The sequence below is a fragment of the Mustela lutreola genome, chromosome 6 (assembly GCF_030435805.1).
Source record: "Mustela lutreola isolate mMusLut2 chromosome 6, mMusLut2.pri, whole genome shotgun sequence".
NCBI classification, from domain to species: domain Eukaryota; kingdom Metazoa; phylum Chordata; class Mammalia; order Carnivora; family Mustelidae; genus Mustela; species Mustela lutreola.
This window is the reverse complement of record NC_081295.1, coordinates 66,509,429-66,581,517: the sequence shown is the minus strand read 5'-3', so window position 1 is coordinate 66,581,517 and position 72,089 is coordinate 66,509,429. Positions and strand designations below refer to the sequence as shown.

General features: G+C 40.7%; 1 protein-coding gene across 2 annotated transcripts; it reads left to right on the top strand.

Moving 5' to 3' along the window:
* The first annotated feature begins 38,012 nt into the window (after nt 1-38,012).
* Nucleotides 38,013-71,273, top strand: MYB (MYB proto-oncogene, transcription factor). 2 transcript variants are annotated; one of them, XM_059177488.1, is made up of 16 exons: nt 38,013-38,315; nt 42,694-42,811; nt 44,641-44,712; nt 46,181-46,273; nt 46,520-46,740; nt 48,474-48,708; nt 49,983-50,063; nt 50,511-50,615; nt 51,927-52,181; nt 53,069-53,431; nt 54,957-55,099; nt 56,311-56,425; nt 56,517-56,642; nt 57,837-57,947; nt 60,045-60,152; nt 70,732-71,273. In XM_059177488.1, exons 1-16 carry the CDS (start codon nt 38,293-38,295, stop codon nt 70,846-70,848), a joined length of 2,286 nt encoding a protein of 761 aa, XP_059033471.1. In that variant the 5' UTR covers nt 38,013-38,292; the 3' UTR covers nt 70,849-71,273. The 2 variants fall into 2 exon arrangements, with proteins under 2 accessions (XP_059033471.1, XP_059033472.1); XM_059177489.1 differs by lacking the exon at nt 53,069-53,431 and having other exon boundaries at nt 38,020-38,315.
* The last annotated feature ends 816 nt before the right edge of the window (nt 71,274-72,089 follow it).

The window sequence follows — 72,089 nt, the reverse complement described above, 5'->3', positions numbered from 1 at the left end:
TATTAATGTATTTAATCCTCACAAAAAATTCATGAGGCAGGTACTATTAATATCCTTATGCTATAGATAAAGACATTGAACACAGAATTATGTAACAGAGGTGTACGGCTGGTGAGTGGGTGGGCTGACCTGTGAACCCAGACAATCTGGCTCCTCAGCCTCTATGTTGGACTGTCCTGGAGATGCTAGGCACATTCATGGGGCAGGGACTGAATTCAAGATAAGCTTACAAATGATCATATGCAATGAATGAGCCTATTCTCAGGGAGTAGTGCCCCTCTCTCTCCACTTCCTAGGAGAGGTCAGGAAGCACATTATTAGGCTCCCTAGGCCCACATGGCTAGACTTACTGTATTGGAAGAGGCCCACCTGCGCAATCAGCTAGTCTTCATCAGAAATGGCATTAACCACTTACCAAACCGTGCTGAGCACTGTTTGAGCAGGGAAAACAGAGCAAAAACAGAAAAGCAGGGCCAGGATCCAAATAAGGCAAAAGAGGCATTTGCCCAAGGCATAAAATTTAAGGAGGTCCCAAATACCCAGTAATCTAGAGAAATCATATTTCAATGGAATAATTTTAAAAATATAAACCAATGCAGAAAATGTCATGATGAACAAAACATCAGGGCCATACTCAATCCCAGAGCAGAATTAAGACTCTTTTTAAATAACTTTGGTGTATAGGCCTACCTAACACACATACTTGAATTCCTTGTACAAGGACTAACATAAATAGTTACAATATATGTCCAACATCATACTCCCCTACTGCCAACCTAGGGACATTAAATAACATTAAATTATATTATTCAGATTTAAAGTTACCTTTAATTATCCCTACTTTTGAAAATGAAATTAAAAAAAAAACACTATTTTCTCACTGATTTTTTTTTCAATCTTAGAGTTAAATAACAAAATTTGATTGCAGGTGACAGAAAATATCAATATTCAACAAATATTCATTAATGTTCAGTAAATGAGGAAACTGAAAATGGATTATAAGCATACTTTACAATTTTCGTATTTTTATTTTATTCTAACAAATGAGATAGTTTAAAATTACAAAACCAGTTTAAGTTTATGAAACTATCAATTCTTAGCTTAAAATGATAAAACTATATGTCCTGATATGTGCTAGCTTTGAGGTGCTTGGGTGGAAAGATGTTCTGCTGTGCCTAGGGAGAATTATCTTCTGGGTTGGGAAAAAAAGATTCTCTGAAGAGTTAAACTACTCCTGAATTGCCTCACCATCTTCTATTTCGGCATGGATTTTGTAAAATGAAGCAGATCTAGGAAAGTCTCTGCAAGCTGCTCCCCAGCACCACTGGTGGTGGTGGCCAGTCTGGAGAGAGGGGATTTCCCAGCTGCGGAGGAGAGCAGAAGGGAATACCCACTAGAATCAATGATCACTTGGCATCGACTGAACTTCCTCTTCCTAAACTTGCTGAGGCACTTCTTAAAATCAAAACGAAACATAGCAACAACAACAAAAAGACCCTTCTTTCTTTGACAACCGAACACCCGTGATACCTGTGAGGCTGCTAAATCGTACTTTCCCAGTGGGTCAGGCTGGAACTTGATTTTCCTGCTTTTGCACTGGTGCACATGGAGAGAAGGCAGCTGCTCTTTCCATCCCCCACTCCTCCAGGTCTCAGACACCAGGTCCACACACACCTCACTGGGCGTACTTCCTTAGGATGCCTGCAGCCTCTGGTCATTCTGGAAGTTCTTTGTTGTGTATTTATTTACATTTCATATGCCATGGAGCTGATAGGATCCTTGAATGCACCACAGAAATAAGCCTCCCTCCAGTATTAATAACGGTTAGGGGGAAAGTGCTTCCTATGATCTTTGAATGACCTTTAAATGATCATTCAAAATGAGTTAAGCAGGAAAGTTTCTATCATCGGGTTCCTACGTACGTATTATAAAGGTTTGCTAGTCAGAAGTCTATAGCACAAAAATAAAATAAATGACCTTCAGTGCCTTTAGCTACTATCTTTAATGAGGAATTAGTGTAACCATTTCCTTAGGTAGCAGCCAGTGCGTAACAGCCAGTGCTCGCACACCCACGGGCAACTTAATGTGCAGACTTTTCTCCCCCCCTGAAAAACAAAGGAGACAAAACTCCGCTTTTGCCCCAGCGCTTTCAGTGTCCTAAAAGAGAATGTTGCAGAAACCACCATAATAAATCTTAATACTCAAATGAGCATGTTTAAAAGCTCCATCAAGATTTACCACAAGGTCTCTCTCTCTAGTTTGTCATGCCTCTGGTGTGGACTCAGAGGTTCTTCTGGAATTCATATTTGAGCAAGTTTCTGCTTAAAAGGCAAGAGCAGTGCTGTGTGAAAGTTCTCCATGAAAGTTCTGCTCCGGGCAGTCTCAACAATAACTAACAAAACAAAACAAAAATGGTAATGCATACACAGCAAATAATTTTCCAGCTAGGTCAAGCCCAATAGAAAAGTGAAAGCATTCTTTTAGACACCATGTACCTGCCAGCCGCTGAACAATTCAGTTTTAAATACTGTCATTAGCCTCTTTCTATCGCCAGGGGGAAAGTGTCTCATGCTGTAAAAACAACAGCAAATCGTCAATGAATTTCATTTTAGAATCTGCACATTTCATGTCTCCAGATGTGAGATTGGATAGAGAACAGAGTGGATGAGAAGGAAGAGGGAAAAAGCACTTTGGATAATTTCGTCCCTCACAAAAAGATGACTATGTAAATGAATAGAACGTAAACTTCCCAACTATGAATGAGATATTAGTTCACCTAAGGAATGTGATAATCTCCGAAACTTTAAGTGTGTGTGGTCAGTGACTATTTCTTTTTTATTTTCATTCTCCTTTGTTTGAAGGGGAAGGATAGCAACTAGACACTGGAAAACCACGCCTACACTAAATAAAATCAAGGAAGCCCAGGGGTTCCTACCGTTTAAGAAAATATTGAGTAGAGGGCTTGGGTGGGTCAGAGGGTTAAGCCTCTGCCTTCGGCTCAGGTCACGATCTCAGGGTCCTGGGATCCAGCCCCTAATCGGGATCTCTGCTCACAGGGAGCCTGCTGCCCCCCCTCTCTCTGCCTGCCTCTCTGCCTACTTGCCATCTCTCTCTCTCTCTCTCTTTCTCTCTCTCTCTCTGTCAAATAAATAAATAAAATCTTAAATAGAAAAGAAAAGAAAATGTTGAGCAAAAAACTAACCTTAAGAGTACATTTATATTTAACTTTGACTTAATTTTTTTTCACTCTACAGTTATATCTCTATGGGAAAATAGGGAAGGAGGTTTGTGTTCAACCCTCTTTTCAGGCATGTCTATTATTATAGATTGACTGCCCACCACCAATGTTTACGTGACAGCCTGAGGTACCTCCTGGGATCAAAGCCCTCCCTTAAGAAAAAAGGAAAAATGGTTCACACAAGCATCATGGTTATGATCCAGTTTGGGTTTGTTTCATTTAAAAGGCTTAAGTCAGAGAAGAAGGGGCTCTAAGTTCAGCACATAGCTGTCATTCAGTTGTCTCCCCTGATCCAGACCCCAAGTACTACACTGGCCTTCAAGCTGTTATCCTAAAAACGCTGTGACGTTAGGACACGGGGGGGGGTGGGACAGGAAGAGCCATGGGGAAAACTTGTAAACTCAGCCCAGGTGGACTGAGCCCCCTTTCCTGCTCAGGACACAGCTTGGAAATGCTAGAGGACACAATGCCCCTCGGGCTCCATGAGAAACCCAGTGCCCAGCATTCCTGCTGCAATGGTGGCCGTGCCTAAGGCACATCTACTGAGCCTGGTGGGGATGGCTTCTCACAGGCACTCTAGCGAGCCACAGGGGACACGGAAGGGTGAGGAGAAAAGCTTGGGAAGGAAGAAGGCACAGCCCTATGTGGAAGCTAGTAGGTCTTATTTTGTTACAAGTGCAGGTAAGACTAAGTGAAGGTCATGAGATAATAAGTGAAAGAGTCAAAGACATACGAATTTATGCACACCTTCACTGCAATAAAATCATTTTAAATCTACAGTAAATGTAATGATGGATAATTGTGACTGCACCTTTTGAAATGAATCAAGATAATAGAGTAGATTTCTTTACCAACTTTTGTATTTGTGTTTAGGAAATTCAATCTCATGGTTTACCCTCTGGGATGTTAACATGATTGGACTATTTCATCATATGCCCTAACTTGAAAACATATTTCATCCAGTCCAGCAGACTGTGGGATACATGCTTCTAATAGCCCTGGATTAAAGAAGAAGAATTAATTCAGAAGGATGACAGTAAGTGCAGAAAAGGGCAAATGCAAGCCCTCTGGCATAGAATCATGCACCCCTTCACCACCTGGTATGACCTGCTAGTGTTCCCATGGCTGCTTGGTGATCCCAGAGTCAGCAGGTGAAAGCTCTAGGCAGAGAGTTGGGAAACCCCAAATGGAATCCTTCTGGCTCTTGTTCAGCTTCTCTTTGACCTTGGGCAAGTCATGTAACTTTCTATTTTCTTTCCCCATCTGTAGAATGGGCTGATAATAACACCTGCCCCGCCCAAACTTATATGAAGGTTATGAGGAAGAATTAGATAATGTCTGCACTGAGTTTTGTTCTCCTTAGAAGAAAGTCCCTATAAAACTCAAGGCAGGAATTCATTATGAGGACTGATGAGATCAAAGCCTGCAGTCATGAGCTGGGGAAGCTTCCCCCTGCACAGGGAGCATTTACTGCTCTACACTCTTAATAACATTCCTCCCTTAATATTCTACAGTGATTTGCAGATAGTCATTAAGCAAATCTTGCTGCCCTTAAGCAAGGTGCAATTTGCACTGTAACAGCCTAAAGCTTTATGGAAATAAATTCTTAGGAGGAGCAAAGTCAGTGCTTAAAAAAATAATCCAGAAATTAGGATCCTTTGGTCTGTTTTTCTAACCACCTACTCGCTACATCCACAAAATATAATTTTTTTACTTAACTCTTTCATTTTCAACTCGTAGCAGCTAAGTAGTGCCATTACAAGCAGATCTCATGGCAAGAGACCTTATGCAAAAACTAAGAGGAATGGGAGTACCTGCATGGCTCAGTTGGTTAAGCATCTGCCTTCTGCTCAGGTGATGATTCCAGGGTCCTGGGATCGAGTCCTGCATAGGGTGCGCCCTGGTCAGCAGGGAGTCTACTTCTCCATCTGACCCTCCCCTTCTTGTGCTCTCTCTCTCTCTCAAATACATAAATAAAATCTTTAAAAAAGAATTATTTTAAAAATAAATAAAGGGGAACAAATACTTGTAAATATCAGTAACTTCAGGAGCTGTGGGCAATTTCAGAGCTTTGTATGAATCTCTAGTTTTAATACTTGCCTGAACCAAAAATATTGTCCTTTCTCCCACTTGATATGCAGGTCCTTTCCTTCAGCAAGGGGAGAAGGCCATCAAACCACAAAAGAATGCCTTGGTCGGTTTTAGGGACTCCATCTTCCCACAATGCTAGGATCCATTAACCAGGTCTTAATGTTTGCATAATATTGCCTAACCTCATTTTCTAATGTCTCAACTTGACTGCATTTCATTTTAATTTATTAAACTCTACTGGCAAAGTCTCAGAGTAAAATGCTGTGCTATCTTATTTTTTAATCTACATGTTAATCACGTCTAATTGGCCTTCATTTCCATCTGCACAGATCTCTAGTCCTCATTTCTGGAATTAGCAGATCAACCAACCCAGTCATGACCTCAGATGTTCATCTGACTTTGCCTCAATATTCTATCAAAACCTCAAAATGTAAGCATGAGGAATACCAGGCAATTAAAAGATGATATTTATAATATTTCTTGTTTGGATTAGAGATGTCGAAAGACAAGAGTTAAAAGTACTAGGAGCCCCTTATCCTCAGGGCAAGACCAACATAAGCTATACACGTTCTTCCTTTTGTAGACCTGTCCTACAGTTACTTAAGATGAACACTTGGGCCACTGTGGATGGACAATCCACATTTATAAGAGAGTGAAGAGAAACCTTCAACTCTGTCAACCTACGAGTTTTTGCCTTAAGAGTGACATGTTCAACCTAGATCTAAAAAGGGAAGGGGGACTGACTTTATATGTCAGTGCTGAATTAATTATAATCCTAATTAATATAAATGGGGACCGTTCCATCTAAAAAAATAAAATAAGTCTTCCATATCTGCTCATATTTAATCTCAAGAAGTAACCCTTAACCTGAGGGAAATAATTTTGAAAGTGTCACAAAGGAACCCTTTTGCAAAATAATTTTATCCATCCAACAACTGTGTTTCCTTTCCTAACCACTCTTCTCCTGATGAAATGTTAATAGCTTAAAAAGCCATAATATACAAAGTCTTATCAGTTGTTTATCCTATGGTGTGAATGAATGAACAGATTCTATGAGCATAGGGAAGAGACTGGAAAGGAAAGGCTAAAGGAACTCAGGGAAAATTACAACAAATTTTAGCTGGCCAGGTATTTTCTGAATAGCAGTGCCTTCTTCTTTCTATTTTATGGCAGCTTCTCTTTTCTGTGGCTGAAATGTCACATAGAATCTTTTCTTTAAAGGCTGCGCAGGAATTCTGTGTCAGGTGAGTAAGAAGATGAAGAGGTGGAGGAGACAGACCCTGGGGTTACATCTTCCCTCTGTGCCCAGAAAGGCATTCTGCTAATAGCATAGAAGCTGGCTGAGACAGCAATGAAAACCTGCAGCAACCTGCCAGCGTCCAGGGTTCCAGACCAAGGCAGGAGGAGGGCATGCAGAACATTTCATTCTAATTATGCTGGAAGTCTGAACTAAAAAATAAAAAATAAAATAAAACCTTAATAACTCTAGAAGATTGTATGTGGCAGTCTAAAATGACCTGGAACTACTAAAATTTAGAGATGGGACAGTGTTTCTAGTTCTCCAGATATAATAAACTCATGATTGTTTATTATTAACAGCTAAAAGTCAGTGTTTCTATAAAATGAAGACTAGAAACCCAAGACCCTTGGTTGGTGGAGAAGCCAACTGTCCTTAAAAATATTATCTTCCCCAATGTAAAGAGCAGTGGTCATTTCAAACACATTGTTAGCTCTGATTCCTTTTGAGGGTCACTCTGGTTGACCCCCCCTTTGATTTAGCAAACCATATGATGAGCTTTCAGGATATGCAAAGAAGCACATTGAACCTAATCTGTGAACTAAAATTTCCAAGTAATATTATAAAAACTGGGGGAAGGGGAAATATACCAGGGGGCTTTGGGTGCTGAGAGTAGACCACCTAAGGCAGGAGTTTTAGGGCAGGAAGATCTATCCTCAAGTTCAAGGTGGTCTCTTTTGTGTGCCTGGTGTTGGTGCTGCTCTGGGGAATGAGAGAAGATGGGTGGTGGCCTTGTGGTGAGCAACGGCCTTGTGAGCGTAAAGTAATGTAGACAGGAGCTAATGGACAGAGTCAGCAGGATGCAGGGAGTAAGGAGAGAATTCAGCAAGAACTCAAGGTAAGAGGTGATTATGGGGAAGATGGCACTGAGCTTAGGAATACTTACTAATCTCAGGTAGAGTACTAGGCTTCCCATAGCATTTGGTATGGATGGTTAAGTCATTTCATTTGAAAACAGAAAGAAAAGAAAAGAAAAGAGTAAAGCTATGACGCCAGAGGATATTTTTCATACCTAACTAGTTTGGTCTTGCTGTCTAAGGGGTGAAAATCATTGGAAGTCACAATCTCCTCTCTCCCAAAACATGCGTCTTCACTGCTTATATTCTCAGATTAAGTACCATGTGGAATGGTTGGATTCTAAATCTGGTATCTCCATATAATTTAGTCCGATGGTGTGCTGGTAAACCAGCTCTCTGGGAATGATCAAAAGAGCTGGCCAATTTCTGTGGTGTAAAAACACCCACGTCGGTCAATTTCAAGCTACAAACTTTCTATCACTATATGTAGAGTTAAGGAGAGACATGGAACCAGCTCTCAGAAGCTCGTCTGGCTTAATCCACGTGAGAGTAATTCATTCCATTCTGTCACAGAATCAGCCACCTGATCTTCTTTCAATTCTCTTTACTCGGTCTACTTCTTCCTGCCACAGGATTCTGCATTTTCTGTTCCTTCTGCCAAGGATGCACTCTCCTTCTTTTTCATCTAGTCAATGCCCACTCATCTGCCTGTTCTCAGCACAACTGTGACTTCTTTAGACAAGCTTTCTCTGGCCTCCCTGGCCAGGGAAAGTACCTTAAGTCTAGCCTCTCATTGTGCCACGTACCTTTCCCTCCTAAAATTGTTGGAGGTATAATTTTACGCTTGTTCGATGGATCATTTGATGGATGGCTGTCTGTCCTCCTTGATGGTAAACCTCAGGAGGTCAGGCCCCATCCACTTTGGTTCACATTGCAGAGCCTGGGAAGTAACAGGTGTGTTTTGACAATTAATTGAATGAATGAGCATCCCAGATCATCCACCAATCCTAGTAAGTCACCAGCTGGTCACTTCTCACTTGATGTTAGAAAGTGTGGAGCACAAGGGAAGGATTAAAGCTTATCTCTCTTCACATCAACACCATACCAGAGGTGGCATTCACTAGCTCAGACTCCCATGAGTATCAGTCTGCAGCGACTTTTTCCTATCTGAAGATCCACATAATAAACCGGCAAAGGTTTAGAAATCATTTTGTGTAATCTTGAGATACATAACAATGTCTTGTGTGGTTGCCTGATAGTGACCACATCAAATTACTATATTGTAGTATTCTTTTCTATCTATTCATACTTACTCAATACACGTGGATATATTCAATTCAAATTCACTTAAGCTGGAAATAAGAAGAGAAACTGGAACTTTTAAGGATCTATGTAGTTTCCAGTCCTCAAAATACTAATGTTTCATCAATGAAAAATCATGTGAGCATAATTTTTTATGATGACGATCAAAATAATGTGATTTTTAAATAATGGAAACATTTAAATTGTGTAGCAAGCTAAAAGGGCTTACCAAACAATTGTTAAATAATAGCTAAAATGTATGGGGTACCTACATACCAACTCCTCACAACAACTCTTGGAGGCACAGAGAAGTTAAGCAAAGACTCAAGATCATACAGCCGAATTCCGGGGACTTGGAAAATAAGGACTCTGACCCTGGAGCCCCCACTTCTGGTTACTAAGCTCTGTGGGGTAAGGAGAAAAGATCAAATGCAAAGCAGGTACAATGACCCTTCAGTCAAGGAAGATGGGATATGAGTAAGTTCATGCAAATAGGCTTGGAAGAAGGCAAGAAGAAATTTCAACAGCCACGCTAGGTAAAAGGAGAGTATAATAGGTACACTTTTGTTTGTTCATTTTTAAAATTTCATTTTAAGATTATTGTAAAGCAGTTGTTGAGGGATAAAAACCAGCTAGCATCTTTTGACTTATGGAACACACCGACCAACACACGGTCATTAGTACCCTACTAAGGATTCTAGGAGGAAGAAAGTAGATTTCATTTCATTCCTCTGTAGCCCTATGAATTGTGCCCTCACCTAGTCATAGTAGTAGGGGCATATTTTGGCAGTAAAATCATAGTTAAATTTAGTTGAACTGCTTAGCTATGCACCAAAAGTCAAGTTGCCTATATGTAGTTCAATATAACTTTTTGTAAAGAACCCATCGGGGCTAAAACCAAGATTAAGTAAAAACTTAAAAGACACTGAGAGTACAATTCCCTTGACCAACAGTTCCATCTTTCACTGAGAACTTTCTGCGTGCAGGCACTAGGGCTCCATGCTGTCTGTGGTGGGCCATGTAGTATTGCATTTAATTCTCCCAAACCCCAGGGAGCTACTTGCTATGACTCTTCTCATTTTCCAGTTAAGAAGTGAAATAATCAGCTCAAACTGACACATTCAGTGAAAGGGGAACAGAATTGGGAACAGAAGTCTATCTCATTCACTGTACACATTTCATTGAAAAATACAAGATGTAAAAAAGGAACTGTTCATCTGAAAGCTCTGATGGGCCATTCATGAGAATTGATCATTTGGCCTATCAATTCACGGCAATTTCTATCTGAAAAACTTTTAGAAACATGTTACATGAAGGAGCTTCTGATTCAAAGAAGCCTGACAAAGCAGCCCCTTTGTCTCTTGAAAACAAAACAAAACAAAACAAAACAAAACAAAAAACAACCCAGCATTAAGAAGTAAGTAACATTCTATAGCAGCAACATCCTATAGCAGTAATTTTGAGTTCCGGCATATTCAAGTCATCTGAGCAGTTTAAAACAACAACAACAACAACAACTATGCTTGGGTCGATCCTAGACCAATTAAATCAGAATTTCTTGGGGTGCCTGACTGGCTCAGTCAGAAGGCATGCGACTCTTGATCACAGGCTTGTGAGTTCAAGTCCCACACTGGGCATAGAGCCTACTTAAAAAAAAAAAAAAAAAAAAAAAAAATCAGAATTTCTTAGGTGGGGCCTGGGCCTTCACAGTTTTTAAAAAGTCTTCCTAAGCCCTTCATCCGCCTTCTCTAACGCCTCTACCCAGCCACACTGGCGAAAACAAAGGTCAGTGAGTAATGGAGACAACAGCAAAAGCTTTCGAAGCTTTTACACTCTTTTGCTAATAGGTCTGATTTGTAAATGTATACCACTGCTTGTAATTGTAATTTCTAAATTTACCTAATTTCTGCCACTGGCGTTTCCTAGTTTCAAAAGTCATACCAAAAGGCAACAGTAGGTGGCCCACCTCTCTCAGAAAGAAAGATCAAAGATCTGACCTTGCATCCTAAATGGGTTCCCAGACTTTCCTCTCAAATTAGCTTGAGGTAGAGAGTGGCTGGGGAGATAAAAAAGTGATGAGGAAAATGGGAATTCAGTGTCTTTTCTCGAATTATCGAAGGATGGGCTACAAGAATCGCACACACAAAACTCTAGGGATGGAAATGAGCAAAAGTGATTCCAGAGTGTGTAGTCTCTGACACGAAAATGAAAGTAGTAAAAGTTTGAACAGGGAAGTAGTTAAACCAGACAAGTTGAGTTCCAAAGTTCCCCCATTCATAGACATCTGCTTCCCTCCTTTTTTGGTGAAAGTGAGAATGGAAGATTTGGTTTTATATGGACAATATCTGTGAGGAAACTTGATTATGTCTTTCCTTTGACTGTCAAAGGAGGTGCCAAAAAGGCCAGGAACTTTCCATTGCACCATCTATTCTTAAAATTGTTCTTATTTTCACTTTGGCCATCTATATTATACCTCAGAGACACAAAGTAAGCATACCCACTCATTAGAAATTAATGAAAATTAAAGCCTAGTTAAAGGCTGACTTCTATGTGGTTAGTCTTCTGATGCAAAGTATTTGTTATAATTGAAGTAGTGTAAGGGGATTGCCTTTTCTTTTTTATACAAGTATAATTTTTCACTAATGAAATAATAATGTACTCTTTCTAGAATTTTTCTCCTGCAGAATTCAGTACATACTCAGGGATATACATTTCTATGGAGTAGGAAAGAACAGATTTTCTTTAAGATTTTATTTATTATTTGACAGAGAGAGAGAGAGAGCACGCACACAAGTAGGGGGAGTGACAGGAGAGGGAGAAGCAGGCTCCCCACTGAGCAGGGAGCTGTTGTGGGACTCGACCTCAAGACCTTGAGATCATGACCTGAGCTGAAAGCAGATCCTTTACCACCTGAGCCACCCAGGCACCTCAAAAAAAAATAGTTTATTATCCCCATTTTACAAGCGGACCAACTGAAAAGATAGAAGAAAAAGCGATATGATGAACATCCTCAAATGAAACTAATCTCTCCCAGTCCAGAGTTCTGCTCTTATATGGCTTTTCTCACTTTAGCACCTCTGGGCAGGTAAGGGTTTGAGGTTACATTTTTTTTTTAAGATTTCATTTATTTATTTGACAGACAGAGATCACAAGTAGGCAGAGAGGCAGGCAGAGAGAGAGGTGGGGAAGCAGGCTCCCTGCTGAGCAGAGAGCCCCATGTGGGGCTCAATCCCAGGACTCTGGGATCATGACCCCAGCCAAAGGCAGGGGCTTTAACCCGCTGAGCCACCCAGGAGCCCCTGAGGTTACATTTTCACCATTAAGGATAGCTGTGTCCTGGTTCTAGGACCTCTCATGACTAAAAGCTCAGAGCCCAACGTTAGTCATCAGTTTCAACTTTTGACCCCAAACTCACCCAGGACCCATGTAAACCAGAGACCCTACTTAAAGCTGTAATGGGGGGGCCAAGAAAACACATCTTTGCCACAGTACTTAGAACCCAAGCCAGGACTGGCTGCCAGGAACATTAAACTCCATTAACAGTCAGACTTCTCCGTACTCATGACCATGCATCATCAGAGTCCCGTTCCGGTATGCCTTAAAAGAAAGTGTTGCACTTTAATTTAGGTCCAGAATCTGACAGTGTGGGCAGCTGTTGTGTACAACGCATTGACCTTGCCCTGAAGCGTTGATAGAGAGCAGAGATACTGTTCCTTCGAGTCCCTTCATTACCCCATCTCAGTGAGCAGAGAAGGGGTGAGTGGGGGTGCTCTGGGATAGGCAGCTGTGGCTAAAGCAATGCCCATAGCCATGGCTGTGAGGGCAGGTAAACAGCAGGTTACAGCTTAACCACATCCTTCTGGCATGAGGTCACCCTGACTTGGCCCAGCTCTGCATACAACTAGGAAAAGGTCTAAGGATGTGTTCCGATTTGTTTATTCTACCTGTGCATGTCAAGTTATTTTTAGCGAGACTGAATCCTATTTAATGCTCAGACTGGGAAGTCAGTGACGGTCTTTTTAACAGTGCAGAAAGTTCCAGCCCAGTGCCCAATTTACACAATTACATCGGCAAACACATGTGCTGGTGGTAGTAATAGAGTTGTCCTATGGTTCATTTAATTCCTGAGTGCTTGATTAACTCGGATTGTAACTGCAAACAAGTATTGGATCTACTCCTGTGCACGCTATTTCTGTGAGAAGAACTAACTCCAGAATTTGTTTTAAATTGTTTATAAAAACCAAGGGTGCCTGAGTGGCCCAGTCAGTTTAAGGGTCTGAATCTTGGTTTCAGTTCAGGTCATGATGTCAGGGTTGTGAGATCAAGCCCCAGATCTGGCTCTGCTCAGAGTGAAGTCTGCTCGAGATTGTCTCTCTCCCTCTGCCCCTCTGGTTTATGCTCTTTCTCTCGCTCTCTCTGTCTCAAGTAAATAATAAATAAAATCCTTAAATTTAAAGTAACTTATTATGAATATTTTCAAGAAATGAAAATAAATCTAATAATCATGGCATTTTTCCTACATAAAACTGTTCTATTGTTCTCGGTTACATTTAGAATGGAGTCCAAACTTCCAAGATAAGGAATTAGAGAACTTTTATAAAATATCTCCAACCTGTCTGCCCTTCTTTATCTTTTACAATTCTCTACCATCTCAACAACCCCCCCCCACCCAAAAATCTGCCTGCTCTTGCTACCCAAAACCAACCAACTTTGGAGTGTATTATTTGCTACACAGATTATTAGCAGGAGGCCTATCCTACAGACAGGTTTTGTTTGGGCCATACAGTATTTTAAAAATTGTTTGGACATTTCATAGGATTTCTATCTTCTTGTGAAAAGTGTAGGATTTGCTAACAGTGTCCACATTTCTGTATGGCAGTGACTTGCTGACCTAAGTAATGGCTTTCTGCTTTAGACGAGGCATAAAGTCTCTATCTCTCCATAGTCCTCACCCCTTTCCAGTGAGTCACCCCTAGCCCACTCATTCATGTTCTTTATCTGCCTGGTCCCCACAGAGCCATACCCTTTATACTTTATATTTCCATGTTGTTCCCTTATTCTTGCTCCTCTTTAGGAGATGTTCTTCTGTGTTTCTTTCTGGCAGACTTCTACCAGTCCCAACTTAATATCTCCTCCACTGTGAAGTCTTTCATCTGTAATCCCTTATGCACACAGCTCTCATAGGCCTGATCACAATGTGATAATGTTCATTACAAGCATCAACCCCCTGACCACCTGTCCCTTCAAGTCCAAGAACCTGGATCCATTCACTTCTTCATCGCCAGTATTTAGCACAGGTGCCAATGGATGAATAAGTATCCAAAAGAGTCATGACATGTTATAGGTAAGAGTGAACTGATTGCCATGACATTGAAGTAAAGAATGACTTCTTTCTGAGTCAGGCATCGGCTGTGTTGACAGCGGTTGAAAGTGGGGCAAAAAAGTAGGGTAGCAAGAAAGTTAAGAGCACAAGCAAAATCCTTACTTAAGAACAAATTCAGAAAGCAGGACACGATAATTGCCCATGCCTTGCAAATGCATAAAGGTGATGAACAATAATCAGAGTAATAGTATAATTGAGGAAAATTGTAAAGGGCACATATAGACCCCAAAATTATCTGTAATTATAGTCTCTAATCATGTTGTTCTTTCAGTTAAGAAAGGACAATTTCTGGAATTATTTATAAAACTATTTTTCTACATTATCAAGGTAAGAGGTTCTACCTTTCTAAATGTGTTGTGGAAGAAAAGACAAAAACAAAGAGTAACTCATTTTTCTGAAACTTTCATTTAAAAACTGAAAAGAAAGGGGGAAAAATACTGAATTTGTTAACATCTTAAAGGTTTGAACAGTCGGCAGACCAGAGGTCAACTCAATTTTTCCAAAGCAATACTTTCCATTACCTGGTCATTAGAGCTCTTGTGCTTGCATCTTAAATGAATTCAGGTAAGCAAAACAAAACAAAACAAAACAAAACAAAAACAACAACAACACATGGGGAAACAGTTGAGTAGTCATTGCCTGAATGAGCCATATGAAAAATAAAAATTATTTGTACACATCATAACAAGACTAATACCATGTGCTAATGAATAGCCGTAGTCTGATTTGTGTAAGGGTTTGTCTTCATTAGTCTAAGCGGGACACATGCTCTCTTGTAGAATTCTAGAGCACTTCCTTTAGCTTCCAGCTCAAGTACTCTGACCAAAGTGTGCTTGCACACATTTGAAGTTATCTTTTCTATTATCTACTATTAGTCTACTCCTACTTCTTTTCCATTAGCTGCTTAAAAGGAAGAACGAAACGTATAGTAATTGGCCTAGAAAGACAAGTTGCCAATTATTTAAATGAAAGAAAGGAAGTGTAGTGTCTGTAAGGTGACAAGTTTATGTGGGAGTGTTACTCTGAATGACTTCAAGGAACCTCGTATTTTTCTGGTATAACACCAAGTTAGTGGCAGGCTCCTACTTTTTAAAAAAGTGTTCTCTCTCTCTTACAAAATCCTGTTGAAGAAATAAAACATCCACTTCTAGGTATAAGATACTAATTTCAAGTATCTTCTATGAAGTTACAAAACTCATGATGAAATAACAACCTCTTTAAACATGTGTTCAGTATCTCTGACTTCAGTTTATGCCGTTAGAAGGTCCCTGGCATCAGAGCTTCTGTTCTCAATCCCATGCCCCTCAACCCCTGCCTTATAAGTAAATAAGGAATAGAAATGTTAAGAGGGGAAGAACTGAAATGTCTTATTCTGGGAGGAAGAAATTATGCTTCCACGTTATCATTCTAAAACATCTATTATCTTGGTCAAATCCTTTCCTGTCACCAGCTTTCTAAATTAAATGTTTTATTTTACTTGAATGAACAGCAAAATGTGTCACCCTCACAGTCAATAAATACATTTAAAAAAAAGAAAAAAAGAACTGGCTTCTTGAATTCATTTGCTTGATCCTAAGGAGCTAAATGACTTCCATTAGAAAACTGACTAAACAAGCGGAGAAAGACAACTATCATATGATCTCCCTGATATGAGGAAGTGGAGATGCAACAGGGGGGGTTAAGGGGGTAGGAGAAGAATAAATGAAACAAGATGGGATTGGGAGGGAGACAAACCATAAGTGACTCTTAATCTCACAAAACAAACTGAGGGTTGCTGGGGGGAGGGGGGTTGGAGAAGGGGGGTGGGATTATGGACATTGGGGAGGGTATGTGCTATGGTGAGTGCTGTGAAGTGTGTAAACCTGGTGATTCACAGACCTGTACCCCTGGGGAATAAAAATATATGTTTATAAAAAATAAAAAATTATTTAAAAAAAAAAGAAAAGAAAACTGACTAAAATGTCACCTGTTTTCTTCTATTTCCGTTCTTTAGCCTAGGAGAAATTGACCTTTGACTTTTTAAGAAAAATGTAAAGTTCATTATCTCTTTTTCAATAAATTAGTCAGCATGAGATCTTGCCTATCATTTTTCATTGAAATAAACAACCTTCTGAGTCCAGCAATGCCTACTATAATTCAAATTACTTAATTGAGCATATGTTTTTAAAAGAATGTTTTGTTTAGTTTCTGTAACTTTAATCTATATTTGGGCTCATTATGTTTCCTGGTAACATGTAGTCTAAATCATTTGCAAATCATCCCATTTTTACACATCTATACGAAATATACAAAATATAGATTATGGAAATTAGGGATGAGAGCCACCTGAGACCTTTGGCTCTACTACTTGCTCTCAGTATGACCTTGAGCAAATTTCTTAACCTCTTTAACTCTTCATTTCTCCAACTGTAAAGGAGGATAATATCTCCATTCTAGTTTTGCTGTAAAGATTAGATGGAATGCTATATGTCAAGCTGTTGGTCTAGTCCCTGGAACATAAAAGCATGGTCAGAAAGTGATGATGGTATCGTGATGATGATTAGAAAAAAGAGAAGGGAGGAGTCTGAGCTATTCCATACCCAGCCCATATGTACCAGATAAAATTCATGAATGCTTTACAGAGGAAATGTTGGGAAAGAAATGGAATTTTTGAAGCTGTTCAAATGATATGGAGAGATGAGAGACAGTTTATGACAGGTTGTGGCAAAGTCACTGTGTCTTCCTTATTCTCTCACTCGTTCATTAAATATTTACTGTGTGCCCAATATATGCCAGGCACTTTTCCAGGCAAAGGGAATACAGCTGTGAAGAAGTAAAACAAGCAAACAAACAAAGAAACAAGTCTTTTCCTCTTGAGCTTATATTCTAGTTCAAAAAGAGGCAATTAGAAAGATAAATCTGAACATATTGTATATCAGATGTATTTAACTGCTAAGGAGAAAAATTCAGCAAGCAAGGGACATTAGGAACTTGGGAATGGGGAACTGAAATATTATATTAGATGGAGTACACAGGAAAGTCTCACTGAAAAGGGAAATTTTGATGAAGACCTAAAGGAAGGGAAGGAGCAAGTCATATGGATGGAAGGAAGAATATCCAGACAGATGAAAAAGCAGGCCCTAAAGTGGGAGTACGCCTAGCATATTCTGGGATCAGCCAAGTGGTCACAGTGATTGGAGTGTCCTGAGCAAGAACAATAGGAAGATATGATGACAAAGTTGGTACAGGAGGCAAGAAGGTGGTGAAATATACTTATGTCATTGTAGCATCTTGGGCTTTTACTCTAAATTGGAGAAACATCAGGGTTTAAGCAGAAGAGTAACATGGTCTGATATATCTTTTTAAAAGGATTTTTTGGGACATCTGCACCCTGATGTTTATAGCAGCATTATCAGCAATGGGAAAATTATTGAGGCACCTGGTGTCTCAGATGGTTAAGCATCTGCCTTTTGCTCAGGTCATGATCGCAGGGGTCCTAGAATCAAGTCCCGTGTTGGGCTCTTTGCTCAGCAAGGAACCCGTTTCTCCCTCTGACTGCTTCTCATTCTGCTTGCACGCCCTCTCTCGCGCGCTCTCTCTCTGACAAATAAATAAAAATCTTTTTTAAAAATAGGCAAATTATGGAAAGAGCCCAAATGTCCATTGACTGATGAATGGATAAAGAAGATGTGGTACACACACACACACACACACACACACACATACACACTCACACTGGAATGTTACTCAGCCATCAAAAAGAATGAAATCTTGGGGCGCCTGGGTGGCTCAGTGGGTTAAAGCCTCTGCTTTCAGCTCAGGTCATGATCCCAGGGTCCTGGGATCGAGCCCCGCATCGAGCCCCGCATCGGGCTCTCTGCTCAGCGGGGAGCCTGCTTCCCCCCCTCCTCTGCCCGCCTCTCTGCCTACTTGTGATCTCTGTCTGTCAAATAAATGAATAAAATATTTTTAAAAAAATGAATGAAATCTTGCCATTTACAAGGACATGAGTTAGAATCTATTATGCTAAGCAAAATAAGTCTGTCAGATAAAGACAAATACTATGTGATATCACTAATCAAACATATGAACATAAAGAAAGGGAAAAGAGAGAGGGAAGCAAAGCCTAAGAGACACTTAATGATAGAAAACAAACTGAAGGTTGATGGAGGGCAGTGGGCGGGAAATGGGCTAGATGGGTGATAGGTATTGAGGAGGGTACTTGTGATGAGAAGTGGGTGTTCTGTGTAAGTGATGACTCACTAAACTCCACACCTGAAACCAATTTTACCATATATGTTAATTTACTAGAATTGAAATAAAAAATTGAAATTAAAAAATTGATTTTATCACTTAATAATTAAGCAGTGTATGAAAAATTCTCTCTCTAAGCCAGAGAAATATATTGAAGGAATACTCAATACCTCAGGAAAAGAGAAAAAAAAAAAAAAAAAAGGATCGGGCTGTTGTACCCAAACTAGACTGAGGGCATTTACTGAGAAAGGAAAGACTTGGAAGGATCCAGAGATGAGAACCAGGCATTTAGCTACATGAGTCTGGAGTTCAAGAGACAGATCCAGACTGGAGATAAAATTTCAGAATTATAATTATATAGAAGGTATTTAAAGCCATTTATGAGAAATTTTAAAGCAACAATGTAATAAACAATTAAAATAGACTTTGAATAAGCAAAACAGAGGATAGTGGAGAAAAAAAAAGCCTATGAAAATGGAAGGGAATTTGGGTTTGCTGCAAGGGGCTTTGGGGTCAAGGGAGCCATGCACAGCTCACTGTAACAGGAAACTGGTCGTCGGGGCAGGGCTGTGAATAAGATGAGCAATTCTGTCTCGTCTTTGCCCACCAGTGGGTCCTGATGATCTCACTTCACTGTCAGTTCTTACACCTCAGCCTACTTTCCACACTCAGTTAAGGGACACCTGTTTCATTATTTAATCCTAACCCAATTTTCCTATTAAACAGGTAACAACTCACCAAAAGACTTACTCTGCACAGAAATAATGTAAGAAAAAGTTTAGAAAAGGAATGTTTATCCATTCACTTCATATGCAAAGAAAATGCCATGCTTAGACTGACATTTGGATGTGCTTAGTAGAAATCATCCCTGTTTAAAAAAAAAAAAAAGAAAGAAAAAGAAAGAAAGAAAGAAAAGAAAAAGAAAAAAGAAAAGAAAAGAAATCATCCCTGTTGATTGCTTAAAGCAAGATCTGGGAATGGGCTATCCCCAATTCTCATATCTCAGCCTGTGACACCTTGAGCTCCTGGGCCTCTTCTGCCCATACTCTGCTCTTGGTACAATTCCTCCCACTACCCTAGTGACTCTCCTTTTGGCCAATTCTCTTTCATGTCCTATTCTCTCTCTTTCTCTCTGAAAGCTGAACACCCTACACAACCCCACCATGGGCAGGTGATGTGGACATTTCTCATATTTCCATGTTCTGGTACTAAGTCAATCATACTTCACTGGGCACCCCCCATCTCTCCCATCTCTCACAGGCATTCCAAAGGCCCCCAAATGTTCTTTTCTCCTCAAACCTTGTCCTCCTTTTCCAGAATCACCTCTCTCACAAGATGCACCATCCTTTATGAAGGGCCAGAAACCTAGGCGCGACCTAGACCCCCTTCCCAACCCCCTTTTCAGCCCAACATTCAGTTGGTCTTGTTAATTCTGTAATTTAAAGGTTACTTCCTTCCCCACACCACTTCTGTAATTCCTGCTACCTTTCTTTTTTAATTAGGATATGGTATTTTATTTTGTTTTGTTTTTTCTAATGTTCAACTTTGTATCTAAATTCTAGTTAATTAACATATGGTGTAATCTTAGTTTCAGGAGTAGAATTTAGTGATTCATCACTTACATATCACATCCAGGGCTCATCACAAGTGCCCTCTCAAAACTTATCTCCCACTTAGCCCAGTGCCTGCCCACCTCCCTCTAGAAGCCCTCACTTTGTTCTCTACAGTTAGGAGTCTTTATGGTTTGCCTCCCTCTCTCTCTCTCTTTTTATTTTTTTTTAGCTTTCCCTATATTCATCTGTTTTGTTTCTTATATATGAGTGAAATCATGGTATTTGTCTTTCTCTGCCTGACTTATTTTGCTTAGCATATTACACTCTAGCTCTACCCATGTTGCTGCAAATGGCAAGATTTCATTCTTTTTGATGGCTCAACCGTATTCCATCATGTATATATTTATATCTATCCATCTCTATGCCACATCTTATTTATCTATCTGCAATACTTTGATCATTGTAAGATTTAGCAATGATTTATCTCTATGTCTGCACCTCCTATTAGCCTGTGAATTACTCGAGGGAGGATACTGGATCCTGCTATGGAAAAGATTTAACTAATTGCACATTCGGCAGAGTGCACCTAACTGGTAAGGGTAAAGCTAGAGACATCAGTGACTACAGCAAGCAGCAGTGAGAAGAAAGGGCCCAACATGACAGTAAAAAGTATTACAAAGCTGATGTTCAGTGGTGCCCCCTAGCATTGTGCATACCCAGCCTGCACAGCCCCATGCAGATGAAACACACTTGATTATTACACTTGACTCATTCATGGGAATTCATTAAATGCCTTCTGTATTACCAACACTGTGTTAGGCCCCAGTGGGGCATAAAGAAGTATCAGACACAAGCCTCCTTCCTTCAAGAGGCTTCCATCCAACTGGAGAGAAGGGATGGATGCACGGTGCACAACAGTGTAGAATTAACTGATTTACATGCATAGACTGTGTCCTGGAGGAGAAAGAAATTGAGGCTAATAGTGAAGGGTTTCATGCAGAAGGTAAACTCAAGAAGGACCTCCAAAATGGGTAAAATCCAGTAGAAAAGGAAACTGAAAAGGAAAAAAAGAACACACACATAGGTTCTGGAAAGTGTTCACAGGACACTCAGGAGACTGGCAGGGCCATGGCAGAGGCTTCCTGAGCTGAGACAGTGGGAATGAGGCAGGTCAAGTAAAAGGCTGAGAACAGGCAGAGGGTGAAAGTGCAGAGCATATAAGAGTCACTTGTTGGAGCAAACTGTAATAAAATTTAACCCAATACACAACTTAAGGTTGATACTTCTTTTGGCTCAGTTGAATTTCCTTACATCTTCTTACAAGAAGGACCAGGACATGGGTCCCGCAGCAGGTCAAGACAAAGGCAGGGAGAGGGCGGACCCAGGATCAATCCATGGAAACACAGCAACTGATTAAGGAGGGGCATTATTTCGCTTTAAAAGCAGGCTCCTGCTTCCTCTCATGGACTAAAAGACTGATCACTTCAGTAGGAAAGGCAACATCAAAAGGAATTGAGCCCTGGGCAAACCATAATTAGAACTGCACAGTAGAACATCAATGACAGACCCTCCAAGGATGTGTTTCCCTACAGACAGAGCTCTGAGATCCTGATCCAGAGAAATGTCTTTGTACATGAGTGTGATGGATGAAAACAGAAGATATCAGTTAAAGGACAAGAAAGGAAATGAAAAAGATGTGTAAGATCTGTCAACCTCTTCCCTAAGTACCCTTCCCATCCTCAGTGAGCGCAGGATGCAACCAACGTGACAGAAAACTCATCGTGAAACTCGAGCCAGTGGCAGAACAGAATGAGCAATTTCATAGAACAACAACGGACATGAGGTCTGCAACTGAACTACAAAAGGAAGAAAAGTTAACTGTTAAACCTCCACCAGTTATGTTCTGCCTGGTTTGGGAACAACAAAATATAGAGGCCATGTCGTCTTAACTCTAATCCCCAGATGTAAATATTTTCCTTTTCTAAGCTTGCTTGAAAATGAACATGCTAGACTCCAGGAGACTTTTTTTCTGTAATTTGTTGTGCATTATCAGCTATTTACATAATTACTCTAATTAAGTTAGTTACAGCAGTTCCTCTAAATATGTGAAAGATCACTGAAACATGTAATTATGTCCTTATATCATTAATTAAACTGTATCAGCTGGGAAAATTACGGTAAATATGTCTGGAGGTGTGATTAGTCTGTGTAATGGAGACATAGAATTCTTTATTGAACTACAATAATGTGCTCTGCACCCATAATACATTTAAAACACCACTTGTGATGCTTAAAGTCTAGAATATCAGGCATAAAAGAAAAATACATCTTTCATAGCTGTGATAGTTTGAAAAACTGATACAGGTTTTAGATTTCCTTCATTACCAACTCAGGGAGAATGCAAATTGACAGGTGGGCCCTATGCCCCAGTGGTCATTCCTGGAATTGCAGCAGGAGCTGGTGGTGCCCGAGCCCTGAGCTCTTTTCCTGGAAGAGGGCCCGCCAAGACCCCACCAAGGGCCCACCAAGACCCCGGTCCCCATGCTGCCTCCCATGCTGGACCAGCCCCCGTTTGTTCCCTCCTGGGTTCTCATGACTCTGCCAAACAATCTCTTTCCTTAGCGTTTAGTACCCTCATTCAGTCATGAAAAACTGCAGATAGCTCTGCCAGGGGGTGGCAAACGATGACCACGGTAGCCCTTAGTGGCCCAAAGGATGGTTGCTGTGAAGGAAAAGGTAACTAGGACTAAAGAGATGAGGGGATCCCCAGAGCTTCAGAAAGACACACAGGAAACCCCCTCCCTCAGAAAATAACAAACAGAGAAAGCTTTCAGTTCTTCAAGTGCAAAAAATAAGAGCTTATGACTAGAATTCTGACTCGCTTCAGTTTAATGTTTATTTCTGGGGAGAGGAAAAGGTTAACTCCGTTCTTATACTCAAATGTTACACAAGGGCTCATCTTTTTTGGAAATCAAAAAAAGGCCCAATTCTTTGAAATAGAAATTTTTTTCAAGTTTTGGAAGAAAGTACATGATTTTATTTTTAATGATTATAAAAATAATATTTCCTCTTGTCTCTCCTCTGTGTATGTAGCAGATGATATACTTGACTATAGTTTCACCAAATTCACACTTATGGACTGAACAGTTATTTAAAAACTAGATTTGGATGACGATTTCTGCCTGCTTTCCAATCCATGCCCTGAGACAGAATTAAACTCATTCTATAAAACAACACATAATCGGGGCGCCTGGGTGGCTCAGTGGGTTAAGCCGCTGCCTTCGGCTCAGGTCATGATCTCAGGGTCCTGAGATCGAGTCCCACATCGGGCTCTCTGCTCGGCAGGGAGCCTGCTTCCTTCTCTCTCTCTCTGCCTGCCTCTCAGTGTACTTGTAATTTCTCTCTGTCAAATAAATAAATAAAATCTTTAAAAAAAAAAAAAAAAAAAAAAAAAACACATAATCATCTAGCTCACTTGTAGGGTCCACCAATGACTTTGTGAATCAAATAACTGTGGAAATTTCCCCTTAAAAATGAAATGAATATATTCGTTATAATTTACATGGAGTTTAATGTGTCCCCTCAAGTCTACCCCCAGACCCAGGTCTGAAGCCCCAAAATAAATTTTGAATGTTTAGTATTTACTAGATTGCAAGTATTCTCCACTAGGAGCTCTGGAGTAAGGTGAAAAAAAAAAAATCAACCAAAAACCTTTCATGAAAGAAAGTCACGGCTGATAAAATTATATAAGACAGCATACTGGTAGTATTTTAATATAAACACTGGTCAGGAAATTAGATTGTACACAAATACTATGCATACGGCTGGTTCTACTCCCCAACCCCTCCTTCCTTCAATGAATTTTCATACAGGCTCAGAATACTTTATACGGATAAGCTATCTGCCAACATACTCCTAAGGTAACATTGTCTTTCCAATCATGCTGGAGCGTCGCATGTGACCCCGAAGAGAAGCACCCTCCATGGATTTCTCAGTTGGTTCAGTGTTGTCAGCTTTCTGTCTTTGCCTCCGGAGTCACCTACCTTCAGATCACCCTGGTTTTCTCAAGGGGAAATATGCCTCCAAAGGCAGCTTCCTTTCCAAGTCAACCCCAGTCCAAACGCCAGGGCTGGGGAATGTGAAGAGAAAACAGGGCATAGGCGAGATCTTGCTAGGTTTCTGGATCCCTAGGAGCACCATCCCCAAAGCTGTAACTTGCTAACCAGAACAGCTCAGCAGGAGGGATATTGTGCCAACCCCAAAGACAAGACCAGAGTCCCCTAGAAATCCTTCTCTTCCTCCTGGTGACCGCCAAGCTATGATCTCATTGGAAAGCTCTCTATTAAACTGTTTGGTGCTACTTCCAAAATCAAGGTCCTTTTAGAGCTCCACTGAGATGGAAGAGCAATGTGAAAATGGCATTTTTCATATTGACCCAAAGTTTTATTCCTTCTGGCAAGTAATTGCAGAAGCTAATCTCTTGGTCAGCCAAAGTAAATAAGCCTTTGGGATCACATGCTTGGACATGGAGTTCATCCCAGAATATGGAACAACACAGAGAGGTCCTAATAACATCAGTGGTTTAATGTTCCTCACTTGGGTAGTAGTTGCTCTCACAAGGGGCATCGGCATGACTTCACAATGAGGAAAACAAGAATCCAATATGTAATTTTAAAGACGCCAATGATATCCCAAAAAAGCAATGTGTTTGAAGAAAATGGTTTTTAAGTTTATTTTATTTTATTGTTTAATTTTTTTTTTTTTAAGATTTTCTTTATTTAAGAGGGAGAGACAGAGAGAATGGACTGGAGGGAGAGAGGGAGGATCTGAAGCAGACTCCACACCGAGCACAGAGCCCAACACCAGGCTTGATCTCACGGTCCCAAGATCATCATAGGAGTCGAAACCAAGAGCCGGTCACCCAACCGACTGTGCCACCCAGATGCTCCTGAAGAAAATGTTTTCTAAAACATTTTAAAATGTGCTATCATGTGCACATTCTGGTTACTACATTTATTGGAGGCAGACTAAGACCTAAGCAAACCCAAAAAGTCCAGGTTACCTCTAAGTTTCTTCCCACGCCCTCCCAGTGGGCTGCGCTCACTCGGATTTATTTCCTACTCAATGAGGCTTTCCACTCCAATGTCTCACCTGGGCCTATTCTTTCCCAACCCCCCAAGTCAAAAACAAAAACACACTACAGGGCACTAGTTATAAATGGATCAATATGCTTATTTAATTCAAAGCAATAGTTGCAAAAGGAGTCTGATAGCACCCTAGGATTACAATGTGCAGGTGGACGGGGAAAGCATCTGAATGGGCCAGTCGACTGAAAACACATTTGACTGGGCTCTACGAGGCAAGACCTCTCCAACATCTCCTCTGGTTGTTTTATAATTATGTGTAACCTAAGCTCTCTCTCAGGAACAGAATGCACACGGTATGGTAATCACTGTGTGCTGGCCTCCCCTCGCTAAGCTCTGTCAGGGCAGAAACTTGTCCCATTCATCTTTGTCACTAATGCTGAAGAACTTGTTGGTGGCTGCTCCCTGCTGCTGATGTTGTCCCTGCTGAGAGTGAAGGAGGTCCTCAAGACTTTCCCACTGTGTTACCCTCTTGGCTGCCTGGGAAACAGCTGAGGTGAGGGGGAACAGTGGAGGCTGGCCTGCCTGGCACCCTGGAGAAGGAGCTAGGGCAATGGGGAGACTCTTTTCTGAAGAGGCGATAGACAGGGTGACCCTATCTACCACGGCCATCACAGAGTAAGCCCAACGTTTGCTGGCCTCCGATGAAGTGATAGGATGCTCTGTTTATTTGAACACAGCGTGGCTAACATGATACTCTGCTCACTGTGAAACTTGAAAAATCTTTTCAAACCCAGAAGAAAAAATTGACATATATGATTTATTTCTATACACAAAAGCAACATAAATTTTGTAAACCACACTACAAGAAATGCCTTACCTCCTTTTGGAAGCAAATAGGGGCTCAAAAGGGTGTCTAAACTATGTGGCTTATCAGAGCCTGGCCTTTTTCATTTTTGGAAGTAGACCACTTCAGCACTGGTCACCTCTGATGGTTTGAATATTTACTGTTGATTCCCTTTCTTCTCTGAACATCATGTTATATATTCCATAAAGGACAAGCATTTAGATTTACATGAAACCTGATTGCAGTACTGCTGAAGCCCAGTTGTTTTCTTTAATGAGCATATGTCTAATCGCTGCCAACTAATTCCTATGGCTCCAGGCTTGGCTCAAAGCCAGAAATGCCAGTAATTACCAACCTCAGAAGGTCATGTATTCCTTCTCTGGGAAATTATCTGGAGTAAATCCTTATTCAAAAATCTCTGTTGAGTTATTCTTCATTCTGTTTGCTGCAATGGGCTAACCACTTGGATAGGCCTAAAATTCCACAACCACTCTCAAAATGAGTTATATTCTTAGCTCACTCATTATTTCCAAAAATCATCATTGGATTATCTTATTTTTTTTTTAAGATTTATTTGACAGACAGAGAACACAAGTAGGCAGAGAGGCAGACAGAGAGAGAGGAGGAAGCAGGCTCCCTGCTGAGCAGAGAGCCGGATGTGGGGCTCGATCCCAGGACCCTGGGATCATGACCTGAACCGAAAGCAGAGGCTTTAACCCACTGAGCCACCCAGGCGCCCCGATTATCTTATTTTATCAATTGAAAAGAAATGTAGGGACCTGACCTTTCTTACTGGGGGTGAAGGGAGGGAGGGCAGTACAGTTAAACTTTCTAGGAAAGCCCACAGTGTTGGGATCAAAAATGCCTGGGTTAAAATTCTGTCTCTGAACTTTAAAGGTCATGTAAATTTGCACATGTACTTAAACTCTAAACTGCTCTGTTTCTTTTTCAGTCAAACAGAGATCATATCACCTACCTGGCAAGGATGCTTTGGGAATTAAGTTAGCCCACAAAATGCCTGCCATATAGCAATTGCTTAATAAATGGTAGCTACTAGCATAGTGTTTCAATTAAATGGTTGTGAACCATATTTGTGTTCTAAAAATAAGCTATCCAAAGTTTATGAAATACTTTGAAATATATTAACCACTTGATTCTCACTTTGATTCTGGAGGGTTGTGCATAAAATAGGTTATCACCTCCATTCTATAGATGAAGATACAGGCTTAAACATTAAGCATTTTGCCCGAACTTGTACAGTTTGTTTGGGAGTGTTGGGAAAACTCAGGGTCTCAAACTCTAAATCAGATATGTATTTCTGCCCTCCTGCTACCCTGCCTACTGTCCCTGACCCAGTCAGCCTATCAGTCTTTTAAGGTAAAATTTTAAGGATTTAAGTAAAAGTCTAATGTTGAATAATTAAATAGAACCTATTAGAAAAAGTGTTCTTGTTTTCATTATTCAAAATTCTGCAAATCTGACCCTTAAGGAAACAATGAAAGCAAGTGTGAATAGTTTGAAGATAGCTTATTGATAAGTATTTGACCTTGAACAATTCCATGCTCTGTAGCCATTAGCTACATACAGCCATTGAGCAATTGAACTGTGTCTTGTGTGATCAAGAAACTGCAGTTTAAAGTTTAGTCGTTCTTCATTAATTTAATATTAAATTTAAAATCTGACTTTTGCTTCAGCTACTAAAATATTTTTAAGTATGTTTGAAACAACTGGATTTGTAAATTTACTTTTTGAGTTGTACATTTTATGAAACCTGTAAACAGAGCAAATATTTCTGATGAAAATTAGCATTTGAGTTGAGATGTGCTGTAAATATAATATGCAAACCAGATTTCAAAGACTTAGTACCAAAACAACGCAAAATATCTTCTTAATAATTTTTAATGCTGATTTATGCATTAAAATGATAGTATTTTGGATATATCAGGTTAAATAAGATACATTATTACAATTAAGGATATCAGTTTCTGTTTACTTTCTTAAAGCATAGCCACAAAAATTTTTTAAAGCGGATCCATGGCTGGCATTAAATTTTATTTGGTGGCAATGTTCCACAGGAAACCCAATTATCTATGTAGCTGGGGAAAATCACAGATAATATCACATTTCATTTTATAGATAAATTTAATTGTTCACTGGCCTGAGTCTCAGTTTCTTAATTACTAAGATCTTTCAAGGTGCTCCTACTTCGGAGACAGCCAGAGAAAAGGCAGGAATTTTTTTGGTAGAGAGGCAAGCAAAGGCCCGCCCCCCAAATCCTGAAATTGACATAACCACTGAATTAAAAGCTATGTTGACTTGAATTCCATGCCTCAAATACTTACAGAATGTCTGTGAAATAAAAAGGACCTGTTACATAGAAGGTACTCGAACCCAGAACTGATCTCTGAGGTGCCTTCGTCTTAAACCACAGCATCAGCATCAGCATCACCTGATTCTTCCTGCCTATTAAAAACGCAGATTCCTGGATCCCAGCAAGGCCTCTTGAGTCGACTCTGAACGATGGTGATTTAGGAGTCTGCACACTGAAGGGCAGTTCTTAGGCTTCTAAACTGTGAGACCCACTGGTCCAGCGGATGAGGGAGAGACATGAAACCAAGTTTAAACCTCACATAAGCACTCTGCTAGAGGCACTGAGACATTCGCAGCATTCCGTGGAAGACGTTCTTGAGCCAAAGGCGTCTAAACGGAGGCTGGAATGACAAGCAGGAATTAGCCACTATAAGAAGGAAGCAGGGAGAGGGCTAGCAGAGGATCAGAATGAGCAAGGTATTGGAACACAGATCCCCACGGCACCTGGGGTGGCACAAACAGTGGTCTCTGACTGGGGTTTCAACGTCGTAGGGGGCTATGATTCCTCCCCTGTAGGCAGGTTGTGCTTTAGGGTGAATGAGACACTGGCAGAGGTAGTACGGGAGGCATGTGCCCTCTGAAAACAGTTTCTAGATGACCCTGATAGTCTGGTCCACAAGCAGGATTTCAAGCCAAGGATCAGGTTGTCCAGGTCTCTGTTTACAAATTTGTCTGCCTGACAACTGTGAACAGAATGACTTTTAAGGAAGTTAACTAAGCTTCAGGGGCTAGGTAAATGTCTGGGCTGAAGTGGTGGTAGGAGGGATTAAAAGGAGAGAAATCACTGGCTAACTGTTAAAGACGTAAACTTGGCAGGAATTTGTGCTTGACTGGATCTTGTGGCAGAGAAAATTTAGGGTGACTCCCAAGTCCCTGCTTTGACTCACTGAAAGGGCAGCTGTGCCATTTGCTGCGAGAGGACACCAACAACCAGGCAGGGTCTAATTTCAAAACTTTGTCTGGCATGTTCTTCTGAATGAGTCATTCTATGCAAAACCTGTTGACAGTCTTCAAAAGGACACAATAAATCCATCACATGGCACAAGACTATAGACCAGCACACAGGAACTGTATTGGGTTTTGCATGAAGAAAATCTGTTCCCATGCTCCGTTTTCAAAGGAATCTATTTACTCTTTGGGATTTGAATCAACATTACCATCATGAACATTCTGAAACTCACAGACTTAAAAGTACCCCTAAATACATTGTAATGAGGTGTTTTTTTTTTTAATTTGAAACAATAGTAACACTTCCTTCATATACCCATACAAACCAAATTGTTAAATGAAAGTGCAGAAGTCTAAAGATTAAAAGTAACTTCTTTCTCAAGGCAGTTTGCTTTTGTAGTTGTTCTATGAAGATATCTTTAATTCTCATGTATTTAAAAGAAAGAAAAAGCACCAACAGGGCTTTCAGAAAAGAAACTATATATAATCCCGACTAAAAAAGAAATTAAAACTTTTTAGGAGAACTTTGATGTACCTAATATTTTTCAACAAAATATTACCTTCATTACAAAAGCTCTCTCACTCAGGCTGACCCTAAAACAGGATCAGATGAGCTTCCCCACATTCGCAAAGAGCTATCACTTTGGAAATTTTTCAGAAGTTTAATCCAAAGGATTAGAAGCAATTGGACAAAATTTTTCTAAAGGATATTTTCTTTACGAAAAGTAAAATGTTTTGCTTAACACAAATATTTAAACCAAATTAAGACAATTCCAAGAATGGCTTTTTTCATAGGCCAGTTAACTATTTTTATTTATTTCCTAGAATTAACAATGAGAGGTAAATCAAAATGTGTAATCCTCATAGATGACACAACATCGTAGTATTGGTTTTACACTTCTACAAACTTTTTATATTTCTAGCAATACATTTAAATGGGAAGAGAAGAGTAATGATATACTTTATCCTAACAGGTTAACATTGGAAATTATGTAGTCCACTTGATGTGATGGGAATAACAGTAATAACTATCCTAAAGCTATTCCTTTCTTCCTTCCTCCCTTCCTTCCTCACTTCCTCCCTCCCTTCCTTAGACTACGGGTTCAGATAAGGAGGGGGGCAGGGGAAGAGAGAGGAAGGACGCTCTTCAATTTATTATCTGTGTGGTCTTGGGTAAATCATTTCACCTCTCTCAACTTGTTACCCCCACCCAAAAATGGAAAAAGTAGTATCTAGAGGGAAAACCAAAAAAAACAAAAACAAAAACAAAACAAAACAAAACAAACCATAGGCAGAAAGACAAGAACTGCTATAAGGATTGAGTGAGGTAATATATGTCAAAGCCTGTTGCAAACTCTAAAACCCAAAGGTAAGGCATTTTTAAGTGTATTTTAAACACACACACACACACAACAGCTCCGACTAATTCCTCATTAATTGTTATTGCACAAAACATTTATGTGCGTATTTGCACGCAAGACCCAGTCCTAGAACTAAGCATATTGAAAGATAGAAGAGGGGTGGCTGGGTGACTCAGTGAGTTAAGCTGCTGCCTTCAGCTCAGGTCATGATCCCAGAGTCTTCGGATCAAGCCCTGCATCAGGCTCCCTGCTCAGCAGGGAGTTTGCTTCTCCCTCTCCCTCTCACTCTGGCTGCCACCCTGCCAACTTGAGCTCTATCTCTGTCAAATAAACAAATAAAATCTTTAAAAAAAAAAAGAAGAAGAAGAAAGAAAGAAAGAAGAAAAGAAAAGAAAGATGGAAGATACTGTCTCTCCACTCTAGCTGATATTCAAGACAAAAGATGAGATAAGGCACATTATAATAATTAAAGACATAGATAAAGGAAGTAAATAAATAACAAAGAAAGGTAATAGAGTCGGATGCTCAATAAAAGGCAGGCAAGGTGGGCAGTAACAGGACTCACAGGTGGGAGCAGTGATTGTGGAGCGGGAAGCCTAGGAGAACTTCAGAATGCAGTTTGGGCTTCAGTGGAGCCTGAAAGATGGGGGGCAAAGAAGGCATTGCAGGCGGGAGGCATGGTGTAAATAAAGACCCCGAGATTGCCAATGGCTTCTTGGGGAGGAAGCAGAATGAACCCCGCCTGGTAGAAGATAAGGTTGGAAGGGAGCCTGCGCTGTACAGCAGAAAGACATTGAGCCCGTGTCCCCCGGTAGAGCTCTCCAGGCTGCCTGTGGCCGAAGCCCATTTTGATTGGTCCGTACCTGAGCCATCCCAGTCATTACATACCATCACCCCTGAGGGTAAGGCTGTGTAGGCACAGAGGCCAAAGCCAGCTCAAACCCGAAAATGCCAAGTTAAAGAGTTCAGATCTGATCTTCCCAACATTAGGGGCCAGTTAAGGATTTTTAACCAGATGACTAAACTGCCAAAAGGGGTTACAGTGAGCTTGTGTTGGCAGAGAGATGATGATAGGTTGGGGAGAACGAGCTCAGAGGGGAGGACATTAGTGCAGGGGTGTTGTGCTAGTTTAGGGTGAAGCAATGATCGTCTGGAAGGAGGTGGTGATAATGGACATGGAAAAGAGGCCCCGAACATGCAAGAATTCTCGAGCAAAGGCCCTCTCGTGTCTGCAAGCCCGTGCTCGCACGGGGGACACTGAGTAGATGGTCTCCGTGCATTTACCAATAAAAAGGAACACCAGAAACACTGTCCAGTAGATAGAAGTAAAATAGGCTGCCCAGGTATTTTAGGGAGAAACAGAATTAAGGGCTGGAATTACTTTAAAGCTTTCTACTATAATCTCCACATTTTGAAAGTCTGGAATATGGGGATCAGAGGAGTTGTATGCTGCCTGTACTTTCAGAGAACGGGGCTTGGGTATCTTGTAACTTAGTTATTCCAGTAAGCCTGTAGGTGTGACTGTTGTTGTTGTTAAAATCTCTATTAATAAAACTTGATATTTTGTCCACTGACTTTGAAATCTGCTATTTTACTTTTATAACATATGTGGGGGGAGTGTGGAGAGAGGAGGAGGAATTGGCTAGAACAGTTGTGAGAAGACATGGGAGAAAAATGACTTCTGTAAACAGGTTTTCAGGACTTTGTTTAAAACAGTATTTGACAGACAGAGAGTGCTCAGGTGCAGGAGCACAGAAGCAAGGGGAGGGGCAGGCAGAGAGAGAAGGAGAAGCAGGTTCCCCAAGGAGCTTTTATCCAGGACCCTGGGATCGCAACTTGAGCCAAAGGCAGACACTTAACCAACTGAGGCACCCAGGCCCCCCTGGCTTTCAGGACTTATCTTCAAAGCTTTGGAAAGATAGGACAATCAATTGGGAAAAGGTGAGAAATTCCCTAAAGCAGATTTCCTAAAGCAGAAAGAGGTAAGGCCTTCAACCTCTCAGCAGCATTTTTCTTTTCCTTTCCTTTTTTTTTTTTTTTAAAGATTTTATTTATTTATTTGACAGACAGAGATCACAAGTAGGCAGGCAGAGAGGCAGGCAGAGAGAGGAGGAAGCAGGCTCCCTGCTGAGCAGAGAGCCCCATGCAGGGCTCTGTCCCAGGACCCTGAGACCATGACCTGAGCCGAAGGCAGAGGCTTTAACCCACTGAGCCACCCAAGAACCCCTCAGCAGCATTTTTCAAACTATGGTTCAGTACCCATAACCAGGGCACAGAAACAAGGCAGGTTTCATTAACAGGATGTATTTAAAACAGGATGGAATAGAATCGGATGAGTGGGATGGGATAGGATAGAATAGAATACAATAGGGGCTCCTGGGTGGCTCAGTCAGTTAAGCATCTGCCTTCAGCTCTGGTCGTAGTCCCAGTGTCCTGGAATTGTGGTCCCAGAGTCCTGGAATTGTGGGCCTGGGGCCCTGGGATCGAGCCCTGCATCAGGTTCCCTGCTCAGCAGGGAGCCTGCTTCTCCCTCTTCCTCTGCCTGCTACTCTGCCTACTTGGGCTCTCTCTCTCTGCCAAGTAAATAAATTTAAAGAAAAAATAGAATGGAATAGACTGCATGGTTGGTACTATGAGGTAATATTGTTTTACAACATTTTTTTTTAGCTCTAAGTGAGGGTGTGTGTGTGTGTGTGTGTGTGTGTGTTGAGATAGGAGGTAAAATGGGTTTGCTATTAGAAGTCACTGTCAAATATGTTTGAACTGCCCAATAAATATTTTTTCTCAAAATAAACTTTTCAAAATCAGTTGACAAAATATAGAATTCTATCAAAAGAAGAAAAGACAAAGACATTTATGTATGCATGTCTAGAAAACTTTCTTTCCTCTCCAACAGGTCTCTTCACCTGGCCCCTACACTCAGTCTCAACCTGACTTTTTCAACTTCTTAAATATTCTCCAAAGGCTTTCCCTTGACCAACTCTATACACAAATGTGTATTAGCAAATCCACAATACAGGGCAACTATCGCCTTCATGCAGGTAGCTCTTAAATAGACTATTTCTCCAGCGTTGCCTTCGTAAATGTTTAACAACAGGTTTTCTGGAGGCTGGGGAGCCCTTATTTGTAGCTTTTGTCACTTTTTGTGGTATAAATACTCCAACCATAGCCAAGCCCAGCTACGCGCATGACTTGACTGAACACAAAATTGGGAAGATATGCATATTAGCACACATTACATAGTATTTCTTTCATGCACATGTATTGGGGAAATTACCCCAAGAGCGGACATATTAATAAAATGTAGTAAAAAGAAGGAGGAGATTATGACTTTTAAATATGTATTACCTTTTGGCATACAATATATTTAATTGTAGTTTTATAACATTTAATTTTTAATCATGTCTGTGTCTAACAACTGGCTCACAAAATTTTGCCTGGCCTCTCCAGCAGGCAAGGGTCCCACATTCTCCGCCACCTGCTGAAGAACTGTACCCGGATCACTTCCATAAGAAACCACAAACTTAACATACTGAAATCTAAACTCACTTTCCTCTTTGAATCTCCATAGCACACACTTCTCTTCCCCTCTTGACTTCCCTATTTCTATGAATGGTGCCTCCAATAGCTAGCCAATCAGTTGCTAAGTCTTGAAGGTTCTGCCCAGCCAGTGTTCTTCTGATCTACCCCCTCCTTTTCATTGCAGTTAGGGTCACTGTCCTAGTCCAGACCGATTAACTGAACTCTTCCCCTTCATCTTCTTCTGACTATGGTCTGTCTGACCATACTGTTAAATCAATCTTCCAAATGTACGGTCCTGAAAATGTAGCTCTTGCATTCAACACACCACACTCTAATCCTTTAATCCAGTCTTCAAAACTCTCCTTGCTGCAGTCAATCTAGACAGCTCCTTGGTCCCTGGGCTTGGAATCTGCCTTGTGGGTCCTGACCATGTGCTTCTGCTCATGGTTTTCTCATCCTCTGAAATACCCTTCCCTTATCATGGAAAAACTCATTGCTTTTAACAAAGACTCAGTTCAAATGGTGATGAAAACAGGCAGGTTGTTTGTCCAAGGAACATATAATCTGGAGGGTGGAAATCCCAAATGAGGTGCCAAACCCAGAAATCATTTAAAGATAAAAATGTATTTGGTCACTATCTAATATACAGGCTCTATGAAACATATTGCACTAAAGTAGCAGTTCCCCCACTGTTATTACTAAAAAGCTTGCTGTGAGCTGACATGAGGCTTATCTCAAACATACGGATTCAATTCTATATGCTACAGCAGTCGTTCATTAACTGAAATGATCAAGAATCATGGGGAGTAACCATTTGGTGTTTACTGTGATTTGGTGTTTATTGTGAACTAAAATGTGTTGAGAAGGTGAGGAGAGGTGGATTGTAGAGACAGGGAGCCCCAGAGGGCCGGTCTGTCCCCAACACTGACAAGCCTCTTGTCTTTGGGACACTGACCACAGGTACTAAAGACCCACCCCATGCTTGGGATTTCTCAACAGTCAGAAGCAAAAGAAGCTGACATTTGTACCTTTCATGCATGTCTCTTCCTCTCAGCCATTCTCTGATGGTTAGCAATAAAACAAAATGCTTTAAATGCTTGCTTTCTCACGGGGGGGGGGGGGCGGGGGGGGATCCTAATGATGATCAGTGAGTGATGAGTGGTTCCTTTCAAATTCTAATCTGAGGCTGAAGTTTAGCAGTACATGAAGAAAGAGTCGGCTGCCATAGTCCTGTGGTCACTGGCATCAACCTTCTCACAGAATTTAATTATTTTGGATTGGAGAGACTGAATCTTTAGCTAAGGAGAGGTGCAAGAGAATGAGGTGGGGGGAAGGTGGTGAGCAACAATTCACAAAGGTGAAATTGTATTGAACCCTCTTGTTGTCTCTCTATGAGATTGTCCATGTGTTGTCTAGAAACCACGTCCATGAAAACCACTTGGGTACTTATTTAAAATGCAGATTCCTAGGCCCTACCTCAGACCTACTGAATCATGGTCTCTAGGGGGACTGCCTGGGAATGTATACTTTTCACAGGAACACTCAGTGTTTGTGACACACTGAAGACTGAAGACCACTCTTCTAGCGCTGGTAGACTCTGGCCTGTAGGCTGGATATGGCCCTTGAGTTAAACACGTTTTCTTACATTTTCAAAAAATTATTTAAAAAAAAAAAAAGGAGGAGGAGGAAAGAAAAGAACACACAATATAGCCCACAAAGTCTAAAACATTTACTATCTGGCCCTTTACAGAAAAGTTGCTGACCTCTATCTGATGCAATGCAAATAAAAGTCTTACGTGAATTTAGCCCTTTCCCAACCCAGCCCCAGCTAAAATAACTGATGAGGCAGATCTTTAAAAAAAAAAAAAAAAAGTGATGAACTATATAAAGTTTTCATCTAAAAGTACACTTGTAATAGTTATAAGTGGAAGGGAAAATGTATAGTTGTAATAAACATTCTGTAACAGCTTTGAAAATATATTTTCATCTATACAAGAATTTATGGTAACTCCATTTGATTCTATCCTTCCATATGGTTATCAGGTGGCAATATATCCCCCATTAGCCTAGTAAGAATCATTGCACATATACTCTTTATTGGATTATGCTTATGTTACAAATACAAGGAAAAATACAAAACTATATTGCAAAATGTCTTCCTGGAGAATGAAAATAAAATAAATCCCCAAAACACATAAAATGATTTACAAAGTGAATAAAGGGAATAAAACTGATTTTGATATCTTTCTACCTAAAAGGAGTTTAAGAATCATAGGGCAGTTGTACCTCCTAATTATCTTGAGAAAATGAACTCCTTTTTGGAAGGGTTTTTATACTCTGTGCCAAAGAGGCTCAGTTTGGGAATCACACCAGTTAGATTCATAAAGTAATCCCAAAGACGGAATGTAATTCCTTTTGGAGTAATTTCTACATGTTTGTTCTTTATTATTATTTATTTTATTTTTGATGTGGAGAAACTTTATTATAGAATCTACAAATAAATATTGGCTTTAAAAATATATTGACTTGCAAGTGACTTATCTCTCAGAATTGCGAACTGAAATACCTCACAATAATTTTTGTTTCAGGGTTGTTTTTTCCTCAGGAAGAAAGTAATGTTAAAACCTTGCTAGCAACTAACATTTTTTGATAAGGACTTGAACTATATTACAATTTTTAAGAAACAAAGTTTAAAACGCCAGATAAAGTCTTGAAACCTAGCATGCTTCACCATTTAATAAAATTATGACTCATTTCTGTAAGAAAATGCTTTTTTAGTAAGAAAAATGCTTTCTGAGCTAAGTTTAAACTGCCGGGGCACATGGGACACCCACAAACCCAGTCAGCAGAAGTCTCAACTTATAAGATTAAAGGAAAAATAAATTAAGTGTGTACAGAAAATGAAAAAAAAAATCCCCAATGGTACAAGTCTATAAACGGAAGTAAAACTAAAACTCCCCTAAAATCCCCCAATCATCAATCCTTATAAATTCAGCACTTATCTTCTCCCTTTATTTCTTCAAGAGTCCCTAATTAAATGAACACAAAAAGTCTTCGATGATTTTTATCTCGTAAAATACAGTCCCCAAACTACGCTAAGCCTGGATACCGACCTCCGTATCACAAACCGCTTAACTTTCAAAACCCTGCCAGCACACGTGGGGTTTCCTTAGTTCAGCTTGGAACTCCGCGGATTTTGCAGGTGTGCGATCCAGGGCGCGGGCTGTAGGGGTGGTGCGGGGGCAGAGGTGTGTGGTGGGCGCCGCCCGGGCCGGGCAGGGTGGGTGGGGCCGGGCGTGTGCCGGGTGAGCGTCAAGTGCTAGTGACCAAACGGCGGCGGCGCGTGGGCTGTGTTGGCTCCAGGATCTCGCAGAGGAGTGAAAGCTCCTCCCGGATGCCGCATAAGGAGCGGTGAGAACTGCAGCCCCACTTGCATTTAAGTGTCCTTTGTCACTAACAAGTTCAATTGGAGAGATTAAAAAAACAAAAAACAGCCCAGTGAAAACACAGGCTCCCGTCCCTTACTACTCCTCCCCACCCTCCACTTCATCTCCAGAGAGCTCAATCTTACACCCTGCCTAAAATCCAATCCCCAATGCAGTACTTCCCCCCGCCCCTCCGGCCCTTGCCGCCCCCAGGACAGTGAGTCAGAGCCCGGCGAGCTCGGGGCGCTGGTGCCTGGGGCACGCCGAGCCGGGCGACGGTGGCGCGGCCGCCGAGGAGGGGACGCGGCAGCAGCGGGACGTGGCGCGAGCCCGCGCGGCCGCTGCTCGGGAGCGGGGTTTGCGCAAGAAAAGGCGCCGCGCGGCCCCCGGCCGCCCCTCCCCGGCCCCGGGCTCCCCGCCCGCGCGCTGTTCGGGGCTCACGGCGCGCCAGGCGCAGCGCGGCGGCGCGAGAGGCGAAGGGGAGCGGCGGCCGGGCCGGCGGGCTGCAGCCAAGGCGACCGCGGAGGCGGCGGGCAGGGCGCGTGCGCACTGCAGGGGCGCCAGATTTGGCGGGAGGGGGAGTGTCCAAAGCTCTTTGTTTGATGGCATCTCTGTTTACAGAGTTTACATTTTAATATCAACCTGTTTCCTCCTCCTCCTTCTCCTCCTCCTCCGCGACCTCCTCCTCCTCCTCCTCCTCTTTCTCCCGAGAAACTTCGCCCAGGCGGTGCGGAACGCCGCTGCGCAGCGGGGGAGGGACGCAGGCAGGCGGCGGGCAGCGGGAGGCGGTAGCCCCGTGCGGTTTCCGCGGCTCCCAGCTGAGCCCCGCGCCCGCCGCGCCATGGCCCGGAGACCCCGACACAGGTAACGGGGAGCCCGGACGGGCGGCCGCGGGCGGGGGCGCGCGGGGCACCAGGCGCTCGGGGAGCAGGTGGGCATGCATTCCCGGATCTTCTGCGGGGCTGTCAGATCCTGCGAGGACCTAGAGCCCCTGCCTCTGCAGCAGAAGCCGTGAGTGGAACTGATGAATGGAAGAGCCTATGCGGGAAATATAGCAGGACGTCAGGAAGCATGCCCTAGGGTTCATTTTGCAAGTTGCACGGGGAGACGTTTCTCCCTAGGGGGTTAAAAAAGCAGCACCTTCCAGCCGGGGGCTGGGAGGTGACTACCAGCCCCGAGGAGCCCACTAGGTCCCCAGCTTGATGCCGCGGGCGTCGGCGAAGGAGTCGCAGCGTAATTGGTGGATGCTCTGCGATATGTTTGGACTTGGAAGCGCAGAGCATATGGCAGATATAGGGAAAATGCCGGATTGTTTAGTAGCTGCAGGTAGTTCCCTTAAATTTCATTCATTCCTTACGGAGGCGAAGAAGAGCAGCAGCTGACAGGCGGCTGCCAGGAAGATTTTAGGGAGAAAAAGGATCTCTACATTGGCAAATTGGTTTAAGCCCAGGTTTTGGTGAAAGCTCTCATCATAGTACTCCGGGAGGCTTTTATTTCTTATGCAAGCACTTAACACGCACTCAACACGCGTCCGCGCCGCACATGTCCCTGTACTTGGGGAGGCTCGCCGGGATGATGGGCGAAATCCCCTCACGTTGTGGCTGCGCGGAGGGGAAGAGGGAAGAGGACGAGGGAAAGATTCCTCCGAACTGTCAGTCGTTGGCGCGCCCGCTTTCCCCTGGTCTCTGCACTTCCCGGACTGGACGCGCCGGAGTTCCCTGCGAGCCGCGGGGTGCCGGGACAAGCCCAGCGGCCGTCGCGGTTGCCACTCAACGGAAAAGGACAGAGGCGGGCAGCACCCAAGGCCGCTGCCGCGCAACCAGGACGCAATCCCCGCGGCGCTGGGGCAAGAGGTCCCGGCGCGGCGCGGAGCGGCGCGCACACGTGGACGCGGCTGAGTTGCCGCTCTTCCCCACGCCCTGCTCCAGCCGCCTTAGGTGGTCGGTGCAGAGGAAGGGTTGACCGGCCGACCCTCGCTCAGAGGTTCTTGGTATAAGCCCGTGGAGGCAAAGCAAAGCCAACCTCTTTTCCTTCTGGTTGTTTGCTTTTCATGTACTTATTTGGTTTTGAACCGGCTGTCGCTTGTCCCCGCGCCGCGTTGGGAAGTTGCAAGGAGCGTGGGTGTGGGCTTGGGCCGTGCAGCAGCACCCTCGGGCCCGGCCTGGCCAGGCGAGGAGCAGCGCCTAGGCCGGCCTCGGCGCCCAAGAAAAAAGGAGGCGACCTGGGGGGGGGGGGGGCTGGGCAACCAACGCCTGCCCTTGGCCCGGCCACGCGGCACGCGAGTGCTGCCCCTGAAGTGGTTTCACCTTCGCCTTTGGGACTTAACGAGCAGAGCAGCCGAGGGCACCTTTTTTTTTTTTTTTTTTTTCCTGAGAGCAGAAACTGGGAGGAGGAGGAGAAGGAAGCTGGGAAGGGGTTCTGGGAGGAGGCGCGGTGCAGGCTCCGCGCCCCGAGATCTCTGCGGGCCGGGTGGGGCGGGGCTGCTCAGTTTCCTTGCAGCTCCCAGGTAGCGGAGGAGGGTGGCGGCCGGGAGGGGCGGGAGCCTTGAACCTGCCTCAGGGGGAAGAGAAACCCCGCTGCGGGCTCAAAGCCGTTTCTTGCTGGGCGAGCGTCACAGGGATTATTAACCAGGTCAGCGAAATGAGTCTGAACCCCTTTTCTAGAATCACAGTAGCGGCTACAAGGCACTTCCTCCCGCTCCCCTCCCTCTTCCCAACCCCCAACACCTCTTTTCTTTTTCGTTTCTTTGCACGGTTTGTTTCCTTGACAGAATGTAATATTCATAGTTGTACTCTTGTAACCACACCAGGTCTAGCAGGTGGGGAGTCGAGTGCATCAAGCTTGAAATCAACCTTTGAAAGTCCTCTAACTGTTGAGTCTGTTTGTCAGAACAGATGAAGGAAAAGTTATTTCAGGTCCTTGGTAGAAATTAGTCGTGCTATTTAGGCTACCGGGACAACTTGGAGCCAGGGCATCGCCTGCAAAGCTCAAAAGTTGGGCCAGGTGCCAAACCTGTTGATGGCCCCGGGAGGAGACTGGGAGCAGCCTTGGGCTCGCCCTGCTCCCCTTCTGGTCTCTTCAGAACCTGCAGAAGTCCCACGCCACGTTTTCCCCCCCAAGACTCTGGTTTTGCACATCTCTGCTTCCGTGCTGAAATTTGAAAAAGCCCTGAAGACGTGAAACCATCATTTATTAGCGCTGGAAAGTACCTTACTAATAAAATCCAAGCCCTTAGGTATAGGCGAGGAACTAAGGTCCTGAGAGAGAGGAAGTGATTTGTCCAAGTCGTGCAGGGAAGTGGAGGCAAAATTAGGACTTGCACCTTTGCCTCCAGAACTTGTAGATCTGTCTGATGCCTATCCTTTCTCACCTGACCTTGACTGCCCCCTATGGGCGGCCGCATTTGTTGCTTGTTCCTGTGAGGTGAGCTGTTTCCAGGAGGAAAGTGCCCAATTACTAGTTTGGAAAATGTAGTTTCTCACTTCTGAAAATCTCCAGATCCAGCCAAACTTAAAACGTTAAAGTAAATTGAATCTGTGGCTCCTTTTTCAAATTATTCTGCTCTTTTTGGTATTCCTGATATTTTTGTAAGGAGGCTTTCCAAGAAGCTCCATGTGAACCTTTCCAAAGATGCTGACCTACAGAAATATACATATATATACACACATAGATATGTATATATATACACATACATACATATACGTATGTGTATATGTATATATATATTTACAGGAATCGATTCTATTTATTAATCAAGTTGTTTAGAACCTCTCCTTGACAGTGGGGAACAGGATGAGATTCTTGTTTAAAGAATAGACGCTAAATGAAAAACTCATTGTAGCTTATAAGTACAGCTTAGTGATCTCTTTTGTGGTGGCGTTTGAAGTTTGGATCACATGCTACTTGTCACTATGCAACCTGGACCTTCATTTTGTGCCCAAAATAATAGTTTTAAATTATAAGAACCTCAAATTCAGGATTTTTGGGAAATACTTCTGCTTGACTTGTAAGGGGTGAGTAATATATACTTGTTAAGTTAGTTTGGGAAGACCAAACCTGATATAAATACACATTTTCTTTTTGAAAATCATGATTGGCACTATGATGTTGCTTTGTGTCATGATTTTTTAACTGTACTCAGTTTGCTGGATTTCTCAATATTACAATGAAAAATTTTAGTGAAGTTTCTAAGATAGCATAATTTCAGATAGTTAAGGTGCATTTATATTAATATGATAGAATTTAAGATAGCATATCTTATACACGGCTGTAACATTACTGTCATCTACTTAATATATGATTAATAAACACTTAGTGTAGAGTTACTTCAAAAGTCATCAGAATTCAGAATTTGGTCTACTAGGTAAAAGAAAAGGCTCTCCTCAAAATATTAATGCACCACCTGGGGGAATCCCTCAGTTTTGAATTAGGTGCATCTTAAGAGTTGTCAAATACCATTCAGTCAGGGGGAAAAAAAAACAAACAAAACCAAAAAAGTAAGTAAGAGTGTGACTACCAAGTGGCCTAATTATTCATTTAGTTACTTAGGAAATTGAGTATTGTCATCGCAGCCACAAGTTGGACCAACTGGCCTGCAGTTTTGAGCTATTGGATCTTAATGTTGTGCATAAAGCAGTCTGATCACTCGATGGCCTTATCCTTCCTTGGGTTTTTAAAATCCTCTCCTTTTACATTTTCTTAATCTTTTCAATCTGTAAGGGATAACTATGATTGTATTGTCAGGTGTATCGCTTCTTGAATTCTTTCTCTGTCAATAAAACACCAACCGCGTTGGAGTAACATAATTGAGTTGCTTGTCTTGGAGAAATTTTATTCCAATGCTGTGATGTAAGCCAAAGGTTTCAAGCATGTGCTTATGTAAAGGACACAGGCTCTCCCGTTTCTTTTATTGTCCTTAACATTAAGTTTTCAACTTAAACCTTCATTGGTTGGAAGGTTGTGAAATGTGTAACTTGTCGCTGGCCTAGGAGTCTCAGCAGGTTCAAACATGCAGAGCAATAAGCACGTGCCAGGTCCTTGGCCGTATCTGTGGATACCACTACCAGCAGAACCAGTGCACAATGCTAGAGCAACAGAATGCAGAAAACAATCTTGTCGTGCAGGTTTTCCAAATTTTATCTCCGTAACCTTTGAAAAGACCAAGTCTTCGTGTAAATTTTGTAACCCAGTAGTTTAAGTCTTCCGGTTTCAGTCCACGTCTGCCCATTTTTTATTCCTGCAGCATATACAGTAGTGACGAGGACGATGAAGACATTGAGATGTGTGATCATGACTATGATGGGCTGCTGCCTAAGTCTGGAAAGCGCCACTTGGGGAAAACTAGGTGGACCAGGGAAGAGGTAACTAATTGTGTTATCAAAACATGGAAGTGTATCAATTTATGAAAAAAAAAATGTTTCGGCTAAACGACAGGTGCTCAAACTCATTAGCAGGCTCTTTGAAGTCTTAGCCTAGCCTGCCTGTGCAGCATGCTATCCTCTCACCCCTTCCCCACGGGTACACTCTACCATCCACTTCCAGACTCTTCATAGTTCTTTGAATGTCCCCTCCTTCTCACTTTAGATTTAGTCTGTGGTTTTCTCTGTGCCTATTCTGTTCTTGTCCTTCTGCTGCGCTGCTTCTTACTACTTCTTTATCACTTGTGAAGACATTGCCTTTTCTTTGAGGCCATCCCTGCCTTCCCCAGGCAGGTGGGCTGTATCCTCCAAGCACTGGATACACATTCTTACTTATTAGTGCTGGAACATGCGTGCCTCCCCCAGTAGACTGACAACAGATCTGCTGAGAGCAGGGCTAAGTGTCTCTTCCTTTTTGTGTTCCCTGAGCCCAGAATCACTTGATGCAAAGGAAGATATTAACAAGCGTTCTCTGTACAAGTGAATGAATTGCTATTTCCCGAAACAAAACAAAAGTTTGAAACAAAATACTCACAGAACTCATCTTGTCATAATGGATTGATTAAACAGTTGTGATATATAATATTTCACAGAGCCATATACATGAATGTCTATTCAGCTTTCAGTGATGGATGGATATATGTCTTCTTCCCACCTTCCTTTTTCTGCTAGCTTAGCAAAAGCTTGATCTTTCTACTTAAGGAACTAATACTTAAGGGGCAAAAATTATTCATGTATGGGGAAAATTGTTTTCTTTAAAGTTTTCCAAAACAATTGCAACTGATTTTAGAGGATTTTATGTTAGAATAAATGATATTGATTCTTCTTCAGTTTCATTCCACCCTACTTCACTTAAACCAGAACCCCTGTTGATAGGCAAGTGGGATTGGCAGTGAGGTCCATAGGAAATGCTTAGTTTATCTATGGAGTGATCTTAGAAGATCCTGGGAGGTACAGAAGTTTTGTTGTTAACACTGGTTTCCTAATTCCTGTGTCTGTGTCCTACAAGGACCCACGCTGTGTGTGAAAGTTATCTTTGCAGGAATGTGGCGGTTTTTTTTCACTTGAAGGGATGTGTTTAGAAAGACACTTGAGACCTGAAAGATTTCTTCCTGAGGTTTAGTATCTTCTGTGTTCTGATAAGTTTGGCCTCGTTTAAATTGTGACTATGCTGATGCAAAAATAAAATTATTTTCTTGTATTATCCGTGACTTCAAATTTATTCTAAAAAGTGATCTTCCATTTTTTGCATGAAAGAGGTTGAACTAGCTAAATGTTAAAATAAAACTTGAATTATTTCTTACTCAAGATGCTGTTTACTGTCATAATTAAATGTCTGTTGACTCTAACATTGGAGTTCATTTTTTTTCCCCCATCAAGCGAACTTTTAATAGTTTTCATATACTAAACATTCAGCGAGCCAGGCATTACGCTAAATGTCTTGCATCGCTATTTCATGTAATCTCCCAAAACCCACATTGACATCAGCATTCCCACTGCATAGAAGATGACATTAAGGCCCAGAAAAATAAAATGATATACCCAAGCTCGTCTAACTATTCAATAGCTGAGTCGGGTTTCAAACTCTGGTGTGTCAGACTCTAAATAAATCTATGCTCTAAACCAGTATATTACATTAATATCTGTTGTATTTGGATATTTTTGAGGGTTTTTTTCTGGATTGGATTATTGGTTTGGTTCCCTTTTACTCTTAATTGAATAAAGTTATACTGTAAATGACTGATATCCTAGATTAACTTTAAATGTCTTAGGATGAAAAGCTAAAGAAGCTGGTGGAGCAGAATGGAACAGATGACTGGAAAGTTATTGCCAATTATCTCCCGGTAAGTCTGTAATTTTTTTCTTTCTGTAAAAGGAAATCTTCTCCCAACATTTATGTCCTGGAAAAAGACATTAAGATATTACACATTTGCTCATATATAAGAAGTAGGAGGAGGACGGACTCATCCATAACTTATAGTTTATAGTTTCTATTGTAATGCATATAACTGGGGTTTCTAGAGAGATTGTAAAAAAAATTTTACAACATTTTTTTTAAAACTTTGCCTCTTGTTTTATCTTTTTATTGATTAGAATAATATAAATTAGCATTCTGATGGTAGGATGACAAAATTCCTGATATTTTCTAGTTAGCTTCTTTAAATTTCCTATTTATTTAGATAGCCATATTTTTGGTACCCTGGCTGAATATTTTGGTTTATCCTTTTTGACTTATCCCACTTCCCACCTCCTACTTCCAGGCAGTGACTGTGGAATCTGGAATTCCTTTGTCAGTCAGCCCCTTCTTTCCAACCTCCTTGCTGTTCCACAGGTTTGGCCCCCTTCCCTCTTCTCTGGACAATTACAGGGGCTTCCTAACTGGCTTCCCTACCTGTAGCCTTCCACTCTTCCATCCATCGCAAACATTGTTAGCTCATGGAGCTTCCTCGAATGCAGCTATCCCTGAACTTTTCAAAATCCACAGCAGTGACATAGAATCTTACAAATTAAGGGGCCCATGACCTTCCACATGGTGCCGACATACAGCTCGGGTTCTGTTTCCTACTTCCTCTATGTGAGCAGGTTTCACTGAATTCATTTCTGCTTTCCCTCCTTTGGGCTTTTGTCTCTGGTGATGTCTCCAACTAGAATGTTCCAGCTATCCTTCCAAGTCCCTATCAAAAGCTTTTCCAGACTCTTCCTTAGGAAACATAATTTCTCCTCTTAAGGAGAAGCTTCTCTTCTCAGTCCAATATCCTTTTGCTTTGGTTTCTTCTTACCTGTGAATCAAATTCTGCCTTCTATTAGTTGATAATATATTTGTCTTTTTTTCTTATAAGATCACCCTCTCTTATAATATAGAGCCTCTATTTATCTTTGTGCTGTAATATTAAGACTCAAGGCCCTAAATTGAAGCACATCTCTTAGTTTGAATGGGAGGCAAACTTTAGTTATTTGGAATGGGTTTCCATGAAAGCCTGACTGTCACGTGAAATCACTAACAAGTCTTAGTCTTAGTCCACAGAGGTACTTCTACGGGCTGAGGATAAGGTAAGTTAAACTGACATCTGTACAAAATGATGTTTTGTACTGTTTCACAAAGGAGGCAGAGCTTCTAATTTTAGATACAATTTGGATATATTCTTTGTATGTTCACTAGCTATAAGTAATGAGCGATCGGTAGGCTTTCCAAACATGCCCTAAAATGTTCCTGAATGTGCGTTTTTGTCTGTGTATGACTCACACCATGAGAAAGCCTTCATGTGCTTATCACATCATACCTATATGACAGTGCATACTTTATTTGTCTAGAATCGAACAGATGTGCAGTGCCAGCACCGATGGCAGAAAGTTCTAAATCCTGAACTCATCAAGGGTCCCTGGACCAAAGAAGAAGATCAGAGAGTAAGTTCTTCCCTCATTGGTGTGTGAATCACAATTCTGACTATTCCCCAGACATCTTTATTGAATGTTTCCCAACTTGAGGAAACAGGTAAAACGTCAGGAAGCTGAGGATTCTATTCCCATATTTTCAGTGAATGAAAGCAGATTCTTAGACATTTTCTAAAGGTCTTGTAACACTGAAGAATGATTACACTGAGTCAATACATAACATTAAAACATAGGTTATTTTTGTGTGTTTATCTGAAGGTGATAGAGCTTGTACAGAAATACGGTCCGAAACGTTGGTCTGTTATTGCCAAGCACTTAAAGGGGAGAATTGGAAAACAATGTAGGGAGAGGTGGCATAACCACTTGAATCCAGAAGTTAAGAAAACCTCCTGGACAGAAGAGGAAGACAGAATTATTTACCAGGCACACAAGAGACTGGGGAACAGATGGGCAGAAATCGCAAAGCTACTGCCTGGACGGTAATAATATGTCAAAAAATATATTGATTGGGAAGAATGAGGGAGTGGGTATTGAACATTTTGTTTTAAATGTATGGTGAGTGAATTACATTCCAATGACCATGTTTCATGAGATATGCCAGATCCATAGGTTTTTAAATTGGAGAGCTCTTAGCATTTCTTTGGTCAAGTACTTCCAGAATCCACCCAGCAATGCATTCTGGGCCAAGTCACTGAACCTTCCTCAGCTTCGATCGCCCCACTGGCAAAATGAGGAATAGCCTCCTCCACCGGGCCAATGTTCATATCAAATAAAATGGATGTCTAAGCACTCTGTAAACTATAAAACCTCTAAACACATAGAAGGAAACTGAGAATCGACATCTTGTCTCTGGTCTGAGTTCATGCAGCTGGTGAAGTGACCAGAAGGAGCTCAGCTGTCATTTTCCTGTTATTAGTGTTTGTTTCATTATACCACGTGGCTTCATTTTTCTTCCTTTGAAGAAGCAGAGCATTTCTAGAATTATCATACTGCTTCCAGGTTTTTAAATAATGCCAGTGTTATGCTTTCTTTAAATGGACAAGGCACAAAAATGACCTCATAATGAGGGATATCTATAGAAGCTCATTTTTGTCCCACTTACCCCACTGGAACACTTTATAAACACATTTTCTTTAAGTTGGAAGATACCTTTCATTATAAATCTTATGTAAATAATGTAAGATAGAAAAAATTTAATAGATTTTTATCCTTGAGCTTCAGGATTGGAGAAAGGGTCCTTTCAAAGAAGGCCATGGCTCTGATGGTTTAGGTAGTGTTCTTGTGTGACCTTCCAGAGCTGTTCCTCCCTCTTGGAGGGTTCAGGATCAGCTTAGAAAATCCAAGAGGCTGAAGAAAGTAGGGCTTTTGTCCCATTTGGCCTGAGAGGATATGCTGTTGATTCTTGTAAAAATTTAAGGGGCAATTGAACTTCCTCTTTCTTTAGCATACATTTCCCCACCCCCTTCAAGAGAGTAAAAGGGAGGCTTAAAACGGTTTTTGTTTTTGTTTTTGTCTTTTTTGAATTGAGAAACTGTTTTCCTGAGAATTGAAAGACTTTTTAGTAAAAATGCTTTGCAGTTGGAAAGTACACTGGGACTTAGCATCTTTCCCTTCTGGATCCCATTTTCCATTCTCACCTCTGGTTAGAGAACAGTTTGAGGTGGACTACAAAAGGTGGGCGTTTCTTTCTTTTTTCTTTTTTCCTTTTTTTTACTCAAAATTTCGGCCTAGTGCTCTCTGAGATAAAAAGCAGACAGTGATGGTGACATCGTTATCATTCACCAAACTTTATTGTGTGCCCGTTGTGGTGGGTAGGCCCTGCTAAGCCACACTCAAAGGAGAAATTTTCTAGAACAGCTGTATCTCTTAAGTTGTGTGTTATAGCCTCGTACCATGAACAGTCAGAATAAACACGAAGGGTGGTTGTACTTAAAATATTCTTTTATCAAGGAAACAAAGTGGTTCAAGAGTTTAAAGATTTCTAGAAGTCCACGTATGTTCCATATGGGATAATGAGAAAAATCTGTGGATTTTCAATTAGGTAATAGGGGAAGCATGGCTTTTCAGAGGTCTAGAAGACTGAAACAGTTAAAACAGCAACAACCCCAAAAGACCAGAAGAAAAGGTCTCTGAAACAGTTTTCTGTCAATTAACTCTAACCTGAATTGAAATTTTTGTTTGTAAAATCCTTATGTGATCTATTTCTGTGCAGAACTGATAATGCTATCAAGAACCACTGGAATTCTACCATGCGTCGGAAGGTCGAGCAGGAAGGTTATCTGCAGGAGTCTTCTAAAGCCAGCCCACCAACCGTGGCCCCCAGTTTCCAGAAGAACAGCCATCTGATGGGTTTCGTTCATCCTCCACCGTCAGCTCATCTCCCACCGGCTGGCCAGCCCTCGGTGAACAATGACTATTCCTATTACCACATTTCTGAAGCACAAAATGTAAGCCATTTCTGAGACGTTAGTTTCCTGACAGGGATGATCAGTGATTTTAGCTCTAGGTAGAAGGAATACCTCACACTTTTATACTTTTCAGAGAACTTCCACAAACAGACCCCCTTCAATCCCCACCTACAGCCTTTGAGGTAGATGTGGGGAGATGTTATTATCTGGGGGCACATCCCCTGAAGCCAGGGTGTTCAGTGATCCACAAAGAGTCACCCAGCTCACAGGGCAAGACTGGAGGAGTCCAGGTTGTTGGATTTTAACTTAAATGTTTCAGATCAAATTAGCTTTTGCATGTAAATTTACTTAACAAGCTCTTGCTGAAGCAGAAGGGAGAAATGAAAATGTATTTCCCTCTTCCAAAATGAAAAGTGCATGTCATATTAAAGAGGAGATCGTTTGACACTAAAATTCAACAAGTTGGATTCTTTAAGTTTGATTCTGGTAGTGATCTAGCAGAAATGTCTTAATTTATTCCTTCCCAGCATGTTTACCTTCTTACTCTGAGTCAGGAGCAGGTTTGTGACACCATTATCTGATTTCTCCTTTCATTCTCCTTTGGATCAGTGTGATTCCTTCCTAATTGTCAGGTATTTCTATTCAGGGAAGGAAATTTCCATAATGGTTGGGAAAAGAAAAATAAGGAGAAAGAAGATAATAAGATCAATAAATTAATCTTACAACTAACAGTAACAGATGGTGAAACTTAGCCAAGAATATGGAGCTCATATGCAAATTATATTCAAAATATATTCCTAAAGAGTTTTCACTCTTCTCTATTCCATACATTTGACTACAGACTTACCAGAAAAGTCTCAGATGAATGAACTATCATAGGCAGTTCTGTGCTCTTTACTAAAACTTATAATTATTCCAAGAAAAATATTTCTATTATAAACAGCTAGAGCCATCAGTTTTTTTCCCAGTATGACTTCTTTCATACATTCATGAATGATTTTTAGGTTATGTTTTCATTGTGCTTAATTGTGCTTTACTCTAATTAAGGAATACTCACCAAGATCAATGAGAACTTTAAATCTATGTTCCTTCAACTACTTACTTAGCCATTTTTAAAGGCTTGACTAAATTTTCAAATTAGAGGGTTGGGTTTTTTTTTTTTCTTTTTTTTCTCTGTGCCTGAATTTTATCAGTAGAGTTTTGTTTTGTTTTGTTTTCCTCAGTCCTAGAGCAAAACCTCAGGAAGCCAAGTCCCCTAATGCCTATGTGATCATGAATGACTCGGCCTTTGTTTGTCTGCCTTTTTGATCTAGGTCTCCAGTCATGTCCCGTATCCTGTAGCGTTACATGTAAATATAGTCAACGTCCCTCAGCCAGCAGCTGCAGCCATTCAGGTAAGATCATTTGAAGACCTTTTCCTCAAGAAACTCATGGGCTGTTCAAAGCAAACTTTTTAAAGACGTACTTTATTTCTTTCATCTAAACACTTACTTTCACTTGACCAACTGAAGTGAAAGAGAGAGAAAAAAAGAGGGCAGGCCAGCAAGCTACCAATCTTCACTTCTAGAGGAAACCTGCTCAGGAATTCTCTGGTTCTCTGACGTTGTCAGCTGAACCAGCACATCAGTGAGTGCCCACTCGAGACTCAGATCTCACATCACTCCCTTACATCTGGAAGAACCTTCCCAAAGCTTTGTAAAGTGGCTGGATTCAGCTGGCATTGGTCTCACACTGAGGCTCACAGAGCCCAATGGTCCCTCACGACTGTGGGCCACAACCACTGAATCTACAGCTTCCAGTCAGGCCCTTGAATTTTATTCTCTCTTAACTTTTAATTTCAGAGACACTATAATGATGAAGACCCTGAGAAAGAAAAGCGAATAAAGGAATTAGAATTGCTCCTCATGTCAACTGAGAATGAGCTCAAAGGACAGCAGGCGCTACCGGTAAGAACAGAACCATGTGCTTCAATGGGGGACAGACAGCATCATCACCCCCATGCCCTCTGACTCTTTTCCCTTCTCTTCTAACTACTACATTAACCATGACTATAGATCCATTGATAGTGTTTGAAGAGAAGTTGTTTGTGCTAAAATGCAGTTGGAATCCCAATGTATGTTGACCAAATTGAAGGTGGCCTTTTTGTGTGGCAGAGTCCACTTGTGGGGGGCACCATCGATTCTCTTGTTTTCTCAGGACTGTTATCCATTCAAAGACTAACTAACAGATATAAATGAATGAAAATCTGCCATTTTTTACAAAGCTCTGTCTCTGGTATCTATTCATTTGACATTTTTCTTTTTCTATCATTTTTCTTAACCTAGATTTTCTTACTTTATCATTTCACATATGATCTGATGCCTGTTCATATATACATGGGAAGAAGGTATGGATAAGTGCTCCTTAAATAACAGGACTGCTCTCTTTTTTGCACGCATGAGAGCCGTGTGGACCACTACTGATTTTTTTGGTGGGTGGGCTGCGAACTGAGAATGTGACATGTACTTTGTAACCTATGTAGTTAAACAACAAAGAGAATAAAAGAGATGTGATACCCAGTAGGAATTCATGGGGGTGGATTCCTTTGTGGTTAAATAGTAAGACGATTATGTGCATATGTTAGTTCAGCCACTTTTTAACTTTAGTTCTGTGCATATGTTAGTTCAACCACTTTTTAACTTTAGTTCACGTTTTGCAATGTCTCTTGTTGCGTGGTCATGCTGAAAGGCAACTTCTGTTAGTGCGCTCTTCTGCTTTCCTAACCACGTTGATCTGGCAGCCCTTCAGGGCCTCAGTGCAACTGGTAACATTCAGAAGGGATAGAAGCAACAAGAGTATATGCAGATATAAGGAACTCTAACTCTTGAGTCTCCCGGCCTTTCTGTAGGTTAACAGGACAATTCTTAGTTTGCATCAACTATATGTGCCCTTTTGGAAGTTATGTTAAAGTAGATCTTGAAGGTGGCCTGTGTGAGACTTGTACTTTGTGACATAGTCCCTCTGTTTACAGTTTTAGCAAAATGGTGACAGTGAGGGTGCTCATGGAGGTGACAGACCTTAACGCTATTAAAAAGCAGGGTCTTGCATCGATAAAAGGAAACATCTTGACAACTGTTTCATAGGCGCAAGTTTTGGGTGATGCAACTACTTTTATCTTTCCTCCAACAGCATCTGATACCTTGTGCAACTTCATTGCTAAGTTCCTTCTCCCTTTCTTCTCCCTGCTCTTTCTTTGCCACCCCCCAACCCCGCCTTAGACCCAGAACCACACATGCAGCTATCCCGGGTGGCACAGCACCACCATCGCTGACCACACCAGACCTCATGGGGACAGTGCACCTGTTTCCTGTTTGGAAGAACACCACTCCACTCCATCTCTGCCTGTGGACCCTGGCTCCCTACCTGAAGAAAGTGCCTCCCCCGCAAGGTGCATGATCGTTCACCAAGGGACCATCCTGGATAACGTCAAGAACCTCTTAGAATTTGCAGAAACACTTCAATTTATAGATTCTGTAAGTAGAACTGGTAAGACAAGTTTATGTTTTTGCAGATGGATTAGGAAACCCATTTCTCAGGTGATAGCCATTTTCTGTTGCAAAGATCATGTTAGCATATATTAATGTAAAAGTATGATTTCAGCCTTTGCATCTATGGTTTTTCAGAGATCTGAATTCATAGACGACCCAGATAAAAGGTAGCTTTTCACGCATTTCCTTCAAAACGCATATTTCTTTTACAATAGTAAAGTTAATTACCTATAAGTAGATCCTGGCTTATGAAATGAGGTTTGAGTTATTTGTAACTTATTTTACTTTGTTACTTCTTTGTGTTTCTCCAGAACTGTGCTTTGCTTTTGGATAGCACATTAAGAATTGTGTTTACTCAGAACTTAAAAGCAGTCTTTCTATGTATCTGAAGCAGGAAGGAGTTCACTGGTGGTACATGGCTGTCACCACAAAACATTGATTATTGATTCCCAGTCCCAGCTGGTTCACTAAGACAAACTATCTTTAGTGAAATACATGTGAGTGCAGCACCCAAAACGTAGACACTCAGTTCATTTCCTTTGTCACTAAAAAGCATATTTATGGCATATCCATCAAATAGGATGCCCCTTGCCAAAATGTGCCATCTAGAACAGGCTTCCTTTTTGCTTTGGATTGCATGAAGTGAGAGAGTTTGGGGGGTTCCCTATGGCATGTCTGCTGGGACTAGCCTGCAGGCAGCATGGGAGACCCGCCATGCAGCGTCCCAGAACAATCATGAATCCTGAAGCCATTTCTCAAGAGGACCAGGTGTTTTGTCCGCCGTCAGCATCTCTTCCTCAGTGCTGTTTCAGGTGGTGGCACGCAGCAGGCACACACTGTCTCAAAGTTCTGCACCTCCCACATTGTTTCAGGATTCTTCATCACGGTGTGATCTCAGCAGTTTTGAATTCTGTGAAGAACCAGAGTTTTCACCTAGCCAACAGCATGCAGGCAAAGCCCTACAGCTTCAGCAAAGAGAGGGCAGAGTGACTAGCCCTGCAGGAGAGCCTAGCACGAGGGCGCACAGACTCAAGTTGAACGAGGGTTCCCTTGACCCGCTCAAGCCCTCACCTCCTTCGAGGCACAGCACACTTCCACTGGTCATCCTACGAAAAAAGCGGGGCCAGGCTAGCCCCTTGGCCACTGGAGACTCTAGCTCCTTCGTATTTGCTGACGTCAGCAGCTCAACTCCCCAGCGTTCCCCTGTCAAAAGCCTACCCTTCTCCCCTTCACAGGTAGAGCACGGTTTCTGCACGGCTTTTACTAATTTTCAACAGCCACTCGAGCCTTAATAATCTGGACACTAATCCTTTGGAACAAATGACTAATTACTATTGCCCTCACTGATTCTGTTCCATCATTGACTCTGGCTGTTGCCACGTCATACTGCCTCCCATAGCTGGAGCCGTCTGTAGGCTGACTGCTGATTGTGTCATAATGCTCTCTTTCTTGCGGGTAATTTGAAACACTGTTAGTTGCATGGGATGTGCTTTTATTTCCTCCAATGTTAGAGTTTAACATTTCTATCCCTTCCTTTTCTCCCATCCCTTCCCCCTCCTTAAAAACTTTAGCAGATTTTCTGCCTGTTTGTTCACTTATTATTTTGTGATTCACTGACCCAGGGAGGAGGGAACCAAACTGGGTTTGGAGAGCATTTGGGTTGCAACCAGAAGCTTGAGAGGTTCTGATCCATACTTCAGTGGGGAAAGTTTTGGGAAAGCATAAGGAACAAATACTTAAGGAAAACAACTTAGGTTTTAATTTTAATTTCCTCAACATTGGCTTCTTTAGGTTATGCCATACTATTTTATCAACATGGTTTTTGCCATGAATATTCTCATTGCATAGAGTTTTTTCAAGGCATGGAAATTATAATTCTTATCAGAGACTTGTAGTCCTTAATTGCTAAACTGATTGAAGTTATTAGATAATTTGGCACTTTAACACATTTTCCCAAGTACGTCTATTGAGTTTATTTTAAGGAGAGCTTTAAATGTGAGCAAATGAAGCACCTGCCCCCCCCAAATTATCTTGTTATTTGTTTGCATCTTCCAAATTGTGTTCTGGAGAATATTAGTTCTGCAAGGCTTTAGTAGATGTTCCAGAAAAAATCTAAATATATAAGAATATAAGCTTGGGAAACACTATGTCACAGTTAAAATTGGTTTCTTTACTACAGGACCTCTCAGAGTTTTTAAAGACACTGATGCACTTTGTGAATATCCAGGAGGAGATTATGATATGTTTGTTTCCCAAACTTATTTTACCTTAGAACTTTTTGAGGAACACCTATGATTGCCCCAGAACAATGACATTCTGAGAAACATATCTTATTATTCAAGAACTTTCCATATAATGCAAACCTTCCATCATGATAATTCGTAGGTCATTAAAGAGAAAAAAAAACAGCATGAAAGAAAAACAATAATTACTTTCCAAAAAATCACTTTAAGGCTATAATCTTAAAGTATGTAGCTCATTCTCTTTAATGACAAATAGTATTTATTAAGAATATTTTCATAGGATTTTGTGAATTTTTCAGAATGACCCTAGATTTTATTGCTTGGAAATTGCACTCCAAATTGCACTCCAACTGAAATAAAACAATACCCTGTCCAACATTATGTGCCTATTAATATCGTTATTATTTTACAGAATGGGTCAGTAAAACATACTCACTTGTTATCAGTGTGATATTTAAGTCGGGCTGAATAAAGAATCAGTGCTTATGTAATTTTTTTTCTTTCTTTCCATATTTAGTTCTTAAACACTTCTGGTAACCATGAAAACTTAGACTTGGAAATGCCTTCTTTAACTTCCACACCTCTCAGTGGTCACAAATTGACTGTTACAACACCATTTCATAGAGACCAGACTGTGAAAACTCAAAAGGAAAATACTATGTAAGTGCTTGGTTCAAGAATAAAATTATTTACTTTCATTTAATTAATGGAATTTAGCCTCCAAATATCTGACCCATTTTTATGTATCTAATCATGGATATTCCCACATTGACTATATCTGTCCTAGGCACATTACAACTACCTAGGGGTGGCAAGTCAGTAGGTAAACTCAATTACATTTTGTAACTCACTTCAGAATGTCCTATTCAGGGATGCCTGGGTGGCTCAGTGGGTTAAAGCCTCTTCCTTTGGCTTAGGTCATGATCCCAGGGTCTTGGGATCCGCCCCACATCGGGCTCTCTGCTTGGCAGGGAGCCTGCTTCCTCCTCTCTCTCTCTCTCTGCCTGCCTCTCTGCCTACTTGTGCTCTCTCTCCCTCTGTCAAATAAATAAATAAAATCTTAAAAAAAAAAAAAAAAGTCCTATTCAGAAGGACTATGTAGGACCACATGTAGAAGTGAGATCATACTCATATAACTTTTCCATTCAGTTGTTCCATTTGCTCAGTAAGGCTTTTTCTTCTTCACTAAGGATAAGATTTTCATCCTCCTTTCCTCTCTGATTATAAAACTCAGAATAACAATGGTATGGTTCTTTGAGTAGTGCATATGCTTTAAGCTTATATTTCCTTTTTGAAATTTATCTAGAGATAGGACTTCTAAAATCCCCAGTAATATCATATGATCAGAAGCTAAGGAGTGGTTAAGCAATGTTTATATTTTAAAAAACCCTTCCCCAATTCAAAGAAATGGCGGAGAACATCAAGATGAATTATAAGAAACCTTTAAAAAATGATATCTTACAATTTCCCCTTACAATAAGTACATTTTAAAAGGTTAGCGCATGTTTTCTGTTGTGGGCCTGTTTTAATGAATAGATCAAATTGATTTGTAAATGACAACAGATCTTTATAAAGCTTTTAGTCATTATAAAAACGTAGGATCACTGTGTCTCCAGAATGATGAAAGAAAGATGAAAAAAAATAGTTTAATCCTCTTAAGAGTATCCTAATTTGAACTATTTGGTAATATGTGATATATATATATGTATATTATCTTTTTCTTAACAACACATATATGGTTAATTCACATACCCAATTGTATATCAATAACAGAGTTTATTCAGTACAAAAATATTGCATTTAATAGATAGAGTGATGGGAAGGACAAATGTTCTTCTATAACTGAACCAACACTTGTTTTCTTTTTAAAGTTTTAGAACTCCAGCTATCAAAAGGTCAATCCTAGAAAGCTCTCCAAGAACTCCTACACCATTCAAACATGCCCTGGCAGCTCAAGAAATTAAATATGGTCCTCTGAAGATGCTAGTAAGTCTGGGCCAAGTTCCCAAGGTTAGCCAGTTGATTAGCACAGACAGAAATTGTCCTCTGACGCACACGTGCCCACTCTTCCTTTCAGCCTCAAACACCATCTCACCTAGTAGAAGACCTACAGGATGTGATCAAGCAGGAATCGGACGAACCTGGCATTGTTGCTGAGTTTCAAGAAAATGGACCCCCTTTGCTGAAAAAGATCAAACAAGAGGTAAGCACAAGATCCTTTGGAGGGAGTAAGATGGGAATCCTGCTGCCTCTGTTCCTTGTGGCAGCCTTATATATCTGGCATCAGGACTGGGGATCAACAGCACTTTTTGTACAAGATTTTTCTATAAGATGCAGCTAAGAGGTACTGTCAGACTGTAGTAGGCATGGGACCTCTCATCTGGGAGGCCAAGCCACCTCTATCTACTTCGTGTTTGAACAGAAAATGTGTTAGGGAGGATTAAAAAAAGAGAGGAAAACATTTTACTGGACTTTGTCGGTTTGTTTTTTAAGTAGGCTTCATGCCTAGCATGGAGCCCAATGCAGGGCTTGAACTCACGACCCTGAGATCAAGGGATGGATGCTCAGTCAACTGAGCCATGCAGGCACTTCTTTTCTGTACATTTTTATCACTGATACTCAAACACATAGATAATTAATACACATGAATTTTAATTTCCAGATGTCATGGAGAGTTGAAATTTAAATTAAAATAATAGTATCTAATAGTGTCTAGTATAAAAGAAAAAGACACTAACTTGCAAGGATCAAAGTTTTAGTTTTGGGGGAGCTGGGTGGCTCAGATCATTAAGCATCTGCCTTCAGCTCAGGTCATAGCCTCCAGGTCCCGGGATCAAGCCCTGAGTTAGGCTCCCAGCTTAGCAGGGAGTCTGCATCTCCCTCTCCTTCTGCCTCTCCCCATGCATGTACTCTCTCTCTCTCTCTCAAATTAATAAATAAAATCTTTTTAAAAAAGAAAAAGTTTTATCTTGGGTGGCAAGAAGTATTTCCAATAGGTGGATATAGTGCCTCTGGAATTTTTTTTTCATATAAGGATAAATGTTTGAGAGACTGACCAGAGATTGACTCATTGAGATAAGATTGACAAAGTTGTAAGAGATTTAAAGTGTACAACAAGATGATATGATATACACATACATTGTGGAAGGATTCTCCCTCACTGAGTTAATGGGCACATCCAACACTTCACATGTTGACCTTTTGTTAAATTTTTTTTGTGAGAACGTTGAAGTTCTGCTCTCATAGCCCATTTCAATTATACAGTATAGTTTGATTACAGTCAACATGATATACATTAAATCCTCAGATATTATTCATTTTATAGAAATTTACTCTCAAGGGTCAGTGTTCTGTGGGAAGTTCTAGAAACAACGAAGCACTTCCTGTTTGCTTTTAGGTGGAATCCCCAACAGATAAAGCAGGAAACTTCTTCTGCTCCAACCACTGGGAAGGGGAGAGCCTGAACACCCAGCTGTTCACACAGACATCGCCTGTGACAGATGTGCCAGTAAGTACTTGCCCATTTAGGAGATGTTGGTGCCCCACAGAATTCTCTGCATGGTGCATGAGGCTCCTGTGGTTTTAGCACTATTTAATGCATCCTATTTCTAAATGTTCTCTGCTGTATGACTATTTTCTCATGATTATTAATGCTGAATATAGAAATTTTTGTATATGTATTGGAAATAGATTCTTTTCCATGCAGATTTTTTCATTACTTGTATTCTTATGATTTGAGAGTCCCTGCCACTTAAAAAATCTCCTGCGCCAAAATACATATTTCCATGAAAGCAGAACGTTAATTTTACATTTTCTTTTCAAGTGTTTGTCTTCTAAGGGTAGTATTTCCTCCTTGTTGCATTGCCTCCTGTTTGGTTTTAGGTAGCATCTAGCATGAGGTCAGTCCGTGTCTATAGCAGACACCCTTTATTATTCTTACTACTGCATGACTTTGCTTGCCACCATTTTTTAAAATAAACTTTGTTTTTTAGAGTGGTTTTGGGTTCACAGCAAAGCTATGAAGCTGCCAAGATTTTCCACACACCCCCCCCCGTGCCTGCATAGCCCTCCCCATTGCCGACACCCCCCACTAGAGTGGTACCTTTGTTACTATTGATGAACCAACATCATTGGTCCTTCCTCCCCCAAAGTCTATATTAGGGCTTATATTAGGGTTCACCTTTGGTGCTATACATTCGATAGGTTTGGACAAATTTATGACATGTATCCACCATTAGAATAGGATAGATACACAGTAGTTTCACTGTCCTAAAAATTCTCTGCGGTCTACCTATTTGTCCCTTCACCACCAACCTCTGGCGCTGCCAACCCCTGGCAACTGCTGATCTTTTGACTGTCTCTATAGTTTTGCTTTTTCCAGGACTTCATATCATTAAAATCATACATGGTGTAGCCTTTTCAGACAGGCTTCTTTCCCTTAGTGATATGTACTTTGTTTCCTCCATTTCCTGTCATGGCTTAATGGCTCCTTTCTTCTTAGCACTCAGTTACCACCATCATTAAAGTTTGGAGTTTGCAAACGGTTGTCCTTTATGGAGAATCAGAGCTAATAACAATTGTTAATCTTTATTCAGTATGTACTAAGGGGTAAGTGCCATTCTAAGAACTTCAGATGTATCACCTCATTGAAGCCTCACAATAGCCTTGCAAAATTGGTAACATCATCTTTGCCATTATTCCAACTAGGAAACAGGCACAAGGAGGCTTACTTACTTGCTTAAGGTTTTATAGCCAATAAGTGGTGGTTCAGGATTAGAACTCAGAAAGTCTTGTTCTAAATTCCATGGTTTTAACCATTATACTGCACTGCCATTAATTTGTAGCTCTAAAATATTTTGGTACCAATATACAAAATAAAGAGTTCTCTAGCGCTAAGTAAATCTTTCATTTCTATTTTTAGAAAATATTTATTTCTTTATTTTAGAAGAGCAAGAGCAGGAGGAGGGGCAGAGGGAGAGGCAGAGAGAATCCTAAGCAGACTCCCCACTGATTTCAGAGCCCAAATCAGGGCTTGATCTCACAACCCTGAGATCATGACTTGAGCTGAAATCAAGAGTCAGCTGCTTAACCAACTGAGCCACCCAGGTGCCCCAGTCTTTCACTTTTTTTTTTAATTTGAGAGAGAGAGCGTGAGAGTGGAGAGGTCAGAGGGAGAGCAGACTCCCCACGGAGCAGGGAACCTGATGTGGGACTTGGTCCTGAGACTCCAGGATCGTGATCTGAGCTGAAGGGAGTTGCTTAACAAACTGAGCCACACAACCGCCCCAGTCTTTCGTTTTTAAAAGCATGGATTTACCAATTCCTTTAGCAGATTTTTTATTTTTTTGAGTGCCCACCTCCTGCCTAGAGCTGTATCAGACCCCAAAGCTTTTTGTTTTAGAAGTGTTTGCCACAGTGGGATTAGGATTGGGGCATAGCTAAGGTCTTCTCTAAGCTCAGCAAGAAGAGAATTTCTGGCAGGTTCCCACACTTGTTCCTGCTCATGTGTATCACTTCATATAATCTCCTCTCTACAGTGTCAAAATTGTGTCAGCTCTCATGTTTTCCAGGGTCATTTAAATTCCAAATTGTTCTTTCCCTTTAGAATATTCTCACAAGTTCCGTTTTAATGACGCCAGTATCAGAAGATGAAGACCATGTTCTCAAAGCATTTACAGTACCTAAAAACAGGTCCCTGGCGAGTCCCTTGCAGGTAATTACTGTTCCAACATTGGTGCCTTAAAAGCCATTCACCAAAACACTCATCTGGAGGGTTTTGGGGGGGTTTTATTTTAAGACGTTAGTTATAGAGGAGTGATGCCTTTTAACTCTTGATGTCTAAAATCTAACAATTCCTTATTGCCACTCACATGAGACACAGCACAAGCTTTTATTAGAGCAGGTTTTCAAAGTGTGATGAAGTGAAACATTTCTTACTGTGACTGAGGGCAAGATCAGTGCTTACACGTGTCAATATCTTCCTCTTCTGCTCTTAAACATGTCATAAAAAGTTTATGGATACAGTTTTTTTTTGTTTCCCAATTTTTACCTTTTATGCTTAATTAGTAAGCCATCAAAACTCAGGCACTATTTGGGTTTAAAATTAAGTTTGATATTAACTAGTTGGAAAATGATTACCATCTATTTGACTACCAGAATAAGAAAGTCAGCTGCCAGTGTTGTGTGGCTAAGCCGTAGTTGATGGTCTGCTCCTGGGTTTTAATATCAAAAGAGATTTCCCTTATAACCCTGAAGTAGGTGTATGTTGATGAAATACAGCAAATGCCAAATTAATCCTGAGCCAAATGTAAAAAAGAATGCAAATTTACTCCCCTAAAGTATTTAAAGCAGTTCCCAACATGAAGTAGCCCAGCATCCAGTCACCTGCAGAGCCCTCCCCTCCACGTCTCTGAGCTACCCTGAAGGAAACTTCACAAACCCTAAGATGTATAGAAAACCTAGAGACAGAAGTGGAAAGTGCTATTTGTACTGTGAATTAATGTAACCAGAATAAGTTGGTGTGCTTTGAGAACTTGTCTTTTTTTTTTTTTCCTCTTAAGGGCTTCCCTATCATTGTGGTAGGTGTTCTCCCCCCCAAATTGTGAGAATCTTAAAACTTCCCCTTTTTAAGGATTGGTGATATTTGGTATTATTTTTTAAGTAATACAAATACAGCTAGAAGGGCTGTAGGCACATTTTGCTTTGTAATCAGATTGTTTTCCTGTGGCCTCTATCTGATCCAGCTGCTCTGGTGAGAGACTGATGGTTGACTGGAATATAGGACACAGAAGAGGGAAAGCCAGGGTGTGGGGGGCTTCTGGAGTGTTCCTGAGTCAGTCAGGCCTGTGTGTCACCAAGAACTGGGACAGGAAGAAGAGAACAAACTCCATTGAGGCCAAAGGGGGCCTAGAAAGCAGGTTAGAAGAATGTCAAGGCGAAGGTCAGCTCTTTCAAAATTTAACCTAGACTGATCCTGGCTCCAGAAAGGCAATGCATTCTTTGTTTTTCTTTCCATCTTCCTTCCAAAATACTTGGCCCTAGGTTTCCAGAGCCTAGAATTTGACCATTGTTGTTAGTATAGTAAGCTTGAGTAACTCTTACATATATTTTATAACCTAGTCTGGGATTCAACCTATATTTACAGTAGTACAGAAAAAAGGCATTCTGAATTTCAGAGAGTGAACATGTAAGTATATTTGAGGACAGATATCATGATGTGAGTAACTGTCATTGGGTAAGTTGAAAACCCCAGGTTACTTTACTAAAATTGAATCCTAGCTCTTGGGCCTAACTGAATAGTGTTTGGACAAAACCATTAGGGCTGAACATGGAACTGATATAAAAGATATGTTATATAAAACTGGCAAGTTGTCAGTATTATAAAAAAGTAAGTTGTCAGGTTTTTTAATCTAACATGCTAATGTATTTTTTAAAAAATGATTAGTATGGAACTTTATCATTAATGTATTTATATATTATTTAATGGAAATATTAGTTATCTTTGAGACTCAAAATTAAGTAGAGCCCTGTTTCATTAATCTATATTTTCTGCCATATAAAGGAGTCGTGTTTGGCACTCTACAGATTCTAATATCTGTATAATGGGATTAAGCCATTCATATAGATCATGTAGTGAAGGCAGTATTTGTCAATTCCTCTAAATGAAATAATTGAGATCCAGAAGTTAATTTTAGAGTCAATGTTTCTATCTGCACTATATGGTTTACTGATTCATATTGCTTAAATATATCTTAATAACCTGCTGTAATAGATAACTAATTCATTTTAAGAAATACTCATTAAATGAATGAATAGTACACACCAAGAATTTCCATTGTTTTGTGTCTTGGAGCTTTAGCTTCTGATACCATAGAAATAGGCGATTTCTAAAATGTTTTAAACTACTGTGATAAATATTGGGAAATTCATCAAATGAATCTCAATATTTAAGCATATATTGTTTCTATTTCATGTAGTCCCAATTCAACAATATTTGCATAGGTTCTTATGCAGTTTGGTAATTTTGTCTGTTTAGGACATAATACTTTATCATATATTTCCATTGATAATTCAATTTGACTTATTTAGGCAGATTGCTTGTGAATAGCATTACCGAACAAATGCATTTCTTACATGGTCTGGCTTTTCAGCTTAAGAGTACTTTATATAACCTACAGCTTTTGTACTTAAAATAAATCACATATTGAATGGGATTTTAGCCAAATAGTCTTGATATTTTTATCATAGTGTTTTTAATTAAAACAACTAGATATGATTCCTTAAAAAGTTTAAAATTTTGATACTTCTAAAATATAAAATGTCTGCCACTTATATAGGGCAATTGATTGTCTATCCTATCCACCCAGTAGTCTAGGTAACTTAAACACAAGCACAGTTTATTGAAGACTACAGTAATTCTGTGTTCTCTCATTTCAGTTTTAATCATCCCTGGCTTAATTATGGCAATAACACGTTAGGCAGAGCAATTACTATTTTTGAGGCCAAACTACTGGACCTTTGTGGTTCTAGCTTCTAATGTACATAAGAAATGCACATGCTTATACACATTTGATATTCTAAAACTAGAAATGCAAGAAGCTGTGAGTTTGACATTTTATTATGACAAGTTTCAAACATACATAGAATTATAGAAAATATTCTGATTTAGATTTATTCTGATTTATTAACATTTTACCATATTTACTGCATCTATTTTTATCATGTGTTAAAATTCCAGACAATACAACATTTATTCATTTATGTACTTCCAGATGTATCTCTAAAAATGTTTTTTTAAATGACCTAATACCGCCATCACACATTGTTATTTACAATAATTCCTTAATATTCTAATTCTGTGGCTCTATTTAAGTTTCCCCCATTAATCCAAAAAAGATTCTTTTTATTTTTCTAATCAGAAATGAAAAGGTTTCATTTTGTTGTTAAGTCTTTTAAATCTCTTTTAATCTCTAGACCAATGTTGTCCAATAGAACTCCTGCAGTGATGGAAATGCCCAATATGCTGTTGTCCAGTTTGATAACCACTAGTCGTATGTGGCTAGAGCACTTGAAATGTGGCTAATGCCACTGAGGAACAGAATTTTCGGATTTCATTTAATTTACACTGCTATAGCTTAATAGTCATATTTCCTTGCTCTCTTCCTGGAATTAACCATTTCCCCCAAGAGCTCTGATCCTTTCAGTGGAAAAAGGTGTGTAGAGACCAAAATCAGGGTGCTAAGTATGTCCATGTGTTATGTGGGTTGTCATTGAGAAGCAATGAATTTTAACAACTCAGAACTCCGAGTTACAATCCATAAACTATAATGCTTACATAGAGGCTATATTATCCATTGGGCACAAATAATGTTCTTTTTGTTTTTAAAATTATTTATGCTCAGCCTTCTTCCAAAAGGAATTTGTGGCAGCTGCACAATCTTATAATTGTTGAATTTCTTTTTTCTTTTTAAAGGTGCTTTAATTTTACATTGTACCAGTGAACAGGTACTCATAATAAAAATGTTCTGAGACATTTTTGATATTTGTGTCTCTTTCATGTAGCTCAGAATATGTGAGATCTTCATGTTAGACAATTATACCATGTTTTTCCCTCATTGTATGGGGGTAGAGGATGGAATCTAGAAGGTTATAAAACTATCTAATTTGGGGAAATAAAAGTTGGCTTAGAAAGCTTGTAGTTTGGGACACACACGTATGAACGCAAAGCTCCCTTCTCAACAAGGAGAAAAGAGCTACCTCTTTTCTTCAAAATGCTTTTTAATTAGCTTTACATTTTGAAATAACTTTATTATGCTAATAAACATTTCTTGAGGTAAACATTTTCAGTGGCAAATCCGAAACTGTACTTAAGTTATAAGCCTTCTGAACTTCTGTATTTTTCTCTTAAATTATAATTTCCCTTTATTCCTATTTAAAACCCAAGTGTAAAAGATATGTTCATATGCTGTTTTACACACGCACTTTCCGCTTTTTTTCTAACCACAGAATGACAGCTTTAAATTTTAATTTCCTGACTTGGCTTGTCATGGCCTTACTTTTGTAAAACAGTGAATTTAATTTAAGTGACTTTCTCGGGTCATTATTATTTAAACACATTTACACAGCATTGAGGAATCTTAAAATATTATTGCAAATAGATGAGACTCCCTTTTTCAGTTCCATGTGTTTTTGATTGCTCCTATCTTTATATGAATTGTTAATGAATTTTTTTAAAAACAGGGTGAATTTTTTTTGTATGATCAGCATTGCTGAAGAGCACGATAAACTAGCATGCAGACAACAGGAACCTGGGGTCTGGTTTAGACTCCACCATTTTCTGATTATGTGATCCTAATTCATTAACCTCTTCAGACCAAAATGCTCTTGTCTATAACTTGAGGACTCTAGTATGTCCTCCACTCATCATACAAGGTTGGTAGGACGATGAAATGGAGATAACATTGCTTTCAAAATGACAGCACAACTGCCCATGGACATTGGTGTTATCTATTATCAGGCAAAGGCTGTACACAGTCTCTGTCAGAAAGAGGCAAGGAGGCCTCCCCTATGGCCAGGGCTTCTTGCCCTGTGGTGTACTATTTCCTCTAGCACATTCTTTCTCATTCCCAGTTCCACTCTTGCAGAACTATGTCAGTGGGTCACCCAAAGAGAGAGCTGACTCAACTGATTCCTGAAATAAAGGTAGTCAGAGCTACCTTTGGTATGATGGAGATGAAACAACTGATTAATTGGTTTTCTCTATTTTTCTGCTTCTTGTGTTGGCATGTCAACAGACATGGAAAACAATCTGTCTACACACGACATAGGTCTTTCTAGGTATTTCTTAATGTACTGTGGTGTGGTTGATCTGCTCCTTTGGATACCTCTGTACTCATTTTGTTCTCGCTTGGGTCACTTTTTTCCACTTGCCGCAGCAAGTATTCACATAGTTGTTGGTAGTACTTCAGTGACCTGCTTTCTATATATGTCTTAAAATAAGCAAGTTGGCCATATTCAGCTTTTGGGTTGAACTAGAAAAGGCTGAATAAGGAGGGAAAAGGATATCAAGCTCAAATTCAGGATGCCCTGCCCCAGACATTACAAGACATGGATTTGTTTGTTTGTTTGTTTGTTTTTGTTCACCTTAGTAAACACTATGATGCTAACTCTTCCTTGGGCCAGTAAAGATAGAATTGCTTTGGAGCAATTTGGCACTTGTCTTAATCTTAATAGTCTGAACTAATATGTGACATCCTAGCCTATAAATGTTTGCAAAGTCTATGAACATGTAAGATGGAACCATAACCCTGAGACATGCAGGGAAAACTCCAAACTGGGGAAAATTATAATCACATTAGCAACAGTTAACTTGGCTTTGGGTGGGCAGTTGAGGCACAAGTGGATGGGGCAACTTCCAATCACTGCCTGAACCTTTAATTCCCTAACTTTTAAGGCTTTTTTCTATGAGAAGTTAAAAACCCTGAAGTTGGGGTCATTTCACTGTTTTGTGCAGACAATGGGAGGCCTTCATGCGTGGGAGAAGTTGACCACTGACCTTACCTTAGTGACATTTCATCGCTGGTCCATCCCTGACGTTCAAGATTCAACAGTTTTCAAGATTTTTACATTATGTCTTATAATTGATACATCTTTAAATGATGCCCTTTGGGGAAGGAATTTTTGACTTTTAGAATTTTAGTCCAGAGCAAATCTTTTCTTTAGATGGGTTAAATAAAATAATTGGATAATTCTTGTCCTTACTTGTTAGGACACCTATTTCTTATTTAAAAACAGAACTAAAGAAAAACAGTACTGTCTCATGAGTTGCTTTGGTTTGTCAAAATCATTTTTTTTTATGACTGATGCAAATTTTTTATTAGAACTCTGAATTGGAATGCACGTAGCTTGCCAAGATTTTTGAACATCAGCTATTGTGTGAAGTTGCAGTGTGAATATAATAATGTTCAACATGATGAAAAAACCTATATTCTAGAGGAAAACGAGAAGACAATCTAATTCTGACAGAAAACCACCTGTGGACATGGTCTTGTCTCATTTTATTTCTTCTGTTTTCCACAAAGGATCCAAGTATTTATTTCAAGTGCCTTAGCAGGATATCCCAGTTAAAGCTTTGACAGTCTGTTTACAGTTCACTTCTGCCCCGAGGACAATTAAAGGCCCATCTCAGGATAAACAAGGTGACTCTCAGGCAAGAGGAGGAGGATGTGTAGTAGGATTATTAATGTTGAAATGAATTAGCATTTGAGTGACAGGGCTGCATTAACACGAGAATTCATGTGCAGAAATCCATAATTCTAATCAATCCTGTAAAGGAAGCTAAAATTAAAGACGGAATCAAGGAGGCACAAAGGTATATATGACAGTAGTAAAAAATATTATTCTAGCATGAAGACATTTAATCCCCCTTTGTCAAAACTCTTCTGTTTGCTTGAAAAGTTGGCCAAGGGCCACAGGGCTTCAAGGTAGGGAGAGGGAAGGAAGAGGTAAGGAGAGAGAAAGAAGCAAAAGAGGAGGCCATCGTCATTTCAGCTGCTGGACCTGAGCACCTCTTCTCTTACCTGAGTACTGGTGCCTCTGCTCTTCCATAACTCTCACCCTGTTGGTCTATGTCTGCTCTAACCAGGTTTTTCATTCATTGTTGTAAGAAGTACTCACACCCACAGAAGAGGAGATGCCCGCTCATGGTGCCCACTGGCTTTTCTACACACAGTGGCTACTGGGTCCTGGTGTTTGTCTGCACCAGGACAGTCATGTGTTCCAACCGTCTTGCCCTCCCCGGGCTTTGAGCTACAGGGCTTATATGCCCTTGAGATGCTCCATTTTCTGGAATTCGATTTGTTTCTTGGAAAATTCTATTTTGACTTAGGAAAAACTGACTGTTTGAAAAGTTTCCTTAAAACACTAATTAAAAATATAGGGTACCTTTTTCATATTGATCTTGTTTTAAATATCTACTCCTGGAGAAAGAGCTAAACATGGATAAAGTGTTGAGCCATGTAGGAGAGCCAATTAGAACACAGTCGAATTTCAAGAAGATACATAATTTACATGTTTAGAAAAATTAAGTCTATATTTATTGAAGCACAGCTAAGAAAAATTCTTTAAAAAAATTTTTTTTATTTAAATTCAATTAACTAACATATAATGGATTATTGATTTCAGAGGTGGAGGTCAGTGATTATTCAGTCTTATATACTGCCCATCACGTGTCCTCTTTAATGTTCATCACCCAGTTACCCCATCTCCCACAGACCCCTGCCCTCCAGCAACCTTCAGTTTATTTCCTATGATTAAGAGGCTCTTAGGGTTTGTTTCCCTCTCTGCTTTCATCTTTTATTTTTTCCTGTCTTCCCATACGATCCTCTATTTTGTTTCTTAAATTCCACCTACGAGTGAGATCTTATGATAATTATCTTTCTCTGATTGACTCATTTTGCTTAGTATAATACCCTCTTGTTCCATCCACATTATTTGAAATGGCAAAATTTTTCTTTCTTTTTTTTTTTTTTTTTTGGATGGCTGAGCAGTATTAAGTAGAAAAATTCTTCACCAGAGAAAAATAGAAACATTTGTCCCTGTTTCTCACTTTTCTCTCCAATCTCACCTTCATTCCCCCTTCCCCTCCATCTGTTTGTATGGATTCTCTCAAAATAGGTATTTTGAGGTTTTGCATGTGTCTTATGTGATTTGGGATTTACATAGATGATATTGGCATATGAAGGTATTTCCTTCTGTAGCCTCTTCACTCACTTGTTTTTAAGACCCATGCCCTTGGTTCTGAGCATTGCGCAATCCTTCATGCAGCCGTCCGCCATATTTCCCTCTTCAGTCTGGAGTAGTGACAGGTCACACCATGGCAGTGGCAACAGATGCTAACTCAGTCACTGAAACGGTAACATCAACTTTTCTTAATTGGGCTTCATGCCTCAATTTGGTGTTTCAGCATGGCACTGAACAATTTAGCAACAACATGGAAACAACTGACTTAATTGAAATATGGAATTTGTACGGACAGATATACACTAGAGAAACGTGTGTTTAATCTGCTTGTTTGAACCTGGAGAACCATCATTTATTCAGAACTATTTCAAAGGAATACTGTAACTACTCTGGTGATTTTGTTTAGGAAAAAAATAAATGTGACCCAAGGCAGAAGTCAGCCCCAAACAAACACCTGTCATCCTTATGATACACAACTCCAGGAAAATATTATGATAATCCATCTCGCTATATAGTATTTCAGGGTAGGTGCTGAGCTTCTGAGCCTTCAGAGCAAACGTGTGTAAACTTGGATGATGCCCTTTGCATTAGTGGTGAGACTGCGTGGCAGGTGGGGCAGAAGCCGAGAAACCAGCTTTGTGTCTGTGCAAGCTCCCAAGTTAGAACATGGCACCATAAGCCTTCTGTCACTGACACTTTGTTCCAGCCATAGGCTAGGAAACCCCATCACTGTACAAACGCCACGTTCATTCAGAATGATTCCTCTTTGCTACAAAGCCTGATGATTTTGACCTTCACTCTGCCCCCCCACCCCACCATCTAAACACTTCTTCCTGCAATCCAAGACCTCACTGGGCTGAGCCTGCAATTTTCCACTGTTAAGGACACTAATGGCAGGGGCGTCCTACACTCCCAAGGGCCTAGACTCAGCCCAGCTTCGCTGCTTCTTAGCTGGTTAACCTTGGGGATGTTGTCCACATTCTTTCTTCCTATACCGTTGGCCGGTCTGCAAAACTGGGCCACCAATCCGCCCCTGTGCCTCTGGTAACCTGTGTCAGGATGACGTGCGTGAGATTAAAGACGGAAAATGCTTGGAAGCATGGCTGGCGCATGGTGACCCTTGCTGAATGTTGTCACCAAATCTGTCTGATCTTCCTCTCTCGCAGTCCCTCCCATAAGCAGTGTACAAACTGCAGCTTCCTGGTTCTTTTGAGCTATTTCTCTACCCAGGGTACGTTCCTTTTTTCTCTCCTCCCCATCTTGTCCTTCCCGGGCAGTGTCTCAGTGCACCATCCCCCCTTCACCTGGGCACGGCCCCACGAACCTCCCACAGTGCCTCTTACCCCACCTGGTTCCCATGCATTCACTTTGTCCTCTACAGGACCTTGGAGGCTCTAAAAAGGAAAGGCCTTTTTTGGCTTATTCTTTTGTCGCATGGAAAAATCCCTCTTGGGTGTCCATAGCGGGAAGAGTTGGGCTTTTGCTAAACTACCGGTTTAGTTTTGAGCTCACAGACCCCGAATCTGCTTGTGTTTCTGTGTCTCCCTTTGCGGTGATGGCTAGAGAGCTCAGGCACAGGCTTGAGGCTGACATCTAGCTGGCACACTGTATTTCATGACAAACGTTTTATGTACAAATATCACCCCATCGTCGTGTTATTTATTTTTTCCATATTTCCCCATGACCCTGCCTCGGCTACTGTTTAATCCCTGTTATCTTATATTTATTTTGTGAGCATCATAAATCCTTTCAGGAACTAAGTAGAGCAAAAAAGTACGTATTTCAGTTGGAAGCAATATGGAGGGAAGGCAGGGTCTCAGACTGTGCAGGAAACAAACCTGGGCCCAAAGCCACTCCACTCCTCACCCTCGGAGCAGCTTTGGGCAGGTTATGTCCACTCTCTGAGTCTCCATTTCCTGCCAGTTTGAAGAGAGAAAGAACCTCCCCCTCAGGGTGCGTGTGCTGTGTCAGTGAGATCATGACTGTGATGTGTTGAACACCAGACCCGGATATTGATGCTGCCTAGTAGATCTTTCAGCGTGTCTAACCTGGACAACAGAGATTTCTAAATTAATTGATATTTCACTGATAATACAAAATACATACTATGTTTAGTAGTGAGTCGATTGCAGGACCTGTGGGAGCTTTTTCTCTCAGAGAACTGAAGCCCTCCCCCGTTTGCATAATGAGTAAACGCCCTGAGAGACATCTTAGGTATCTGGGAGGATTAGTCCCATTCCTGTCTCCCAACTTTGCAAAAATCACCCTAATCAACAAAAGGCGCTCAAGGGCCAAGATGCAACTGTAGCTTGTGATCTTGTCTGAAGTGGGGTTTCCTCTCTCTTAGCAATAAATGATTTCTGATCATTAATATCCCTTCATAATGCTGGAGTCCCGTAAATCAGGTCTTATCTGACAAAGGCTCCCTGGTATCTCCTTTTGCTGTCTGAGGATCAGAATTCCATCAGCTGTCCTTGCTGGGATTGGGAATCCTCGGGCTGAAATATGGGTCTCCTGTCTAACCTCGTCATTGGCCTCTTTCCCCCCATTAGCCTTGTGGTGGCGCCTGGGAAGCTGCCTCGTGTGGAAAGACGGAAGATCAGGTGACGGCTTCTGGTCAGGCTCGGAAGTATGTGAACGCCTTTTCAACCCGGACTCTGGTCATGTGAGACGTTTCTAGACAAGCATTATGGTTTTCAGAACACTTCAAGTTGACTTGGGATATGTCATTCCTTTACATGAGACTTTTCATGAATGGGAGAAGAGCCTATTTTTGTTGTGGTACAACAGTTGAGAGCAGCACCAAGTGCATTTAGGTGGATGAAATCTTCTGGGATTTCACCCCACAAAAAGGATTTTTAAAAAATAAATAAATAATAGTCTTACCTAAATTTTTAGGTAATGAATTGTAGTCAGTTTAATATCTTAATGCAGATTTTTTTAAAACATAAAGTGATTTATCTGTTTTTTAGAGGACCAATGGACCAGTATTTTTTTCCATGATGAGGTTTTTGAAATTTTACACACACACACACACACACACACACACACAAAGGTATTCCAATATATCACTTTTCTCAATCACTAAACACAATGCATTACTGTAAATGTTGGCTTAATACCATGGGATCTTTAAATCAAGATTGTAAATGCTCATTTATGGTTAATATCATTGGAGGTACATTTATTGTACTAAACCATTTTATGAGTTTTTTGTTAGCTTGCTTTAAAAATTATTACTGTATGAAATAGTTTTATAAAAAATTATATTTTTATTCAGTAATTTAATTTTGTAAATGCCAAATGAAAAAATGTGTTTTGCTGCTATGGTTTTAGCCTGTAGACATGCTGCTAGTATCAGAGGGGCAGTAGAGCTTTGGATGGAAAGAAAAGAAACTTGGTGTTAGGTAATTGACTATGCACTAGTATTTCAAACTTTTTTATTTTATATATATATATATATATATATATATATATATATATATATATATATATATACACACACACACACCTTCCCCTCATCCACCCCCCCCCATTGTAATACATTGAAAAACTTGGTTGGGAGATTTTGCATTTGTTGTTGTTACTGGTTTGGTTTTTTTTTTTGTTTTGTTTTGTTTTGGGTTTTTTTTTTTTTTTTATGTTATTGATGGTTTTTAAGAGCATGCATTGCACTTCTTTTTTTTTGGGAGATCTGTGTTGTTGATGTCCTGTGTTTTGTTCTGAGTTTGCCCTCATTGTTTTTTAATTCAGGGCTTATGTGTTTGATTGATGTCCCCTATGGTTTCTGAGCATATGGGCTCGGAACTGCCGTACATGAGACTTTTCATGTGTGTTTGCAGTTGGGGCTTGTGTTTGCAGTTGGGGTCAGGAAACTAGGAATGAAAGCCAGTGGCTGCCTTAAGAATAT

Coding starts and splice junctions, on each gene's coding strand:
- MYB (XM_059177488.1), top strand. CDS start 38,293: ATGGCCCGGAGACCCCGACACAG. Junction 46,741..48,473: donor GCAAAGCTACTGCCTGGACG/GTAATAATATGT, acceptor ATTTCTGTGCAG/AACTGATAATGCTATCAAGA. Junction 52,182..53,068: donor CACTTCAATTTATAGATTCT/GTAAGTAGAACT, acceptor ACATTGTTTCAG/GATTCTTCATCACGGTGTGA.